The sequence below is a fragment of the Tasmannia lanceolata genome, unplaced genomic scaffold, assembly GCF_043159265.1.
Source record: "Tasmannia lanceolata isolate RefF3 unplaced genomic scaffold, GAP_Taslan_0.1 ptg000025l, whole genome shotgun sequence".
In the NCBI taxonomy this organism is placed as follows: Eukaryota; Viridiplantae; Streptophyta; class Magnoliopsida; order Canellales; family Winteraceae; genus Tasmannia; species Tasmannia lanceolata.
In genome coordinates this window covers 6461894-6533982 of record NW_027518702.1, presented here as the reverse complement: position 1 = coordinate 6533982, position 72089 = coordinate 6461894, and the positions used below count along the sequence as shown (strand labels likewise).

General features: G+C 38.6%; 3 protein-coding genes and 2 long non-coding RNA genes across 6 annotated transcripts in view; 4 read left to right on the top strand and 1 right to left on the bottom strand.

The window, feature by feature from the left end:
* The first annotated feature begins 7365 nt into the window (after window positions 1-7365).
* LOC143858025 (UPF0481 protein At3g47200-like) lies at window positions 7366-11730 on the top strand. Of its 2 annotated transcripts, none has more exons than XM_077368612.1 (3): window positions 7366-7564; window positions 7975-8612; window positions 10781-11730. In XM_077368612.1, the coding sequence occupies exons 1-3, from the start codon at window positions 7537-7539 to the stop codon at window positions 11546-11548; spliced, it is 1434 nt and encodes a 477-aa protein (XP_077224727.1). In that variant the 5' UTR covers window positions 7366-7536; the 3' UTR covers window positions 11549-11730. The 2 variants fall into 2 exon arrangements, with proteins under 2 accessions (XP_077224727.1, XP_077224726.1); XM_077368611.1 differs by having other exon boundaries at window positions 7969-8612; window positions 10781-11729.
* Window positions 11731-16998: 5268 nt separating this feature from the next.
* LOC143857593 (uncharacterized) lies at window positions 16999-29240 on the bottom strand. The gene is made up of 8 exons (XM_077368057.1): window positions 28398-29240; window positions 27631-27683; window positions 27036-27161; window positions 20713-21509; window positions 18378-18495; window positions 18103-18264; window positions 17958-17988; window positions 16999-17591 (listed from the first exon to the last, which is right to left on the bottom strand). Exons 1-8 carry the CDS (start codon window positions 29238-29240, stop codon window positions 17316-17318), a joined length of 2406 nt encoding a protein of 801 aa, XP_077224172.1. The 3' UTR covers window positions 16999-17315.
* Window positions 29241-32947: 3707 nt separating this feature from the next.
* LOC143858170 (uncharacterized) lies at window positions 32948-45300 on the top strand. Its single transcript, XR_013238883.1, has 4 exons — window positions 32948-33057; window positions 33143-33214; window positions 33463-33562; window positions 41412-45300. It is a non-coding gene; the product is annotated as an uncharacterized LOC143858170 (long non-coding RNA).
* A 1545-nt stretch (window positions 45301-46845) lies between these two features.
* Window positions 46846-47463, top strand: LOC143857592 (UPF0481 protein At3g47200-like). Its single transcript, XM_077368056.1, has one exon. It carries the CDS (start codon window positions 46846-46848, stop codon window positions 47461-47463), a length of 618 nt encoding a protein of 205 aa, XP_077224171.1.
* A 12736-nt stretch (window positions 47464-60199) lies between these two features.
* Window positions 60200-72089, top strand: part of LOC143858029 (uncharacterized) — a 12413-nt gene continuing 523 nt past the window's right edge. Inside the window, exons 1-4 of the long non-coding RNA XR_013238844.1 lie at window positions 60200-60333; window positions 60419-60490; window positions 60739-60838; window positions 68731-72089. The exon at window positions 68731-72089 is cut by the window's right edge and continues 523 nt beyond it. This is a non-coding gene — a long non-coding RNA (uncharacterized LOC143858029). The remainder of the gene's footprint in view (window positions 60334-60418; window positions 60491-60738; window positions 60839-68730) is intronic.

The following is a 72089-nucleotide window of genomic DNA, read 5'->3' as shown; positions in this document are numbered from 1 at the left end:
GTCTTGTATTTAATGCCTTTTGTCACGTCAAATCAAAATTTTGAAACAGCAGCTCTCCTTTTGGTCCTCACAGTGTTACAAACTGTTTACGCAATTCTCTCTTACTACAAACCTGCAGATGACACTCTCCAAACCCACCATCTGTGATGCTTTCCTTCTCTGTTTTTTCTTGTTATTATTTTAAACAAGATTCAAGTGTGTTGTATAATTGTGTATAGTGATTGAATCCATTTATAACTTCAATGACTAATGAGCAAAAGTGTTTACTTTCACAATAAATGAATGGTTTACAGCTTGTTAGTTGAGGAAAAGTGTTTACTTTCACCATCAATTACTCTCTTTTTTAGTTCTTCTTTTAGTCTTATATCTATCTATCTACATATGTATCTGTATATACACACACATGACCACACAGAGCAGGTGTAACGTTCGTAGCAACCGAACCATACTACTTGAGCGCTATGTCATTAGTTGAGGAAAGTCAGTCACTCACCAAGTCAATCGAAAATTTCTATGCTTGGTTCAAAGATCAAAACCTTGACGACGAGAAAGAGCCTTAACATGTAACTAAGAAAGAGACCCACAGTCCCGTAGCGACCGTTAAGCTCGTAGCAAGAAATAAGGAGCCATTGCGGATGACTTAGATAGAGGGTGCACGAAGGTGTAGGCAGAAGCTTTGAGCTTTCTGAGTCGGGGAGTGTATCTGTATATACACATGTGTATGCATATATATAATAGATTATTAGCTGGTACTTGACAACTGAAAAAATGCCACATCTAGAAGGAAAATTTATTTATTTAGTAGAAAACATGTTCAAATTAGTTTTTCTACTAAATATAGGTGAACACATCTTGTCCAATGCTGCACAGGTCCATCATCTTAATAGGTGGGGTTTGCGGCCAAACAACGGTATCAATTTATCTTGCAGTTGAAATTTGGGAATTGGAACCTCTTCTTGAGGATGAATAGGGTGCTCACTGTTCCCCCACATCCTCACCTTGAACACCACATTAGAAGCTTGAGCAGCCCCTCTAGCTTTGTCATGATTGCCGACACCAACCACGTCATAATCAACATGATCTTGCCTTCTCAGGCAAAGGCCATGTTCTTTTATTTTGTTTTGTTTGTTGAAGGTCATCTCACACTGGTAAAGGGCTAGAAGTAAGGATTAAAATTTCGGTTTCGGTACCGGTTTCGGAACCTGAAATTTCGACCTAAATTTTGAAAGTTCGGTCGAAATCTGGTACAAAAATGGAAAATAATATTTTAATCAATATTAAATTTCGGCCGAAATTACCGAAATTTCGGTTTAATATTATATTAATTTAAAAAAATACAGATTTTTAGTGTCAAATTTCAGAAATTTCCGAAATTTCAGCCGAAATTCCGAAATAAATGACCGTTTTGGTTTTGTGTGGTTTCGGTGTTGGTCTCCACCGAAATTTCGGATTTCGGTTGAAATTTAAAACCATGGGTAGAAGTGGGTGATGAAGACGAAGGCCGATAGAGTACTATTTTTGTTATGTGTGTGGGTGGGAAAGAGGGTGTGAGAACAAGTAATTTCATGATATATATTTCACTATATATTTCATTATCATAACGAGGAAGTGCAAATATTATTTCCCTAAAAATACACTAGAGGGGGCTGTCCCAAGTAAAATAGGGGTAATTATATCACTTATCTTTGAAAAGGTGACACATAGTAGTTTTAAAAAAAATACTTGCAACTACATGCCAAGATCATACACTTGGGCTTACTTTATTCGGAATCCAAACCATTCATTAGTTGGGCCCAATGTAACTAGCCTTGCCCAAATAATGTTCTCCATAGGACGATCCTAACCCTCCAATTAATCTATAGAAGGATGGCAACATATATAAACCTCTACTAGGATCATCTGTAGAGTGCGGCCCATTCCATCAGATGATCTAAACCGTCCATCTGTTGGGCCACATCGTAAGTAGGTTGTGCCCCAAAAATCCTTTGCATAGTATGATCCAAACCTTCCGATCTATTGAAGTTTTCATAACGTGAAGTCCATCTATAGATTGGATGGTTAAGAGCATCCTACGGAAATGATTTTTGGGGCACAGCCTATTCACGTTGTGGCCTAACAAATGGACGATTTGGATCATCCTATGTAGGGGGCCCTTCCCTACTTTTAAAAAAATATGGGTTTGTATGACTAGACCCGGCAAAATGAGACCCGTACCCCCAAGTACACCCAGCCCATAGCAAAATTTGCAGGTATGGGTTGATTCTTTTTTGTCTTTTTTTTATGGGATAAAAAAAGACTAAACAAAGACTAAACACTAATATTGATTCATTGTTTTTTCTTTTGTTTTCTCTCCTTCCACTCGAGTCAAGCAGCCACGAAAGATGTAGTGGGCCACTTCACGCGGGAGGCCCAGTATATTTTAGAAGGTGTAGTGGGCCACTTCACGCGGGAGGGTATAGACCGTTCATTTGTAGGGCCACAACAAAAATAGGTTGTACCCCGAAGATTATCTTAGTAGGATGATTCTAAAACTCTGATCTGTAGAGGGAGTGCACATTATAGAAAGCCACATAGATCAGAGTGTTAGTATCATTTTATGGAGATGATTATGGTACAATACATTATGGCCCAAGAAATGAACGGTTTAGATCATCATTGAAGTGAGCCCCACTCAACCTTTTTTATTAGCCTCTTTTTTTCCTGGCCTTGCCCATATTCGGCACTACCATGTTCTGATAAACGCACTAACTCACCTTGTATTTTCGCTTTAAATGGCTTGAAAGAGCCCTTTAGGAACTGTTGTAATACTTTGACAGCTTATTAAATATCAAGGGTCGATGATATTGTCACCCCCCCTAAATTATGCATTCGCTCCCCTTTTGGCTTGATTTGACGTCAAAAAGCATTAATAAGGGGGGCGAATGCGTACGCAGGGGGGGTGACAATATCATCGCCCATATCAAGACATAGCAGTGTTGGTATCATTTCCCTACTTGATAAATGCACTAACTCACCTTGTCTTTTCCTTTTAATTGGCTTAAAAGAAGCCTTTGGGAACTGTAATAACACCTTGACAGCTCTTTAAATACTAAAAGACAAGATGAGTTTGGTGCAACTATGGCAACATAGTGACGCTCTAATCTACCCTTCCTCAAGCCTCTAGGACCCAATCGGCCTATCGGATCCACCCAACCTGAGTGAGTCCAACCCGAGTTGACACAAACAAACCTGGTCCAACCCTTACGTAACCGAATCCGACTCAACTCGGTCCAACCCGAACCGACTGAACTAAACCCGAATCCCAGACCCAAACCCGAACCGAACCCCAAACCGACTCGGCCCCAAACCAAATCATACCGAGTCAACCCTACTCAACCCGAACCATCTCGTCCCCAACCTGAACTATACCGAGTTAGCCCAACTCAACCCGAACCAACCCCAACGAAAGCCGCACCCTACCTTAGCTGATCGTTGCCCAACCCGAACCATACTGAGCCAGCCCAACTCAACCCGAACCAACTCGACCCCAACCCGAACCACACCGAGTCAGCCCAACTCAACCCGAACCAACCCCAACCCAAGCCGCACCCTACCTTAGCTGATCCAACCCCAACCCGAACCAACTTGACCCCAACCCGAGCCATACCGAGTCAACCCGACTCAACCCAAACCAACTCCACCCCAACCCGAATCAAATTGAGTCAACTTAACCCGATCCAAATTGAGTTGAACCATAACCTACCCCAACCGAGTTACCCTTTTACTATAATGAGTCATGCCCCTCCTAAATACTCAAAGTTTAAATCCTTGGCAATTCCTTGAAGACCCAAAATCCAAAGCCCATTCCCAAATTCCATTCTCAATTCAAGCTTTTTGATCCAAATTCCCAATCCCCAACTCAATTGTCCAATTCCTAATTCAATGCTCGTCCAAAACCTCATTTTTCAATCCCAAATCTTCACTTCCCAATCTCAAACCCAACTCCCATCAGACTACGTCCGGCTTGATCCCTACTGGGTAGCGTATGCAGGCAACTTGGCAAGTCACACCCTTCTTCATCCTTCTCATTCTCCCTCACCATTTTGATCCTCTTCCAAAATCCTTCTTCATCCTTCTTATTCTCCCTCACCATTTTGATCCTCTTCCAAAATCCTTCTCTTATATTGCTTATTAGTGCATGTGTAGTTATTTATTTTTTGCGTGATCTCACATGTTTAGTGTAATCGCTTGTCTTTGCATGCTAGATTTCATATGTTTAGGATGTTTGTTATTTTCCTCTTACTCATCTTACTAAAATTTGCATGTTTGCTCTGATTCCTTGCATGTTTAGAATAATTATCTGCCTTATTTGTATGCTTGGTAAATTATGTTCAAATTTGAAATTCTAAGATTCGAAAAATCTAAAAGAACTTAAGAACTTAAAGATAATTGGAAAATCCTAATTCGAAACCCAAAATTTCAAAATATCAAGTCCTAGGTTCCAACACTTAGAGATTTCACTTTAGGTTCCCTTATTAGGTTCTTTAGAATTTAAATTTTACAAAAACACAAAAAAATGCAACTTAGGTTCATTGCATTAGTTCTAGTTTCATATAGCATAGGTCACATCACTTCAAATCACTTAATCAAATTCAACTCAAACAAAATCTCATCAATCTCATAAGCTACCAAATCATCACATACGCACATAGGCATGTAGTTGCATGTAGAATGGACTCCTGGCCCGCATGAGTATAAACTGTGAACGGCTAAATAATTAGAAGCATTTAGGTTAGTTCAAATAAAACACACATTCATCCCCCTTTAGCCAGGACTTAAACAATTAAAGCTTTTAAGGGTGTGTTTGGCGTACCATTTGAAATAGCGTTTAAAACACGGTTTTGCAAAACGGCATTTTGGTTCAAAACGGCGTTTTCATGTTTGGTTGGCCAGATCAAAACGGCGTTTTAAACGGCAAACGGAGGTATTGTGTGTTTGGTTGCAAATGCCCCAAAACGGAGTTTTAGTGGTAAAATGACCAAAAAAGGCATTGTTTGGTTGGCCTCAATGTAACTCAACTACTTTCTCATTAGGCCCAATATTAAAAGGTCATTAGGATCTCATTCAAACACTATTAAAATTAAACATCATTGCCAAAAAAATAAATGGCTATACCTTTGGGGTTCTTCTCCTTTTTCTTCTCAACAGCCGGATTTGACGGATTTGATGGACGAGTGGAGGCGCTGAGGCAGTGAGGTGTGAGAGGGTTTGCAATTTTGCAAAGTACATGAAGAAAGTAAGAAACTAGGGTTTCTTTTAATTCTTTTGTCTTTAGAAAATCAAAATTAAGAGATCATATAATGATATTAGCAGCCCTTTGTTTTGAATTAAATATTAACAATTTAACAAATTTGTGTCCTCAAGAATGATATTAACACCCCCACTTTTTTGGTATTTGACGTAACGCATAAAATCGCGCGCATATACGTAAAAATGGGTTTTGGTGAGAGCAAACATGTAAAAACCCACAGCCCAAAAACTCTGTTCAAAACGGCATTTTGCAAACGGACCTCCCCCCCTCCGTTTGCAAAACACCGTTTTGAGGGTTCAAAACGGTGTTTCAAACGGCATTTCAAACGGTGTTTCAAACGGTGGCTGCGCACCCAAACACTCCCAAACGGCCGTTTGTCCCAAAACGGTGTTTCAAATGCCAAGCGGTGTTTTAAACGGAACGCCAAACACGCACTAAAAGGTAAAGACCGGCTTTGCCAGACAAGATTGGTGCCTAACACCTTCCAATCTTGTAACCAGGTAACTTACCCAACTTTGCTTCGTAGACCAAACCTACAGAGTTAACTATGGGTCCAAGGCCTTAACCTAGGCGGCGACTCTAGTCAAGTTGCTTCCTTTATGAAATTCGGATTTTTATTCCAAGTGACCAGCAGGTGGGACTGGGACGGGCCCTGGTACCCGCGGGTTACCCGTCAAAACTAGGGTTAGCTTTTTTTCTTTGTTTTTCATTCACTAAAGACTAAACAAAGAATCAATCAATAAAAAAGACTAAACATTTCATTCACTAAAGACTAAACAAAGAATCAATCAATAAAAAAGACTAACCATTTCATTCACTAAAGACTAAACAATGAATCAATATTACTATTTAGTCTTTTTTTAATGATTGATTCTTTTTGTCTTTTTTTTATGGGATAAAAAAAGACTAAACAAAGACTAAACACTAATATTGATTCATTGTTTTTTCTTTTGTTTTCTCTCCTTCCACTCGAGTCAAGCAGCCACGAAAGATGTAGTGGGCCACTTCACGCGGGAGGCCCAGTATATTTTAGAAGGTGTAGTGGGCTACTTCACGCGGGAGGATATAGACCGTTCATTTGTAGGGCCACAACAAAAATAGGTTGTACCCCGAAGATTATCTTAGTAGGATGATTCTAAAACTCTGATCTGTAGAGGGAGTGCACATTATAGAAAGCCACATAGATCAGAGTGTTAGTATCATTTTATGGAGATGATTATGGTACAATACATTATGGCCCAAGAAATGAACGGTTTAGATCATCATTGAAGTGATATACAAGAGCCCTCTTTAGCAGGTACTTTTCTCCTAGAAATCTTTAAAAAGCTGTAAATATGTTGATTTTTTGTGGGTTACATAGGCTTCTTTAGGATTACCATATGCAAAGATTGTGTTATTTGGGGATATTTCATACTTGGATACTTGGATTTGCTCTAATTTGGTCCTTATGGTAAAAATTGATACTCTGTGAAGATTATTTATTTAAAAAAAAAAAATTAAATATATATTTCCTGGGTTTACCCAACCCAGGAAATATCGATGTGATTTTTACCGTGTAATCAGAGGATTTTTAGGGCCATAATTTAGGTCGCTGCATGTTTATACTTTGTACCACTCTTTTATAGATCCTGATTATCCAAACCCTTCCTTTATTCCGCCCCAACTTATATATGTCATGCCCGGAATATCATCCCCATAGAGTGGTTCTAATCCTCCGATGTATTGAGGGATGGATTTTAGTTGATAAATTTTGACACTGGGTGATTTGTGTGTAATTCTTTGCTATTATTTTCATTTATTGTGTTTCACCCATATTTCTAACTTGAACGTGCAGAGTACCGAGTATATAAATGATCTCGTGATAAACAACTAGCACAGCTGGCTACTTGCCTAGGGTTTGCACGTTTTTTTAATGCAAAATGTGGTCTTGTATTTAATGCCTTTTGTCACGTCAAATCACATTCAAAGGTGGTTGAGAAGATCAAAACACAACTACCACAGCTGTCTACATGAGGGTTTATACGTTATGCTTTTTAACACACTCTCTCTCTCTCTCTCCCCTGTAGTCTTTATAAATTAGGGTTTGGGTAGCAAACAAGAGGATAAAAATTCGAGGAGGAGTAGAGGGAGAGGAGTCTTCATCCAACTGATATACGACCGCATCTTCATAACAATCTCGCCAGAGAATAAGCTTCCATTTTATATTTTTTTGGCGCCTCAAAACCCTAAATCTCATATTCTCGCCCATGCAACTACAAGAGCCCTCTTTAGCAGGTACTTTTCTCCTAGAAATCTTTAAAAAGCTGTAAACATGTTGATTTTTGTGGGTTACGTAGGCTTCTTTAGGATTACCATATGCAAAGATTGTGTTATTTGGGGATTTTTCATAGTTGGATACTTGGTTTTGCTCTAATTTGGTTCCCCGTAGAACTGTGGGTATTTTTTAGCCGTACCCGCGCGGGTTACCCGTTTGCCAGGTCTATCTATAACTATGACCACCCATCATATAATTTGAGAATATCTACACACGTGCTCAACTTTTTGGGGAGAGAGATGTCAACGTCAACAGCATGTATGAGGAGAAATACTGTCTATGCCCGTTTATATATAACATCTTACATGACTATATATATATATATATATATATATATAGCACTGATTTAGCTTCTCATGTTAAGTATTAGGTAGTGAAGACCAGCTACAGATTGGAGCTTGCAGAGATAGAACAATGGCAGAAAGAAGAGATTGGGTTGTACAATTTCAGGAGCGACATCAGTCTGTCCATCTTTCGAATGAGAATCTCTGGAATAAACAATGTATTTACAGAGTGCCGTCGTTTATGAGAAGTCGCAATAATGTAGCGTATGACCCGCATTTCGTCTCCTTGGGTCCATATCATCATGGAGAAGCACGACTTATGCCCATGGAGGAACATAAGGTCAGAGCTGTTCTTCATTTCCTCGAGAATTCAGACAAACCCATGACTGATTATGTGAACGCTCTGGTGGAAGTTGTGGAAGAGTTGATGGGTTCTTATGACCAGCTTGAGTGCAAATGGAGGGACAGAGACAAATTCTTGGAGCTAATGTTCCATGATGGATGTTTCTTACTCGAAATCATGCGCAAATTCGTCGAAGAATCACTGGATTCGTCGAACAAAGACTATCGAGATTATGCTGACAATGACCCCATTTTTGGCCCACACGGATTCGATAAATTTAGTGATGTTATTTTTGAGGACACGTTGAAGATTGAAAATCAGGTGCCCCTGCTTGTTCTCAACAAGTTGGTAGCTGTTGAAAGAGGAATGACACAGGGTCAGGTGAGACCTACTCTAAACAAACGCCCAATTACTCTCTCTTTTTTAGTTCTTCGTTTAGTCTCATATCTATCCATCTATATATGTATCTGTATATATACACACAAGACCACGCAGAGCAGGTGTAGTGTTCGTAGCAACCGAACCATACTACTTGAGGGCTATGTCATTAGTTGAGGAAAGTCAGTCACTCACCAAGTCAATCGAAAATTTCTATGCTTGGTTTAAAGATCAAAACCTTGACGACGAGAAAGAGCCTTAACATATAACTAGGAAAGAGACCCACAGTCTCGTGGCGACAGTTACGCTCGTAGCAAGAAATAAGGAGCCATTGCGGATGATTTAGATAGAGGGTGCACGAAGGTGTAGGCAGAAGCTTTCTGAGTCGGGGAGTGTGTATCTGTATACACATATGTGTATGCATATATATATAATAGATTATTAGCTGGTACTTAACAATGAAGGTTATTAGCTGGTACTTGACAACTGAAAAAATGCCACATCTAGAAGGAAAATTTATTTATTTAGTAGAAAACATGTTCAAATTAGTTTTTCTACTAAATATAGGTGAACACATCTTGTCCAATGCTGCACAGGTGCATCATCTTAATAGGTGGGGTTTGCGGCCAAACAACCGTATCAATTTATCTTGCAGTTGAAATTTGGGAATTGGAACCTCTTCTTGAGGATGAATAGGGTGCTCACTGTTCCCCCACATCCTCACCTTGAACGCCACATTAGAAGCTTGACCAGCCCCTCTAGCTTTGTCATGATTGCCGACACCAACCACGTCATAATCAACATGATCTTGCCTTCTCAGGCAAAGGCCATGTTCTTTTATTTTGTTTTGTTTGTTGAAGGTCTTCTCATACTGGTAAAGGTACCGGTTTCGGAACCTGAAATTTCGACCTAAATTTTGAAATTTCGGTCGAAATCTGGTACAAAAATGGAAAACAATATTTTAATCAATATTAAATTTCGGCCGAAATTACCGAAATTTTGGTTTAATATTATATTAATTAAAAAAATACAGATTTTTTGGGTCAAATTTCAGAAATTTCAAAATTTCGGCCGAAATTCCGAAATAAATGACTGTTTCGGTTTTGTGTGATTTCGGTGTTGGTCTCCACCGAAATTTCGGATTTCGGTTGAAATTTAAAACCATGGCTAGAAGTGGGCGAGATGGAGTACTATTTTTGTTATGTGTGTGGGTGGGAAAGAGGGTGTTTCATGATATATATTTCATTATCATAACGAGGAAGTGCAAATATTATTTCCCTAAAAAAGGCAATGGGTCCACCCTATTGTGAAAAGACACCTCCAATGCCAATGTACGATCCATCGATGTGATTTTTACCGTGTATTCAGAGGATTTTTAGGGCCATAATTTAGGTCACTGCATGTTTATACTTTGTACCACTCTTTTATAGATCCTGATTATATATATAGTTAGGATAACCTGATTATCCAAACCCTTCCTTTATTCTGCCCCAACTTATATATGTCATGTTCAGAATATCATCCCCATAGAATGGTTCTAATCCTCCGATTTATTGAGGGATGGAACATTACAAAGACCTCTTCAGATCGGAGGGGGTTAAGATCATCATACATTAGAATATATCAAATCCTCTGAGATCTGACCCATATCTTTTGAGATCACACCGTTGGATCGTTCATTGTTAGATTAAGCAACTAGGATTGATTAGGATACTAGTCTAGATTAGGGTAATATTTATTTATTTATTTCAATTCTTGTCTTAAGACCTTTCTAGATGTTTCTATGTTTATCCCTTGAGTGTTCTATTTAAACACTCATTAGGGCTTTTCGTAATAAAATCTCCATTACTTGTCATCCTATGGAGATTATTTATGGAGCACAAGCTGTTTAACCATCGACTTAAAGAAATGAATGATTTCTATTTAGGGGGGCAGAGAGATTTTAGGAATTATTCATTAATAATGTTAATAATCAATATTGTTAGGAAAACAAATAAGTAGACAAAGCATAATTAAATTATTTATGGCAAAAGGCTTTTAATTTTAGTAATCCGACAAAAACATGAGTGGATTTTAGTTGATAAATTTTGAAACTGGGTGATTTGTGTGTAATTTTTCGCTATTATTTTCATTTATTGTGTTTCACCCATATTTCTAACTTGAACGTGCAGAGTATCGTGTATATAAATGATCTCGTGGTAAAGTTTTTTAGACAAGTAAATAGTTTTGTCATCGAAATCGATGATAGTACGGACTTGGGTTCCAACACCTTCATACACATGTTGGCCCTTGCTAGGAAGTGCATGGTTGGAGACTTGGATTCTGATGAACAAGGAGAAAAACTACGTGTTTTGTCCGCAACGGTGTTAAATAGAGATGCCAAAGTGGAGTTTAACGCAAGGGAAAAAAACAGCCTCATTGGATTTGCATTTGACGAAGAGAAAGGAATCCTTAACCTCCCATCGATCAACATCTATGATTGTACTGAGTCCGTACTCCTCAATCTCATAGCCTTTGAACATCTTCATACAGGCATAAGCCAACATGTCAGTTCCTATGTTTACTACATTGACGGACTCATCCAATCAATCGAGGATTTGAATTTGCTGTGGCGTACCATTAGTACCGATAAAAGTGATGACGAGATCGTCAGGCTCATTCCAAAGCTCAGACATGATATGGGGTTCATCCCAAGGTTTACATTGTTCCATGTGAGTAACCCCTTGAACGAATATTACGAAAAGAGAACGAGCAAGTGGGAGAAACGATTTCGCAAGTGGCGTTCCAACTTCATGGAAAAGTACTTTGATAGCCCTTGGAGTTTGATCGCCCTTCTCGCAGCAGCTCTCCTTTTGGTCCTCACAGTGTTACAAACTGTTTACGCAATTCTCTCTTACTACAAACCTGCAGATGACACTCTCCAAACCTACTATCTGTGATGCTTTCCTTCTCTGTTTTTTCTTCTTATTATTTTAAACAAGATTCAAGTGTGTTGTATAAGTGTGTATGGTGATTGAATCCATTTATAACTTCAATGACTAATGAGGAAAAGTGTTTACTTTCACCATAAATGAATGGTTTACAGCTTGTTTAAGTCGATTGGAGCAGACCCTATGCAAAGTTTGAACTTTTTTTCCCTTGGAATATTAGTTTTTTCTTTTGAAACGTTAATGATAAGTTTCTTGATTTATTAGGATTATATTTCCCAAGGTAAGTAGGGTTAGCATCTTTCTTTTTTTTCTCTCCAGTAGGATTAGTGTCTTGTTTTATCTTTAGTCGGTAGGAAGCAAGAAGTTTTAGGAGTTCTTTTTTTTATTGGTTGCTTTCTATTTTTGACAGGATGTTTTTAGTATTATTGGATTTGGTCTAGTAATGGTAGTTTTATTGGTTGCTTTCTACTTTTGACCGGACGATTAAGTATTACTGAGTTTGGTCTGTTAACGTTTAATTATATAGTAATGGTAGTTGTAGTTGCTAGGATTCTAAGTTTTGCTTTAAATACATGATGTAAAAACATGAAAGCCATCCATTATTGGAATACTATCAAAGACGTTTTTGTCTCTCTTTTTCTCTCTATCTCTTTCTTCTTGTCTCTCTTTCTCCTAGTGGATTCTAGGATTATCGCTCTTTCCTAGTGGATTTTAGTGCATATTTTAGACTATACGCACGCTTCAGAAACAATTTTTCGTTTGATCCGCGGCGTCACAACCTTAAAAAGAACGATTCTTAAATATGCCAAAATATTTTAATCGATTCTCAAATTTTAATCTTTTACATAACAAAATGGTTATATCTATTAAGATATTGAAAATTTAATACGTTAAGTAAATATAATATTTTACTTCCATTTAAGAAACAATTAAGATGGGTAAAACTCAAAACATGCGCTATTTGAAAAGTTATGGTAGTAGCACTAAGAAAACTGATAAAAGAAATCTGTAAGGTCATGTTTCGGTCACACTTTTTTTCGATAAAATATTAGTTTTTGAAGTGGTGATAGAGAGCAAGGGAGGTTGAGTGAAGAGTAGGCAGGGTAGGAGGGGGGAGAGGGTGAGAAAAGGCTGATCCTCACCTTTTCTCACTCTCCTCACTACTCTTTCCTTCCCTCACCCTCCCTAGACCTCTCACACCGCCTGATAAACCTCTGTTGAAAAAAAAAAATCATGGCAAGCCAAACAAGGTCAAAGTGTCTTAGTGACAAGGGTACTTTGCCCATTTAGAAGAATCCATGTAACATGGTCAATGTGATTAGTCAGTTCATGCATTCTCTTGGGCTTTTGCACATCTAAGAGGCTTTTATGTTATGCATGCAGATACATAATCTATGGATAAATGTGTGTGGCGTGGTTTTCCCCCCTTCGTTTCGCCAACAAATAAGTCATCCTTGACGATTTCCCTTTCCTTCCCTGCCCAGCTGCCTCTCTTCGCCATTCGAAGTACTACCCCAATCAAAGGCTTCCCTTTCTATAACATACCCAGGCGCCCACCTTTCCAATCACTAAGCAAAAATAAATACCAATCAAATCAAAGGCTGACTTTATCTGTGATTTTTCCAGCCCCAGGGGAGTTTACTCAACCCATTCCCTTTACGTAATAGGGCTCCCGCACTGCTCAAGTGTACGACTCCATATGAGGACCTCCTTCCCTTCTGCCCACTCTCCGTTCACATGGTTCTCAAAGCGGAGTAAGGGTGGGCAGCAGGTACCACGAGCCCTCTGTGCGAAGGAGATACTAAGGTGTTGTCTGGATCTCAATGAGACACCCATGTATTGAGCCCTTGGCTTCAAGGCCAACCTGTTTGGCTGCTGATAAGAATCAGGGAAGGGCAATCATTCTGCATGTTTCTTTTTACCACAGTAAGTTGATTGCATAAGAAAAATCCCAGCCCCTTTCATACAATTCATAATTTTGGCAAAGTTCTCAGTAAAGAAGACATCAAACAAGCTTTAAGGTAGCTCAAATATTCACAAAGACAATGGATATTACTTTCTCTATATTGGGTCATAACTCATAACCTAATCAAATGCAAATCGAGCATGGTTTGTCCAATAAGATGTCCACAATAGCTTATAAAACATTTGCTACAAGAAATACACTGACATGGAAAAGAAAGAAAGACCCATCAATTGTGAGGTTGAGTGCACACAAACTGAATACAAGGCCATGGTACATGTTACATGTGAGCCAACCTGTGTCAAGTCACTTATGATTGTGCTTGATTTGTGATGTTACCTACCAAGGGAACCAAGTTGCAATAATCCTCTAGCTGCCCACACTTCTAACCCAAATCTCCCATGAGAGACCAAAAATTAAGTGTCATTGTTACTTTTTTTTAGCAAACAAATGTTTGGGGAGATTTCTTCTCTGCAATGCGACGAGGAGATTTCTAGCTACCCACATCTCGTGTTTTTTTTTATTAGCATTGATTTCTAATTTTTTTGGATGTCATAACATTCTATGACTTGTACTCAATTACTACTTCATTTCATTATTGAGAACAAGTCAGAATAAGAATTTTATTGCTTTTAGAAATCTAGATTAGGTTCTTAGGGATTATTGAATTATTTTAAATACCAAAGAGATGTAAAGCTTTGATGAATTTTTATATTGAATAAAACTTTTGTTCTAGCGATAATGTCTCCCTTGATTGTGGGTTGGATAGTAAGTTCACTCTCTTTGAATTTCCTTAGCAGCATGCTAAGGAGATTTCAAGTTCTTTCCAGATCAAGCTTGATAGGCTTGATTGCAACTGATTGGTAGTTTTTTTTCTTTTAGTTTGTTTTTCCAGAGAACCTTTAGATTTCTGGAGTTAATCTACATAATTTGTTGAATTTTGTGTGCTTTTGTTCAAAATGTATTGCTCAAGTTTACATACTCATCCGAGAAGCTGTATCTTTGGATTCATCATCTAGAAGTTCATTTCTAATCTAAGATTTATAGCCTTGAAGTGTGATTTATAGCCTTAAGAGTGTTTGAGGATTTGCAAGAAAAATCCAGTGATTTTTCCAGTAGTTGGATTATGCAATTGTTTCCAAAGATTGTTGGATTTATAACCGGATTCTGATGTAGGCTTTAGCATTGAAATCAGACTCAAAGAACCAAATTAGAGAAACCATTTTGGTTCCATACCTTGTTTGAACATGGGAAGAGTTACAATAGCAGAAACATGAAGATCGGTCCACATTTTAACAAACTCTATGAATACGAACCTGTCCCAAATCAACGTTGATTACATCAAGAACTTTGGAATGGGCCTAGGAAGTGAAAGCTAATGTACCATTGAGATGGGTTAATGTTTCCTCTTCCCAAACTCAGTTAATCATAGTAATAATCCAACAACTAAGCTCAACTGTATATAATCAACCAATCGATGTTGCATAAAGATTCAAGATTCATTTATGAGCAAGAATAACCACGTCAATTCAATGTTCTTCACCAATATGTATACAAATACAATAACCACGTCAATTCAATGTTCTTCACCAATATGTATACAAATACCCCAAGAACAATGGTAACATTTTCAAAAAATTTGTAGTGAAGATCAAGTAGATTTTACGTACAAATCTTAGAATAATAAAATAATTCCAGGCTTTTCGTGCTTCAAATTAAACAGTGCTTCTCCCAAACAATAGAAGTAATCAATCTACCATTACCCCAATTCAACAATCAAAAACTCAAGTTCAGTATTCACAATTGGATCTGAAGCATATGCATAGCTATTTGCAAAAGCATGATAAATTCCCTGAAAATCCTCTACAATCTCATGCAACTCCATTATAATAACCACTTCAGGCAATAATGTGAATTCTGAATCGAAGTTCAAACCATATAAATGGATTCAACATTGATAGACTTGAACAATATAATTGGTTTCTAACGATCCAAACTAGTGATAATAAATCCAAAAATTGAATTAATCAAATCATAAATAAGATAGTTGCCCACTTTTAAAATCACGTGTAATACCCATATGGATCTACATTTAATTCTCCTTCCAAACTCCTCATTTAAACAAGGCAGCAACTATAAAACGATTTGGCTGAACTTTATTTTCTTGATAGAAAGAATCTAATGCCAAATCACGATAGATTCAATGCAAGAATTTAATGAGAAACTACTTTCTACACCACAATCTGAATATGATAGCAAACATGGGAGTCTTGGTGAACTTCTACCTTTGAGTTTGTGTTCTTCGTGTGAGGGATATGTTCGAAGAATTTTAGAGAAACCAGTGATCTTAGAGATATACACATTCCAAACAAACAATAAGCCATAATGAATTCAGTAATGAAACAGAAATGTAATTAGTAATGAATTTCCATTATGTTAAATTATGAACTTCAATCCAGAAACATGCTTTTATCAATCCACAACTCCATGATCAATTGTTCTAAATCATCTGCACTTGAAATCAAGTCTGGTTGCACACAAAAGGAAAAACAACCCCATCACTGCTGGAAATATGGCTGAGTTCTGAACTTGAGATTAGTAGTGTCGAGCCCAATAATACTCTTCAAAGACTGCTCCGATTCCACTTGTTGTTTTCCTCCAACATCCAAGCTAATCTACGTTGATTTGGGAGATGGGCTTAATGATAGAATCTGAAAAACATGGATGAATTTCCACCAATAGGGTATGGACAAGGGTTGCTCTAATTTGATTCCTTGAGTTAGATTCCAGCACCAATAACGACAACAAAAGTCACTTATAAATATTATAGAATTTCCTATTTAAAAATAAAATAATATATATATATATATATATATATATATATATATATATTTCACAGCATTTGCAAAAGATTCCACAATCCAACAACACTAAAACAATCACTTGACCTATCTTGAAAATCCTCAAAAAATCGAAGGCTATAAACCGTAAAAAATCTAACAACCTAGTCTACCTAATCTTTAGATTTTTTAAAGCAATAATTTTCCTATTCTAACTTCTACCTAATAATAAATTGAAGTGCTAAGGGACAACATGTCATATAATGTTGCATATAATGTTATGACTTTCTAAATAATTAGACATCAATGCTAATGAAAAAAAAAAACCTTAATGCAATGAAATAATTGAAGAAATTGAGATAACCCATAATACGGCTAGGGTGTGGCCCACTAGTCCTTGATCTGATCTGGGGGACGTTACACTCGGATTTTGAGGTGACCCAGGCACCTCCAATACCTAAAACTGGATAAAATCCCTTTATTTCTCGCTAACTGATATGAAAGCACAACTACCATACCATCTTCACATCTGACTAGTAGAGAACATGCTGGGTGCAATAACTACAATTTCTCTTTTAAATAGCTGGTATAAACAAAAGTGCAACCAATTCATCCGACATGTTTCAACAACAGCATAAGGCATGCAAGAAAATGGCTAACAAGATAACAAGATTATACATAATTTCGAGGCTTTTACACAAGTTATTTCAAAAGCTTTAAAAATCATTTCAACTACTTTCTACTGAACTCTGAATGGTAGTCATTACAATAAATTATAGAAAGGGTAAGGCGTAGACATATGGACCGAATGAAATGAAAAATAGCACAAATACAAAATCCCTTGTTCATCTCCATCCTAAAACCATTCTACTGAGAGGAGTTTAACGGGGGGTGCAACCAACTAAAAACATGGCAAATAGCAACAACAACACTCACATTCTAGCCCCATATGTCACCAAAGATACAATTCCATCTACAACACTAACATGAATACTAGACATAAAAATAGTGCATCTAGGAAACCAAATAATGGATTCACCAGGAAAGGAGCATCAGAAGTACTTCCAGAAGGGCCAGTTGCAGGAGGCAAGCCTAGATATGTTGGGGTTCCTGACACAGAAGACTTTGGTGTTCTCGTTCCAATGCTACCAGGCCCGCCTGATTGAGCTAGTGAAGGTGCAGGAGCAGGAGAGGTATCTAAACTCAATGCGGAAGGTGGGACTATGAGACAAGGGAACTGATGTTCTCCAGCACCATTTTGTCGAGATTAGAATACAAAAGTTACAAAAAATCTACTGAAAAGAATAATATGTATGTGGGAAACAACCAATTACTCCAAAAGCTGGGTCGGTGTTATTTAATCATTTATACTTGAATACTCCCCCTCACATGTGACCCCTCTTTTTTTTGGGTTGGTCGTACACGTGGGACATATGGACCCTCTTTTGGGTTGACCTATCAAGGAGTTATTGGGTTTAGAACCCAGGACAGCAATGAGGCAATAGCTCTAATACCATGTGAAACAACCAATTACTCCAAAAGCTTAAGCTGTTAGAGTCGGTGTTATTTAATCATTTATACTTCAATAGTATGAATTGGTGATCAAACTTTTACCTGGGCATCGGGGTTGAAGAGATGTGGACAACCTGCAGAATGACAAAACAAAAACACATGGCTCAGGACCAGAACAGAACTACACTGCTAAAAAAGGAGTTCGAATGTAGGAGGCCAAGAAAACGTTAGAATGGTTGGACACTCACCTAGTGAGAATTGTGGCATTAACAAAACCACTGTATGCACACTCAGAGACATTACACCCAGCACTGGCTTGTTGCAAAGTAACATTCCCAAGCATGAGGTTGCTGTTCCTACATTGCATGCTTGAACAAGATACTGCCAAAGGAGAAGGTGTGCAATATAGACTGCAAAAAAAAGAAAAAAAGAGTAGTATCAATAAAGGAATTGAAGGAAGAAACATAAATGAATAAGAATTGAAAGATTAATAGGGAAATGAAAAGGCATGCTGCTTAATTACTTGAGATTTCCTGGCCCGCAACTGCATTGGACACAGTGACTAGTTGTAATGGCATAACTCCCATTTGGCACAATCAACCTAAAATCTGAGGAATACCGACGGAATGAAGAGGCACAAGCTGCAATATGAAAACAATAACAGAGCACCAAACCCATCTGTAAAAACCAATAAATATTGATGAAATAGTAACCATGGCCCTGTTCATTTGAGATTATGCCAACCAATTGTGGGTCCAAAAGCAATTATCGGGCTCAAAATTAAACGTAAATTTGAGTCCAATAATTGGTTTTGGGGTCACAATCGGTTGGAATAATCTTAAAATGAACAGGGCCCACACGAATCAAGCATGACTGAAATGAGACTGATGTACTGAACTCCATCAGCAATTCAGCACTTGGACATATACCATTCTCATTACGAGATTATATCAAACAAAACAACAACAATTTGTGGACAGATATTGCACATATAACCCAGACCCATTAGAGCTCAAAATAACCAACTCGATTCAATGGGTAAAAAAGTAACCATTTATGAATATGGCAAAACATGCATGCAATTAATTTAACAGACGCTGATTATAACATTACTAAAATTTAAATGCCATTTTGGGTACCACTAAAATTGATTCTTATTTGCAAATAAGATTATATTCAAATGGGACATTAAGTCCTCTTTGGAAGCAACTATATCATTCCTAAGACTACTAAAGCCATTATTTGCAAATAGTCATATTTAACTTCAAAACCATTTTCATATCTATAATATACTAAGAGTATATGCAGATCATTTTTACAGGTATCAAAAAGAGGCCTTAAATTACTGGCACCCCAGGCAGAATAAAAGAAAGAATGGCATTGCTAAAATGCAATTCCACGGAAATCAAACATGGAGGGACAAAAACCAATCAACATCACCACCATTAAAGGAGTTGAAAAACTACATTAACTTGAATCAAACTGCAGAACAGAGCAGCAACCCATTTCTAACTACAAGAATCGAACATGACTGAAATGAGACTGAAATAAATCAGTACATTGTCATTACGAGATTATAGTAAACAACATGTAAAACAATTTGTGGGGAGAAGTTGCCCATGTAACCCAGAAGCATCAGAGAATAACCTCAACTCGAATCACATACAAAAACACATACGAGTATTAAACACATTGTCATTACAATATGCCGAAACACATACAATTACTTAAACACATGCTGATTATGACATTACAAAAATTTAAAAGCCTCTTTGAGTGCCACCAAAAATTGAATCTTGTTTGCGAATAAGATTATATTAAATTAACCATATTTGCAAATGGGACATTAAGTCCTTCTTGGAAGCAACTATATCATTTCTAAGACTATTACAGCCATTATTTGCAAATAATCATATTTAACTTCAAAACCCTTTTCATATCTACAATACTATATATAATTAGAGTATGAAGATCATTTTTAGAGATATCCAAAGAGGCCTTAAATTACTGAATGCAATTCCACAGAAATAAAAAATGAAGGGACGAAAACCAATCAACATTCAACACAACCAACATTAAGTAACTCAAAAACTACATTAACTTAAATCAAACCGAAAACAGACTACCAACCCATTTCTAACGGAAATAAACAAAGCAGCAGCTATTAACCCCATTCAGAGAATATCACCGGCATTTACCGAAGGATTCCCCATTTTAATGTCTATAATATACTAAGGCTGTGTTTGGTTGCAAAAAACCGGCATGGCTTAGGGGTTTTGCTTGGCACTTGGGTACCACATCAGCATAACTCCTTGCTTGGTTGCCAATATAGCATTGAAATTCCTAGAGTCCTAGGGATGTCACCAGGTTAATTATTGCATGTCTGCGATATGTCACCCTTGTCCCCTCCCTATAATATCCAAGCCCAAAACCATAAAAAAGGTGGAATTTTGCTTGGAGCCCTTGGGAATGATGTTTTTCTCTCTTTCTCTCTTTCTCTTTCTCTCCCTCTATATATATTGTTAATGACATCGCTTACCACTACTCTAAGAGGTTGACAACCAAACAGTACTTACCACTACTCTCCAAGGTAAGTTCCAGACAAATCCAAATCTTGTCTACTCCCTGTTGACTGAAAAACCCCAAGCAGAATAAAAGAAAAAACCGCATTGCTAAAATGCAATTCAACGAAAATCAAACACAAAATTACTAAAACAAATCAACACCACCACCATTAAAGTAGCTCAAAAACTAAATTACCTTACAATCAAACCACAAAACAGACTACCAACCCAATTCTAACCAAAATAAACAAATAAACAACCATTAACCCCATGCCATTTCAGCTCTAAAATTACCAGGAAACGGAACAGCGAGAATATCACCGGCATTTACCGACGGATTCCCCATCGCATTAACACTCATAATATCCGAAACCGTCGTCGAATACTTAGCAGCAATATCAGAAACAGTATCCCCTACCCTAACAACATAAGATAAATAAACCGAAGGGAGCGAATTATCAGTAGAATTGAAACAAGTACAATGTAAGGGAATCTCAAGCATTTGCCCAACATCAAGAACAAATGGATCAGATATAGAATTCGAATTAGCATCCCTAATCTGATCAGCAGAAACTAGGCCAGAGTACACATTGTCAGCTATCGAAAAAAGGGTATCGGAGGGACGGGTTTTGTAATGTGTAGAGACTGATTTTCGAATACCATCTAAGCAAGAACATGTGATTGGGATTTTGAGGAAGAGTTGAGAGGGGAGAATGTGGTTTTCGATATCTGGGTAAGAGATGTCTATGGAGTTTGTGGTGAGGAGGGAGATTGGGTCGATTTGAAAGAGGGTTGAGAGTTCAGAGACTTTGAGATTTGTGTAGAGAGTGTAGCCTAAAAGGGCTGGGCAAGTATCTGAGACTAAACAGGGTTCTATGGTGGATTTGGAGAGGGAGAGAGAGGGGAATGTGGAGAAGAAGATGAGGAATAAGATGGGGGTTTTTGGGTTCAGTATTGGGTTAGGGTTTGGTAGGATCTTTAAGGTTTTTTTAGGGTTTTTTGTGGTTGTGTTGGGAAGAGAGAGGGGGAGAAGAGGAGGAGATAGATAAATGGCAGAGAAAAAGAGAGGGGTGAGAGCTTTTTGAGAGAACCTAACGGTCGGAAGCAAAGAATTAAATACATATTAGAAAAGAAATGGGAGCTGATAAATCCGCACCCCCTCTAGTATAACTCGCCCCCTTTAACGTCATTTGACGTCTTAAACTGCGTTAAGTGCCACATTACCGTCCTTTTTTACGCTTTTTTACGTCAATTCAAAGAAAGAGTGGGTGAATTATACTACGGGGTGCGCGAAGTTATCATCTTCTAAAAAAATAGGCAGAAAATATTTCTTTGTTCCTTTTACACAGACAAAAGGACCGCCTGTGATTTTTCTTTTGACCAAATTGACACTAGCAAAGTATGAGGTGTAAAATGGTGGGCGCCACACCACCGAAATATGAGCAGACGTAATATATTCGCCACCTTTTCTTCCCGGGGACAGCATCATCTATTGTGTTTTGTGAAGGGAAATGATATCTGCGCGCCAAGGTGTTTCTCAATTCTCTTTTGGCTGAGAACTGCTACGTTATTTAATATTTTATCACGTACGCCGCCGGATTCTAGAGTACGCTGCCGGAATATCGAGTACGCAGTCATATTTTCTTGTTTCAAAATGTGTTCCAAACGTATCAAGTACACACCGCTGGATTCTAGAATTTGCCACCGAAATATCGAGTATGCCGCTGAAGTATCAAATACACTGTCGGATTTTCTTGGTTCAAACAGGATGGATTGGGGAGTTTAGAAAAAGGCTCCGAAGGTGCCAAGAGCTGTTGAAGAATAAGGTATTATATAATGACCATAAACGGAATCTTAAGAAGCTGAAAATCTTTCTGGAAACAAGTAATAAGCTGGTTGTAATGTTGTAATGGCCAAAAGGTCAATTTCGATAAGAGCTAGTGCTTCCTCTCGAACAGAGCTCCTCGCAGAAATTCCAGATCAATGAAGTAGGGCGGGCGGCGTGTCAGAAGCGACTGATGAGTGAGAGCGCTACGAAGAGCAAGTGGTTTCTCAACACTTCTAATAATATGCCCCCAGAAAAAACGACGGCCGAGCGCGTAGAGCAACAAGTTCTTGTATTAGTTCCAAACATATCGAGTACGCCGCAGGAATATCGAGAGCAACGCTAGAGTATCAAGTACTCTATCGGATTTTCTGGATTCAAACATGTGTTCCAGACGTATCAAGTACTACGTCGGATTATAGAGTACGCCCCTCGAATATCGAGAGCGCCGCCAGAATATCAAGTACGCAACCAGATTTTTTTGGGTTCAAACATGTGTTCCAAACATATCGAGTACGCCGCCGGAATCTGAAATACATGCAAATATTTCCACTTGATAAGGATCCAACGATCTCTGTTTATTGTAGTCGGCAAAGATTAAAACGAACCCAAGACTTTTTTGGGTTCAAACATATGTTCAAGCGAATCAAATGATGACAGCTAAGGTCAAATGCATTAAATGCTATCCTAGTTTCTCTAAAAGATAATACTAAAATATAAAAAATGTGGTTACAAAGAAGCGTGAGAAATAATAAAATATTCAAATCTAACTTCAATGATAATGACTGACGTTGGACTGTGATCAACGGAAGAAAAGGGGATGAATTTATCATTTCCCATATGAGGTGTAAAAAGTGGGGCTCACCTTATGCATGGGTTTGGGTGAAGATAGTAGGATCGACCCGTAAAAGTACAAGGAGTAAAATGGCAAGACCTACTCTATTCATGGGTTCGACTGAAGATAGTGGTCACCATGGGTGTAAAATGGTGGGGCCCACCATAATCAAAACATTAGGTGTAAAATGTGTAGGGGCCACCCCTATGCATAGGATTGGGAGGAGACGGTGGTCTACCCATGGGTGTAAAATGGTGGGCTCACGATAATCAAAACATCTACTAACCCAACTCGACTAAGCCTCTCTTCCAAACTAGTTGGGGTCGGCTAATGAATCCTTTAGAAAATTTGCATGAAGAAGGTGAAAGGATCTATCCGGCTCAAATTGACTAAGCCTAATCCTGACAATAGTTGGGTTCGTATAAATCGATCATTTTCTTCCATTCTCTCCTATCCAAGGTCATGTTCTCTATTATGTTCCTAGCTATCAAGTCTTTCCTCACTGTATTTACCGAAGTTGTTTTCGGTATGCCCCTATTTCTTTTTACTCCATCAACTTGGCACGAGTCACTTCTTCTCATTGAAGCATCCAAAGTCCTATGTTGGATACGCCCAAATCATCTTAAGCGGTGCTCTCTCATCTTTTCCTCAATTTGTGCCACCCCCACCTTTTTATGGATGTCTTTATTTTTAATTCTATTTAACCTTGTATGGCCGCACATCCATCTAAGCACTCGCATCTCCGCTGCACTCATCTTATGCACATGCTGCATCTTGCGGCCTAACATTATGAGCGGTACAGTATGGCTGCCCTCATAGGTATCTTATAAGACTGAATCAAGCTTCCACTTCAACCAACCTGCTCTTATTATGTGGTTAACATCCTCTTCAATCTCTCCTTCCTTATGTAGGATTGAACCAAGATAGCGAAAGGTATCCCTCTTAGGTACCTCCTGTCCAGACATATTTACTACCTTCTCGCCCCACCTCCTTGCATTACTAAAGTTGCACTCCATATGCTCTGTCTTAGTCATTCTCAGTCTAAAACCTTTAGATTCCAAAGTAGTTCTCCATAGCTCTAACTAAGCATTAACTCCTGCTTTGGTTTTGTCAATTAATACTATGTCTTTTGCAAATAACATATAACATGACACCTTGTACTGGATACCCTCCGTAAGCTCATCCATAACTAGCGTAAAAAGATAAAGGCTTAGAGCCGATTCTTGGTGCAATCCTATAATCAAAACACGAGGTGTAAAAATGTGTAGAGCCCATCCTATGCATAGGAATTGGGGGGGGGGATGGTGGATCCCAACCCATCAAAACGTGAGGTGTAAAAATGATGGGCCTCACCCTTGCTATGCATGGGTATAAATTTGTGGATCACACATTCACACCTGTCGGGGCCATAAATCCGACATCTAATGGTAAGCAGAAGCCTATGCGAAAGGGTATTTTCACAATCCATCCAAAAATCCTAAAAATCAATTTCGGCAGCAAGATAAACTCATAAGCCTATATTCTAAGAAACCAGCATAATCAGGAAAGAGCCCCAACCAAAAAGACAAGATTCTTAGAGGCCTGAGTACTCCAGTCTATGAAAGGGGCCAAACTTCGAGTCATGCATCTAATATTACTTTAGCTGATGTGTTTTTTTTTTCCAAAAAAAAAAAGAGTTCATGTAAGAAACTGTTAATAATGGAATAAAACTAGAAAATAAATCACATAATAGCTAAAGTGAAGTGCAAATGCAGCAGGGAATCGAACTAGAAGATTAAATTAACCTACTAAAAGCAACTAAAATTTAAATTCTTCAGTAGTATAACTCGTGACCAGTAACTTGGACTCTATACAGTCATATGCAGTGGCTCAATCCAGCGAAACAAATCTTGAAGCAGCAGTAAAATCCCCCCTTGCAGCATTTATTCCATCTACTAAATGTAGCAGGCCATGTATGCTAATGAATTTCTGTAATTTTTTCAAGAACCATGTAAACATCCTTGACAATTCTATGAAAATTCACCATAATTATAAGAAACTAAGCACGTTTGGTTGCTAGGAATTTGTTTTAATGATAAATTGGGCATCTTCAAGTGTGAAGACCCTGAAAATCAGGAAACAAGATCTTGGAAACGGCTGTCTCCGTGATGAGAAGTTGATAAAAATTGGAAACAAAAAACTCTGTTCAAAACCGGATCTACGTTTTCCAGATTTTTAGCAACTTCTCATCACGGAGACAGCCGTTTCCGGGATCTTGTTTCCTGATTTTCAGGGACTTCACACTTGAAGATGCCCGATTTATCATGAAAACAAATTCTTCTCAGCCAAACGTGCCCTAAAAATAACAGAGATTCTTAAATTCATTTTGCATTCTGCCAATGGGCTTCTGCTGACATCATCATATGTCATGCTGATCTCAGCAGTTCGCACCCCCTCTTCCGGATATATTTTTTTCTTCTATTCCTTATTTTCTTCTTCTTCTCTCACACTCTGATAGCTCTCCGCTGGCTAAATTTTACGCCCTCCCTCCCCACCACCACCCACACACGCACGCACGCACACCACCACCACCACCAGCCACACACCCACACACACACCACCACCACACCACCACCACACACACCACCACCACCAGCCACACACCCACGCACGCACACCACCACCATCACCACTCCCCCATAGCACATATGAAATCTAAAACATATACATACTCAATATTCCAGCATCGCGGCTGCCACACGTCTGATGAGCGCTACACCCAGGGAGGGAGAAGTAATGAATGGGCTGCTTGCTGGAACAGCCTCAGTGATTTTGAGAAGGCGGGGGCTCACCCCACCCCACCCCACCTGCTTGAAGAGAACTAATTCTCGAGTTTTTATCTTCAAAATCATCAAACAATTGAACATTGTTGCATCTCAGTTCTTCTTCCGTCACCTTGGTACTATCCACTGGTGGTCTTACCACGAGATTGCATTATCTTCTTGTCAAGCATATGCATGATCTTCCCGTTAGATTTCTTTGTAAAAGGGATGTGTACTTCTATGTTGCCTGTCTTATGACCACCTTGAAACTTGAACAAATTGGCCACATTAAATATAGGAGAGTCATATCCTTCCTATCTCAACCTTATAGGAATTGTCATCTTTTATTTATGTACCCATCAAAACCTTTATCGTCAAAGATACACCATAACAAGATCGCCTTCGTTGGAAACTCGTGACCTTCATTTTTGGTTAGCAGCCTCTTGATACTTATTGTTACTCGTCTCTCTCTTAATGCACTCAAGTTTGGATGTCATGGGATGTTTGGAAAAATCATCGGCATCTCCCCTATGCGTGGCTTGAAACTAGAGACGGACCAAGTCCAGAACTTGGTTCAGGTTTCTTCCACCAACAATGTCAAATGGTTACGCGTGGTTTGATTTACTGAAGCATTAGAGGCAAACTCAGATTGGGGAGGGGCTAAGTCCCATTGAATGAATCCTTGCGTCGAAGCCTCAAATTGTCAATTCCTGTTGTTTTCAACTTGTCATATTGATGTTGAAGGAGCCGCATTTTTTGCATCTTTTTGTGCATCATGATCGGTCTCTTAACCTTGTATGTTGATTCTTGCCACTTCCTTGTTCAACCATAGTAGAAGTCGAAAAATTGCAGCAATCACAAAATTTGGCAAGCCCTTTGGTGAGAAACTGTTTTTTTTTTTTTGAATGGCTAGAAGATTTCACTACCGAGAAAGGGGCCGAGGAGGACCCAAAAATACAACAAAAGAGAGCAAAAGAAGAAAGGAAAAAGAACATAGGAAATCAACAATTAGGGAGGGAGAAAATAAAAAAGCCCCATTGGCCGCCGACCGCTTAACATGATGGAAAGAGATCGAAGCCGAGCCCAATCTATCAAGAATCTCATCGAATAAGGCGGCAAATCTCTGTGGAGAGGCACATGTGCACCTCTTACCTACCTGATGACGTTGAGAGAATCCCCTTCAGTCACAACCTTGTTCAAGTCCACATTGAGAAGCAGTTTAATTCCTTGGTGAATGGCATGGACTTCCGCATCGTTAGCATCCGCTACTCCAATTGGGCCACTAAATGGCCATAAAACTCCTCTTTCATCTCTTAACAAACCATCAATTCTCTAAGGCCCTGAGTTACTAAGGCTAGAGCCATCAAAATTAAGCTTTAATAGTCCATCTGTCGGGGTTGACCAAGCTTGAGAAAATTTTGGCTCATTACTAGAAGTGCTACATATTTCCTTCCAGCCGTGCCATAAGTCGTAAGCCGATACAAATCTGAAGCTTTTTAGGCCTTTTACCCATGATATATTGTTAAGGAAATGACCTTATTGAAAAGGAATTGGGCTCCTTTAGCAAATCCCTTGAATACTCTTGCATTTCGTTCTTTCCAAAGAACCCATATCGTGGCCATGAAAGAGACATGCCACAATCTTTAATCTTTACTTTTCCAAGGAACCATTGCCCAACTTTCCATCAACTCTTGGAACTTCGCTGGGAACACCCAATCTATCCCGAATCTGCAAAGTAATCTACCCCATACCTCTCTAGCCATCTTACAAAGACCCAGGATATGGTGCACAGATTCACCCGAATCTAAACACAATGCGCAATGATTAGTGATTAACATTTTCATTTTTAGGAGGAAATCAATAGTTTGGATCCTCTCTAGCCATGCGACCCATATAAAGATGCATACCCTCGGCGGTGCTTTGATGGCCCATACTTTGGCCACTTTGGAGGGATCGAGGCAAGGTAGAAGCTTATGGTAAAGAGATTTGACTGAAAATTCCCCATCTTAGTCCCAAACTCATATTCTTCTATCCTCTCCATCTAGCTTGATATAACATTGCTCTAGCGACTGTAGAAGCCTTCCCACCACTTCTAGTTCCCTGCAGAGAAGTTTCTTCTAAAAGGAGGAGACAATATCAACCTGCCATTTGTTCGACTGAAACACTCATTAACCATAACTTCCTTATTAGAGGCCAGCGCAACCAACCGAGGAAAAACATCTTTTAGAGGCATATCTGTACACCATTTGTCCTACCAAAACCGAACTCTTTCCCCATTATAAACTCTGAATCTGATTCCTTCCAAGGACTTGGCTTTGAAATACAATACATCCCTCCATATGGTTTTCCCTGACCTCCTAAACTTATCCTCAGACTGCCAGTGTCCTTTTTGTGAACCATACTTCATTTCAATGACTTTAACCCACAATTGAGATTCCTCCTCCCCAAACCTCTAAAGCCATTTGCCTAACAAAGCTTGATTTGTCTCTTTGATTCTTTTGATACCAAGTCCACTGACCTTGATGGGCTTGCTCACCTCTTCCCAGCTTACGATGGGGATGCCTTTCTTATCATTTGACCCACCCCATAAAAATCTCCTTTGTATTTTTTCCAATCTTTGAATGATACTCATAGGACATTTGAACACATAGAGCTGATAGATGGGTATATTAGCCAATACTGCTTTTATCAGTGTAAGTCTACCTCCTTTGGACACCGAATTTCTTTTCCAAGTATCAAGCCTCTTCTCTACTCTATCTACAATGGGCTCCCAACTTTCTTTTCTTGGAGTACCAATACTAGTTAATCCCAAGTAAGTAGATGGAAAAGAGTCCATATGACCCATTACTCTTGCCAAGCCACTCATCTTCTCGGATTGAGTGTTTATGCCAAAAACTTTCGACTTGTGGAAATTTGTTCTTTGACCAATTATCATCTCATAGCACCTCATAATTGCTTTAAGGTTTACCACTCTGACAAGGTTCGGAGAACTGAAGATCAAAGTATCATCCGCAAACTGTAAATGGGCAACCTCTAGTTGACCTTCCCCAATCTTAAAGCCTTCGATTAGACCTACTTCTTTCCCTTTGTCTACTAATCTGCTTAATGTCTCTGCAACTAAAACAAAGAGGAAAGGGGATAATGGGTCTCCTTGTCTCAATCCTCTTGAAGACTTGAAGAAACCTTTTGGTGAAGCATTTATTTTGATTGAGAACGAAGCCGATGAAATGCAAATTCTTATCCATGACCTCCATTTCGAATCAAATCCCACACGGCTAAGCAAGTATTCAAGATACTCCCACTCCACCCTATCATACGCTTTTTCCATGTCTAATTTATAGACAATGCCTTTCTCGCCCATCTTGGAGTAGAAGTCAATTGTCTCATTAGCGATAAGAGAACAATCTACAATTTGCCGCTTAGTAATGAATGTACACTGACTTGAGAGACCCGCATAGGTGACACCTTCTTAATTCTCTCTGCTAATACCTTTGCCAGAATTTTATATAGCCCCCCTACCAAACTGATCGGCCTAAGTGAGAAACTGTTTTTTTAATGCCAAATAATGCAATAAAACTAGAATCTAAATGGCACAATAGCTAAAGAGAAATATATTTAAAAAAAAAAAAAAAGCTAAAGAGAAATTCAAATGCATTAAGGAATTGAATTGGGAGATTAAATTGACTTAGTGAAAGCAACTAAATTTTTAATTCTTTAATAATAGAACTTGTGAACAGTAACATGAACAATAACAAGTAAAGATTACTGTAACACAGTCTCTGAAATGACTCTTAAAAAGGGAATTTCTTTAGTCTCCTATTGTTCCTAATTTGAAATCCCAGCTTTGACCCATCTAATAGTTATTCTTGACGTATTTTCTTTCATAGAAAGTGTCCAAAATATAAACAAAAGTAGCAGTCCAGTTTCTATTTTGCAATTCAAGTTTGGAAATCATTGAAGACTGCTCCAGAAAATTCCAAAAGCACCACGGGCCCTATTCGCCAACATGATGTCATAGTGTTGCAACTTGGGTCGGGGGTTCGGCTTTTCCAGAACCCTACCTTTTTATGAAACTATCTTGGGTTGGGTTTTTATAGGAAAACCCCAGAGTCATAAACCCGACCCTACCCGAGATAATTTCTCAAGTAGGGTTGGGTCGGGATTTTGCACGTGCCATTAAGCAATAGTGCAAGCGAGGATTCAACTAATGATTTTTGGTTTGAAAATGCATCTCCTATGAAGAGTTGTTTGATGCAACTAATGGTTTTCACCATGGGGCATGGAGTTTGTACGAATGAAGGGGATTGGAGAAGAGAGAAGTGGAGGGGTGTCGACCGTCAAGTGCGTTGGATAAGAGAGGAGTGCTAGGGTTTATCTTATAAGTTTTAATGAAGAAGTGAGGAAAACATTTTATGTTTTTGTTAACTTACCAACTTCTCCAAAAGCTTAAGCTGTTGGAGAAAGGCGTTATTTATCTTTTATACTTTAACACTCCCCCGCACGTGTGGCCCACTTGGCAAACATGTGGCACATGTGTTCCCACTTTGGGCCGACCATCGCATGTGGATTTTTGCTATCCGAGAGGTTTGAACTCGAGACCTTTGGCTTTGATACCATGTTAACTTACCAACTTCTCCAAAAGCTTAAGCTGTTGGAGAAAAGGCGTTATTTATCTTTTATACTTTAATAGTTTTGAAGATCTAGTGGTGTTAGGATGGTTTTTTTTTTGCTTTAAAACCAACCCGACCCAAGATTGGTTCAGTTTTTTCAACCTGAAAATTATTCCATCTCAAGACCCAGGATTTCTGAACCCATTTTGGGGTATTTTTTGGTTGGGCTGATGCGAATCAGGTTTTACTCTACCCAAGTTGCAACCTAAGTATCGATGACATCATCATTGCTGTCCACTCTTTCCTCGTCTTCTTTTATTTTTCTTTCTAATTTAGGCACTCCTCGATAATGGATTGGGGCTGGGCTTAGTGCTCTTTTTGCTCAAAGCATGGGCTGCAATAGGCTATTATCTTAGATTTTGAGATTAACCTAGGCAATATCGATTTTCCTTTTGCAATACATTGATGATCCGATAATTTTGTTTGCTGCTATTTTGAGCAAGTTTGGCCAATCAACTCTTTTTTTTTTGAGATGTTGAAGAAAACTTTATTAACTCAATGAAAGCAAAATTATAAAAGTACTGAAAGGAAGCAAAATTGTATAACGGTTAGAGGCTTCCCTGCATACAAAGAAACTCCTCGAACAACCCCCCTTTACTCGGGAAGTCTGCAATCTAGGAATATAAGAAATAGAAAAATTGTTCCAAATTCAATGTTCTGTATTCTCATCCTAGTGGTGACTAAGCTCCATGGGCCGGACAATATGCCATTGGAAAAGTTCCCCTTTTCACTAAGGTTACTTACATAATCAATGACAAGAAGCTTAATCCCTGTCAAAACTCAAAAGTCCACATGCCTCCGCCTTGTTAGAATCCTTCCACCAAGTTGGACCTGAGAGAATGACACCATGTTTCCTAACTGATTCTACAATTCACCCCCTAATGCCCACTGGACACGGGTTATCCAAAGATGTACCATCAAAGTTGAGCTTAAGGGTACTGGGAGGCAACAGGAGTGGCAGAGTTGGGAAGAGAGGGGGAGAGGGTCATTTATGTTTCATGTCCTTCTTCCCATGCTTACCCATAGTAGTCAACTCCCATTTTCTATGAAAATGTTGGTTAGAATATCCACTAAGCTCCTCCTTCTCAATGGTACATGAATAAATGAGGCTTTAGGACCTCCCAAATGACCTGAGCAAGTGATTTTGCCTTCAAATGTCTTATTTCTTTCGTTCCATTAAACCCAAGCAACCCACATTAGGGATCATAAGCCTTAATCTTCAGCCTTTCTTCCCTAGGTGGCTATAATTCCACCCCTCTAGTAATTGTCTAAACAACCAACAGTCCAAACATTCTAAGCCAACTTGCAATGAGCGGGAATATGATTGTGATACTCTTCATCCATCTTGCACAAAACACATTTATTCAACAAATGACAGATATTTCTATTTAAGACATTGATGTATTGATATTTTGATGAGCCGTCTTCTAACAAAGGTTTTGCACCTTAGGCGGTGCAAAAGATCTCCAAACCTCTATCCAATTGAAAGAGGGGGTCATCCTCTAATGAGCCATCGAAATAACAAACAAACCAAGAACGTACAACAAGGATCCAATGACCAAATCCTCCTATCATTAAGGAAGGAGGAAAACACATCCAACGACTAACAAATTCAAGTAAAAACTCTCTCCTCATTGTTCAATTTACTGCTAAGGATCAAAACCACACCACACCACCCCTGACTAAGAAAATCAAGTAAAAACTATCACCTCATCGTTCAATTTACTGCTAAGGACCAAGACCACACCACACCACCCCTCACCCATAGCAATTAATGGCATGAACCCTCTGCTCATTCACTACCATATAGAAACTTGGATAAGCATGGCATAGTGGGAATTGACTCAGCCACAAATCCTTCCAAAGCCTTAACCCGTTTCTGTCCCACCCTGGTGAATGATGAGAAAACACCTTTAACACAGCACACCTACTACCATGCCCCCAAACTCCCCTTCCCAGCTGTCGTCCTGCCGACTCACACCAGTCTCCATATTTTCCCATAATAATTAATCCCTAAAGGGGCAGATGTAGATGCTAAAGATAAGTTCAAGCAGATGTACATGTGTAATGTGTTTGCCTTTTCAAAGTACTTAAGTCTTTCATGTAAGGCACCTTTGACATACCATGAAGATGCATCTATCTCATTTTTTCTTTCCATCTAGCTCCATGCTTGTTCTAGATTTTTTTTCTGAAAATTGCTTGTTCTAGATTATTCTTAAAATATTTTGTACTATCACATTGTGCCATCGTGTGAGCTATATCCAAATGCTGTTTCTTGGGAGATTGATTTTTGGCTTTTTCGAGCAGGCTTGAAGGGACTGTACAGTGTCTAATAGTCTTAATGTAACATAGATGTTGGAGAGTATTTTAATGTGCATTTACAATAATATTTTGTCATTTTCTTAGTCAGAATTTTTAAAAGGGGAAGTTCTTTCATTTTTCCCCCTTTTTTCACAGGCTTCTGTGGAAAATGGATGTAGCAAGGCTGTTGGAAATCTTTTATACACGGTAATCATTTTAGTTGTTACCAAAAGTTTTTATTAGAGATGTTTTATAATGGTTTGTGATATCGGTGCTTATTTAAATGGAGCAGGTGGCAACGAACTTTCCAGCTAATGCACTTGTTCATAGGCCAACTTTACTCGAATACATTGTCTCAACAAAGGTTGAATCTTGGTGATCCCTATTTTTTTCATCCAACTTCAACAATTTGCACAATATTTTGAAGAATGATAAGAAAAATTCAATATAATTTGCACACTGTTTGATTGGGACCATTGGAGAAGTTGATTTTGCACTAATTTTTACTTAAATTGGAAATATTTTGTTCGCAAAACATATTTGTGATTGTTTTCTTTTTCAAGAAACTTACTGCAGTTCCAGTATTCTCATTATGAAGTGTACTTATTGCAGATTAAAAATCCAACACGGTTAGAATCAGCTTTGTCATTTCTTAAAAGTGTTGGTCCAGATAATTTTCAATTGAATGACTTTGAAGTAGCCTGTGGTGTAGGTATGTCTATGTGCTATAATGTTTTTCTCTTAGTGTCTTAATGTTTACTTAGCGTATAGTCCCTGTTTTTTCATAAAACCATGAATCCATGATGTTATGAGCAGAATTTATCGTATATTTGTAGACACAAGTGATCAATGTGTATAATCATTGTTCTATCTGGTCACTAGTTTACTCATTCTTGAGTTGAACAGTCCTCCATGTTTGTGATACTTAGTTGAAACAGTGGGCTAACTCGCGCCAAGGCTTGGAAAAATTACGCCAGAGAGTAATATGACTTAACCCAAAAATCACCTTTTTGAGCTGTGGGTCAAATTATCTCGTCAGACTAACTGGATGATGGGATGAAAACACTCTTAAATTTTCTAGAGAAGGTAAAAAGTTCATTTGAAGCTCTTAGTGATAGGTCCTCCCTTAAAATTGGGTTTATCACCTTTTGGGGGCATATTGGTCCATGTAATGGGAGACAAGGGCACACAGATTCATTCCCTTACTAAATAGATTTGGAAATTCCAACAAAAATGTAGACTCCCTCCCCGCTTTTATCCAACAAAACGAGTTTTTTATAGCCATTCCCCACAATAACCTTAATATTGTCATTGTAGGTGCTAAACTCTTGTTTCCAATGTTTCCAAATTGAAAACCCTCCACGTTCCTATTCTCCTAGCCTAAGGCATCTATCAGGCTTCCTGTTTTTTAAAATAAAATTAATTTAGCATCCAAATTATCTATTTTGGAAAGACATGTTTTTTTTAAAGATAACTGATTTATATATGGGGGCGCGGTTCGTGAGCTAGAGCTCACAAATACACCATCTCCATGTTCTTTGACTCATCCAACCCATTCATTCTATAGGACCTCACATAGATAGGGTGTTCCTAACAAACCATCTCAGGCTGAGCTCTAGCTCACAAACCATATATCCTTTATATATATGTGTGTGTGTGTGTGTGTGTGTGTGTGTGTGTGTGTGTGTGTGTGTGTGTGTGTTTTGAAGAAAAAGAACAAAAGATTATGTAGGGGTAGAGGTTGCCCCTCATACAAATGGTCCCTACCGGATTTAGCCAATGAATCAGCAAGGTCGTTGCTTGATGTAGGTATGCGAGAGAATTAAACATTTGTGAAATTACAAAGGTCGACAATGTCATCAATAACATTGACTAATCTCCATGGTCTCGCGATCCTTCCACCCACAAAATCCCAATCGATGAATCACCTTCAGATGAGAGGAGCACTAAACTCCCTTTTGAATATTCTCCATCCTATTAACAAGGCTCTGATCTCAGCCTCATTGGAATCATTTCCACTAATTGAATTGGAGAACGAATAACTAGCAGTCCCATTCATGTCGCTAAATACACTTCCCACACTCACTGACCTTGGATTATCCATGGAACACGCGTTGAAATTTAGCTCACTGATGGATGGCGGCGAACACTTCCACACAGTAGGAATCTTCTTCAGAATTTGGCAATTGATAGTCTCACTCCACTTCTGGGCTATAACCTGAAAAGAGAAACAACAAACTCCTTCGATAGAGTGCGAATAATGGTTGCCGCCTTAATACACTAGGAAGTTCTATACAAAGACTTCTGCCATAGACATCGTCCTAGAGAGCCAAGATGAATGCACCTCCGCGCTTCAAAGAGGCCATGAAATGATTTCAGCATTACCCATTGGATGTCAAACCATACTGAAAGACAATCCTCACCTTGCTTGATACCTCACAATGCATGACTAGATGGTCAATTGATTCCTCTGCTTCCAAACATGTAGTATATTTGTTGGCAATATGGAAACACCTCCCCTTTGAAGCCTATCCATGGTACTAATATTCTTTAACAACAATAACCACGAGAAAGCTTGAATGCAGAACAAGGGCATGCCAAACTGCCAAAGTCTCTGTCACCTCAAAGTAAATCCTCCCTTCTCGCAAAGAAGCTTGAAGAAAGATTTAAAGGAAAAAGCTCCTTTTGGGTCCAGAGTACATAATTGATGACAGATGGGTACGGAAAGATCATTATGCATGCAGCTCAATAACAAGTTGGTGTAGGACGAATCTATGAAAGGGACGTTAAGGGTGAAAATTAGGGTTTTGGGTCCTAAAATATGTGATTAGATTGGAAAAATATTTCTACTAGGTTTAGCGTAGATTTAGAAGGGTGCATATGCATGCTAGGAATGTGTCGGGAAGGTGCAAACAATGGTTTTGATGAGACCTATGTTGCATGGATTCTTTGCCCCCCTATGCCGAATCCATGTCGACACGTCTCTGCATCCGAATCGGACATGGATTCACGTGGGACGCACCCGGATTCTTGTCGTAGCTGTGTCCCGCATGAATCTTGTTTTTTTCGGGCGAATCCGATTCATCGTTGTCTCTTTTGAAATGTGAATCCTATATATTTTCCCTTTAAACGTATTTTCTTCCTAACTTTTTTAATATGAAAGCACAACCGGTACTCTTTTAATAAAAACCCTAGCTCCTCGACCCTTGAACATCCGTCCCCTTCCTCCTTCCCAACTTTCTTAATGCAAAACTCGCCTCAACCAGAGTCTACCCTCTCTACCTTCAATTTTTTCATGAATATATATGCATAGGGATTTGCTAGCGTCCATCGCAGTAGGCATTTCGCGGAGTGTCTGTTGCAAGAGAGAGCAACCACCTCAGATGAATTAAATGAATAAGACAAAATCTGAGCCTATTTGGCTGCCCTCTCATGCAACAGACGCTTTGTGAAATGCCTTCTGTGGTGGATGGTAGCAAATCCTCCCCCCCCCCCCCCCCCCCCCACCCCCCACACACACACACTCAACTCAACTCAACTCAACTCAACTCAACTAAGCCTTTGTCCCAAACTAGTTGGGGTCGACTAATGAATCCTTTAGAAAATTTTCATTAAGAAGGTGAAAGAGTCTACCCGGCTCAAATTGACTAAGTCTAATCCCGACATTAGTTGGGTTCATCTACATGGATCATTTTCTTCATTTCTCTCCTATCCAAAGGTCATATTCTCTGTTATGTTCCTAGCCCTCAATTCTTTCCTCATTGTTTCTACCCAAGTTGTTTTCGATCTGCCCCTTCCTCTTTTTACAGTTTTACTCCATCAACTTGGCATTAGTCACTTCTTCTCACTAGAGCATCCAAAGGCCTATGTTGGTTATGCTCAAACCATCTTAAGCGGTGCTTTCTCATCTTCTCCTCATATAATTGAATTTTAAATAGTGAACATTTTATTTTATTTTAAAATTACCGAATCCGAATCCTACTTTTGGGGGTTTGCCAAATCCGACACCTCAAATCCGTGTTGGATCTTGACACGCGAATTCGAATCCATGCAACACTGGATTAGGCTAATGGACGACGGGGTTAATAATAATATGTAAAGATCAAGAACTGAAAATAAAGAGGATTGGAGCAAAAAAAATAAAAATAAAAATTAAGTTAAATATCAGAGAAAAAAAATAAAGGGGAGAGGGATTACCCCTTAGGGTCTTCTTCGCATGCATTCATCCAAGATAGAGAGCAAATTGCAATTTTACATTTACAGACAAATAAAACTTGGACCCTGTTAAAAGTATAAAAGATAAATAACGCCTTTCTCCAATAGTTTAAGCTTTTGGAGAAGTTGGTAAGTTAACATGGTATCAGAGCTAAAGTTCTCAAGTTCAAACCTCTCGGATAGCAAAATCCACATGCGATGGTCGGCCCAAAGTGGGACCACATGTGCCACGTGTTTGGCAAGTGGGCCACACGTGCAAGGGGGAGTTTTAAAAGTATAAAAGATAAGTAACGCCTTTCTCCAATAGCTTAAGCTTTTTGGAGAAGTTGGTAGTTAATAGACCCCAAGTCCAAGACTTAATCCACCTCTTCAAATAGACCAATAGACTTCTTTAAGTTGGAAGGGTGTGCCCTTGGGGTCACTTAAACTTAAGCGACTAATTGCAAATGACTTAATTACCCCTTTTTTGAATGGTAATGACTTAATTACCCTTATCAAGATTTTCGTAATGTATTTGTAGACCCCATTTTAAAGGATACAGCCGACCCCAACTAGTTTGGGACAAAGGCTTAGTTGAGTTGAGTTGAGTTGTAGACCCCATTTTAAACACCGATAACTTAAATAAACTAAGTGATGTTGATGGAAAAAGACCGTGGTACCCCTACTATAACTTAAAGGACCTAAATGAGACTTAAATTTTAATGTGGGTCCTAGAACGGTTCCCATAAATACTCGTCTATCTCTTTTCCCCTGTGAACATACACTTTCCAACAAACAAGGTTATAAGAACAGTGTTAAACTCATCATCTTTTATGTTATGACTAAAGAACAACCCCAACAAGCCTCCTTTTTTTAGACAAGGTCAAAAGTTCATTTGAAGGTCTTAGTGATGCTCCTCCATTAAAATTAGGTTTATTACCTTTTGGGGCCATATTGCTCCATGTGATGGGAGACAAGGGCACACAGATTCATTCCCTTACTAGATAGATTTAGAATTACAAACCAAAGTAGAGTCACTTCCCCCGTTTATCTAACAAAACGAATGTTTTACAGATATTCCCTACAATACATATAATATCATCATTGAAAGTGCTAAACTCCTGCTTCGAAGGTTTCCAAGCTGAAAACCCTTCTTGTACCTATTGTCCTAGGCTAAAGCATCTATAGAACTTCTCATATTTAGAGTAAAATTAATTTAGCATCCAATTCTTTCAGTTCTGGGGAGATTTTCTGTAAAGATAATTGATATCCTAAAGAAAAAGAACCGAAGATTACATAGGACTAGAGGTTGTCCTTCATACAAATGATCCCTACAGACACCAGATTTAGCCAATGAATCAACAATGTCATTGGCTGATCTTGGTGTGCAAGTGAATGAAACATTTGCAACAGTACAAACATCGACAATCTCATCAATAACAGAGGCTAATGTCCACGGTCCCATGCTTCTTCTATTCCCAAAATCTCATTTGATGAATCACCTTCAGATGAGAGGAGCACTAAACTCCCACTTTAATATTCTCAGTCCTGTTATCAAGGCTCCAATCTGTCCCTCATTGGAATCAATTCTATCAATTAGATCACAGAACGGATAATGAGTAATCCCATTCTTGTCTCTAAACACGTTTCCCGCACTTGCCGACCGTGGATTACCCATGGAGTACCCGTGGAAATTTAGCTTAGTGTTGGATGGTGACGGGCACTATCTCACAGTAGAAATCATCATCAGAATATGGCAATTGATAATCTCACTTCCCTTTTGGACTGCAACCTGGAAAAAGAAATAGAAGACTCCTAATGATTGAGTCCTTAATATTCCAACGTATCTTTTGAACAATATTAGTCTTGTTCCTAAATGATCTGTTGTTTTCTTTCAATCAAAAGGTGGCCAGAAGTACTCCTGGTGCGAAGCCTCCAGATTGCTTGTGTGATTCTATCTATATCTTCACCATCTTTGGTAAGATGCCAAAGAAAAGTCTTGGTGGGATGACTTGAGGTAAGTATCTTATTTTTTTCATTACTTGAAATCTAGGGGCGTGTTCGGCAATGATTCTCATTCCCTAGTACAAAGTTGGGCCCAAAACAGATTGATGAGAATCTGGGGAAGCAACTCCTAGTCACTCTACAGAATCCCATCTTTTAAGGGTGAAAAAGGCAAATTTGGTGGAAACGGACCTAGCAGGTTGTGATTGCTGAACACCCACTTTTGCAATTTTTTTCGTTTCTCACATTTGCGTCATCTATCAAAACGGAAAACCTCATTTAATAAGGGTTTCCGAACACGCCCTAGATTTCTCCTATTTTATCTATTCTTTTCTTGGCTTCCTATGTAAAAACAATCCACTCAGGAATCAGAAATATTCTTTCCTTTGATAAAATTCAAAACCCTAATTTTTTATTGTTTTACCTTTCCCATCTCAACCTAAATCCTGTATCTCTTAATCTTGCTCATCATTTAAAATTTTGGCCTAAACATTTCGTTTGGGCTGAAATATTTTGATTTCGGCTGCTACCGAAACGGAATCTACTTGGATTCAGAAATATACTAGATTTTGCCCAAAATTTTGGAATTTCGTCCGAAATTTCGAAATTTCATTAATGTTTTGGTCGAAAAATACGAAACATGCAACTTTTTAGATAAAAAACAAAACATTTCAACGGAAGCCCTGACAAAAATCAACTCTACTTGTAGAAAAGAGAAGAACCATGAGATTCCTTTGAGATATTTCTAAAAAAAGGTCAAAAAATTAAAAGAAAATCTATTGCCGTTGTGATTTTGTACTGAAATGTTTCCGTGATTTTACACGATTTAAGCATAAATTCTATACCGAAGCTGAAATATTTCAGTTTTGATGATGGCCAAAACTGAAACTGAAATTTAAAACCTTGATCTCACCCAAAACCCTTACTGCACCTTCTCGGCATACATATGCACCCCTCCAAACCTAGCCTAAACCTAATAGAAATATTTTTTTAATATAAGCACATATTTTAGGATTCAAAACCCTAATTTTCACCCATCCTTTTTTTTTTTGAGTAACAGTTTTCGCCAATCTTTTTCACTACTAATGTCCCTTCCATAGATCCGTCCTCACTCCTACATTAGGTTGGTATCAGTGAAGTATTAGTCCTTTGATGCAAGGTTTTAAATTTCGACCGAAATCCGAAATTTCGGATTTTTCGGATTTCGTTCAACACTGAAACCGAAACGTTCCGAAATCGAAATCCCTGAAACGTAATAAATTTTGGTCGAAATTTCGTCAATTACGGTTGAAATTTCAATAAAATAATATTATTTTTATTTCTTTCCAGAATTTCAGCCCAAATTACCTAAATTTCGGGAGAAAAATCAGGCATTTCGTTAGCTTCTGCCGAATTTCGACCGAAATTTCGGTTTCGGTGAATGCCGAAATTATAGCCGAAACCGAAATTTAAAACCTTGCTTTGAGTTCTGCACCAACAACAATCGTCACCTTGCTTGATACCTCATACTGCATGAACAGATTCGTCAATTGATTCTTCCGCTTACAAACATGGAGTACATGTGTTGGCAACGTGGAAACAGCTCACCTTTGAAGCCTATCCAAGGCCCTCATCTTATTTAACAGCAATGACCACAAGTAAGCTTGAATATGTGATGGAACAGGGGAATGCCAAAAAGCTTGAATATGTCACAGAACAGGGGCATGCTAGTCTCTGCCACCTCAAAGTAAATCTTCCCTCATTGCAAAGAAGCTTGAAGAACAATTTGACAGAAAAATATCCTTTCGGATCCAGAGCTCATACTTCTCTCTCTCTTTCCCCGAGAAACATACACACTTTCCTAGTTCCAACAAACAAGGACTGTTAAACTCATCATCCTTTAGGTTATGACGGAAGAATACCCACCCCTCGGGAAAACAAATAAATCTCACAACAAGACAAGAGCTTTTTATTCCTAACGAGACTCTAGAGGTTCAGGTAAGTTTAGCTAGGGACATACTTCTATCTACTTGTTTCCAAGCCCTCACTGCATTTCCCATCTCATTCCTAAACCAACATTCCTCAAGTTGAAAAATTGATCTGATATGAGAGAATCTGATTAGATGATTGGGAAACGTATGAGTTTCTTTTATCTAAGGCCCATATTACTGCCAACTTTCATGATTGCACCAAAGTTTGCATTGCAGTATTTTGGAAGTTTCATAGCATGTGTTATATCTGTTAATTCAGCTCATCAATAAATGGTACTTTATACTTCAAATTCCTGTAATGGCTCTCTCCTTTGGTATTGTTTTATATGCTTTTTTTTTAATTTTGTATTTTAGGTTTCTTTTAGTGACTCATACAGTCTCCCTTGCAAGCAGGAGTCGATGTTTCCATTGAAGAAATTGAATGCGCCGTTGCAGAGGTTTTGGAGGAGAACAAGGATGCCATCTGGGAGTTACGCTATCAAATAAAAGGTCATACTTTCTCACTGTCACTGTTTAATCTTTATTGCATTATTGAAGTATACTATGATTTGTTTTCTCTTGGACCATTGTATTCAATTGTCCCTTTAGTTAGTTGGTTCTTCTAAAATCGATCCAATCTTGTTGTTTATAGGTTCATTTACAGGTTTTGTAAGAAATTGTAATGCATTATCTATTCATTCTTTCTTTGTTCTTTCCTACTAGTGGTGTTGTGGTGGTGCAAAATCCTCAAATTAGTCTTTGGATTATCTTGTGGATAATGGATATTACATGAGAAAGCCCTGGAAAAGTTTAGAAGAATTTCTGAATTGAGTTTCTCTTAGCATGGAAAATTCACATCGCCACAAGAAATTAAAAATTTCATAGATGTATTGTCAACCACTCCAGCCTGTCATTTAGTGCATATGAAGTCCTAGGGCTAAAAAGTTGTGGCATTTTGTCAGGCAGGCAGACTTTGTTTAGGTTTGAGAAGTCTCATATTGGTGCCGTGGGGATATTTTAGTTGATACAGAATGAGTCAGAACCAGAAAATTACAGTCAAGTTACTTGGTTATGAAAAGTGATGACAGTCACTTACACACAAAATTGATACAAAATGTATACTCCCAGTGTTTGCTTCTCATGGCACATGGTTAAAACAAACTTGTAATATCGTTCAGTTTTCGAGGCATGTAACCATTGACTTGGCTCAGGGTTAGCTGCATAAGATGGTGTGCAAGTTTGGAAAAATCCTAAATGGGCTTAATAAGATTTGAGATTTTGAGGAAAAGTGATGAAGACCAAGTCTTTGCGAAAGGCAAGAGAAGGAAGCAACATGCTCGAAAGAGGGACCCACAGGGAGCACCCATGAAATATTGAACCAAGAACAAGAGCTGCATGACGGGGAGGGATATTTCTTTCGATTTGCGACTTTCATTTCCATCAACAATCGTGGGTATTTACTTGCCATATTTTGGGTTATCACACATCCTTGGGTCTACAGTGAGCTTTGTCATGTGAAGATTCCTTTACTTAGTCAGTTTTAGTTTTAGTTTTTGGTGTTCAGCTAGGAAGTTGTTTCTTTCTTACAAGTAGTTTCTATTTTTTTTAGGACTGTTATCTTTTAGGTGTTTGATTTGAATACATAGTTTATAATTTTGGGACTGTTGTTTTAGATAGTTTGTCAATTATCACTTTTATGTGTTAGAAGGTCTAAGACTTCTAGTAATTAGGAGTTGTAATAGGATACTATTTCTAAATTTGCTTGAAGTCTTTCTAGGCGACTCATTTGAGAAATTGATTCTTTATCTACAAAAGCTTTTATGTATCCATTATTCCTTTCGGTTAAGGATGAAACACTTGTTTTCTTATTAGAACTGAAAGGATTAACTGAACCCATCGGCTTTGTGAACATCTTCTATGCAAATGAGGACTTACTATATTAATGGGCAAGGGAGGAGGATGTTGGAGAGCTAATGTTGGATGAGCTAGGCGGTAGGTTGAGTACTTTTATTGCCTCAAGGACGGGAGTAGATGAGGATGATACCTTGTCGTCGACACAAGGCCAACTCCTGCCATCAAAGTTTCGTTACAAGATAGTGTTGATGACTAATCCATGGATTCGCCCACATATGGTGATTGCCGTGGGAATATTGGTGCTGGAAATTCTGGTGGGGGGTAATGATGGAGGTATTGGCAGTTTTTTTTTTTTTTTTTTGGTGGGGGGGGGATGCTGAATATGGTGTTCAAGGCAATGTGGGTGGTCATACCTCTTACTCTTAGTCCATTCACAGTGGAGCATGGTTTTGACCATGTGAAGCAGGACTAGGATCATGATGCACAAGAACAGCCACAAGCGTGACACGTATTTGCATGACAACGACGAAGGCTATGCATCACCAACAAAGAAGATGAGTCCATGGATGCTCATCGTTATGGAGTTTTGCTAGTTTGACAGACACCTTTGACAACATCAGCATTGGAGGTGGGAGCTTGACTGGCGTTGGTGTTGGGAGTCCACTATTTATGGTCCTCATGGTTACGAAATTGTATCTTCTGAGAGTAGCTGAGATTCAACTGCTTCTTATGAGTTTGGTTATGACTATGGGTCGGTACGGACTCACACTCACAGAGGGAGTCATATTGGGTGTGGGATGCCATATGGCTCACATGCACATGTGCACTCATGCCATGTAGCCACATTCGGGATTGTTCATGGAGGTTGATCAGCATCTCTTTGATTATTGTGCCCAAGAGTACCAGCAGTTGTATGTTATTCGCATGTCGTGGCAGAGGTGCTACTTGTTTATCAAGAACCAGATTCGTCAGATGATACGCTGTGAACATCATTATAGAGATAGAGATAATTTTCTAATTTTCTTTGTAGTTGGAAGAACCGATGATCTATGAAGCGGAGACGGGTGGGGGATTGGTTCTGCTTATCGTGTGCTTAATGTAACTTTAAATGGCGGAGCTGTTATCGATGGTGTAAGCAGAAGAATCAGGATCACCTACTTGGAACTACCTCATCTACAAAAGGGGGTTTGTGGAAAGCAAGAAACAAGAAGAAATCAATCCGAAGGCCTGGAGACTGGAGTTGCTTATCTTGCGACTATCTTAACTTCAGATGACGGGACACATGTCGGAGGTGCCATTTGGACAGACAAAAAAGAAAAAAAATGCTTCAACCCTTAATGTAAACCACACCATTTCAGAAGCCCTCTTGATAAATAAGGAAGATGACCGATGGCCGGACTCTGGGACGATTTCCTCATTGGTTGAGGGTGGCTCTCTGCTCTTATCTATTTTGGGTAAGGAGGTGGAAATGAGGTTGGATACTCTAAAAGCCTGCTTGGTAGGAAGGAGGAAGGAAACTTCTGGGATGCTTAATGATCTTTGGCTGGGCTAAAGGAGCTCGGGATACCCCCTCTCTTCCTTGCCCATGTATCCTATCTACGAACGAAGTATTGTTCATGTTTAGTTCAGAGGAGGAGGCTGTAAAGTCCCTGGCTAAAGGCAGCAAGGTATGGGGTAGTCAGTTATACTCTTTATCCACTTGCAGCTGTGAATTGCAGGTGCTACATCAGTCTGTCGATTTTTGGAATGAGAATTTCTGGAAGAATCAATGTATTTACAGAGTGCCATCGTTTATGAGAATTTGTAATAATGAAGCATATGACCCTCGTTGCGTCTCCTTGGGTCCATATCATCATGGAGAAACCCAACTTATGCACATGGAGGGACATAAGGTCAGAGCTGTTCTTCATTTAGTCAAGATATCGGACAAACCCATGACTGATTATGTGAACGCTCTGGAGGAAGTTGTGGAAGAGTTGATGGATTCTTATGACCAGCTTGAGTGCAAATGGAGGGACAGAGACAAATTCTTGGAGCTAATGTTCCATGATGGGTGTTTCTTAATCGAGATCCTGCGCAAATTCGCCGACACTAACTATGGAGATTATGCTCACAATGATCCCATTTTTGGCATACACGGATTGTATAAAATCGGTGTTGTTCTTTTTGAGGACACGTTGAAGATTGAAAATCAATTGCCCCTGCTTGTTCTCAACAAGTTGGTAGTTGTTGAAAAAGGAATGACACAGGACAGGTGAGACCTACTATAAACAAACACCCGATTACTCTCTTTTTTAGTTTTTCTTTTAGTCTTATATCTATCCATCTACATATGTATCTGTATATACACACACATGACCACACAGAGCAGGTGTAACGTTCGTAGCAACCGAACCATACTACTTGAATATCTCATTAGTTGAGGAAAATCAGTCACTCACCAAGTCTATCGAAAATTTCTATGCTTGGTTCAAAGATCAAAACCTTGACGACAGGAAAGAGCCTTAACCATATAACTAAGAAAGAGACCCACAGCCTTGTAGCGACAGTTAAGCTCGAGCAAGAAATAAGGAGCCATTGCGGATGATTTAGATAGAAGGTGCACGAATGTGTAGGCAGAAGCTTTTTGAGTCGGGGAGTGTGTATCTGTAGACACACACATGTGAATGCATATACACACACATGTAGAGAGAGTTTTATACGGTGTTCGAGCATTCATGCACGTTCCACTCTTGATATTTGATCCTGCGATAGTTGACTATCTCGGAGGTTTTCGTTTGATCAAATATCAAGGGAGGCACCTATGTTGTACCCTCATAACGTACATGAACGCACGAGCACCATAGGACAGTAATAAATTCGCCTCGTTAACAATGAAGATTATTAGCTGGTACTTGACAACTGAAAAAATGCCATATTAATAATGTTAATAATCTTGTTAAGAAAACAAATAAGTAGAGAAAGCATTATTAAATTATTTATGGCAAAAGGCTTTTAATTTTAGTAATCCACAAAAACATTAGTGGATTTTAGTTGATAAATTTTGAAACTGGGTGATTTGTGTGTAATTTCTTGCTATTATTTTCATTTATTGTGTTTCACCCATATTTCTAACTTGAACGTGCAGAGTACCGAGCATATAAATGATCTCGTGGTAAACTTCTTTCGTAGAGTAAATGCTTTTGTCTTCGAAGTCGATGATAGAACGGACTTGGGTGCCAACACCTTCATGCACATGTTGGCCCTTGCTAGGAATGCAACGATGGATTTGCCTTCGACAAAGAGAGAGGAATGCTTAACCTCCCATTGATCAACATCTATGATACTGAGTCCTTACTCCTCAATGTACCCATAAACGTCTCTCTCTCTCTCTCTCTCTCCCCCCCCCCCTGGCGCCCCCCTCCCACCCTCCATGTACGATTAGTAAACCACCTTTATTTCTCCAACAACCCACTTCCCTCTTTATCCCTCTCACCCACCTATTTATGACAAGATGAGGACACCCATTTTCACACCCATCTTATCTGACCTCCGTTCCATCTTCTTTTCTTTTTTGAAATAGCGATTTGTATTGATTTGTAGTAAATGACAAGGGAGCACCCGAGAAGGGACAACCCCAGAGAACAAAAACAAGAAAGAAGACGAAAGATACAACAAAAATAACAAAATTATATTACGGGGGAAGATGATCGAACCAGAGAATACTCTCCCTCCCAACTCCCTGCTTGGCTAACACATCCGCCTTTTTGTTTGCCGACCTCCAAACGTGATTAAAGACAATATAGTAAATATTTTGTGTGTAATTTCTCGCTATTATTTTCATTTATCGTGTTTCACCCATATTTCTAACTTGAATGTGCAGAGTAGCAAGTATATAAATGATCTCGTGGTAAACTTCTTTCATATAGTAAATATTTTTGTCTTCCAAGTCGATGATAGAACGGACTTGGGTTCCAACACTTTCATGCACATGTTGGCCCTTGCTTGGAAGTGCATGGTTGGAGACTTGTTGGATTCTAACGAACAACCAGGAACAGTATATCTTATGCCCGCAACGCTGTTAAATAGAGATGCCAAAGTGGAGTTTGAAGTAAGCGAAAAAAACAGCCTCAGTGGATTTGCATTCGACAAAGAGAAAGGAATCCTTAACCTCCCATTGATCAACATCTATGATTGTTCTCCGTCCTTACTCCTCAATCTCGTAGCCTTTGAACATCTTCATACAGGGATAAGCCACCATGTCAGTTTTTATGTTTTCTACATTGACGGACTCATCCTATCAATCCAGGATGTGGACTTGCTGAAGCGTGAAGGTATCATTACTAATGATAAAACTTATGACGAGATCGTGAGGCTCATTCAAAAGGTCAATCATGACATGGGGTTCATCCCAAAGTTTACATTGTTCCATGTGATTAACCCCTTGAACGAATATTACCACAAGCGAACGAGAAAGTGGGAGAAACGATTTCGCAAGTGGCGTTCCAACTTCAGGGAAATGTACTTTGATAGCCCTTGGAGTTTGATCGCCCTTCTCGCAGCAGTTCTCCTTTTGGTTCTCACAGTGTTACAAACTGTTTACGCAATTCTCTCTAACTACAAATCTAAATGACACTCTCCAAACCCACCTTTCTGTGATGCTTTCGTTCTGTTTTTTCTTCTTATTTTAAACAAGATTCAAGTGTTTTGTATAAGTGTGTATGGTGATTGAATCCATTTATAACTTCAATGACTAATGAGGAAAAGTGTTTACTTTCACTGTAAATGAATGGTTTAAAGCTCGTTTAAGTCGATTGGAGCAGACCCTATGCAAAGCTTGAACTTTTTTTCCCTTGGAATATTAGTTTTTTCTTTTGAAATGTTGATGATAAGTTTCTTGATTTATTAGGATTATATTTCCCAAGGTAAGTAGGGTTAGCATCTTTCTGTCTTTTCTCTCCGTTAGGATTAGTGTCTTGTTTTATCTTTAGTCCGTAGGAAGCGGGAAGTTTTAGGAGTTATTTTTTTATTGGTTGCATTCTATTTTTGACCGGACGTTTTTAGTATTAGTTTGGGTTTGGTCTATTAATGGTAGTTGTAATTGCTAGGATTCTAAGTTTTGCTTTAAATACATGATGTAAAGACGTTAAAGCCATTATTGGAATATAATTAGAGATGTTTTTGTCTCTCTATTTCTCTATCTCTTTCTTCTTGTCTCTCTTTTTCCTAGTGGATTCTAGGATTATCGCTCTTCCCTAGTGGATTTTAGTGCATATTTTAGACTATACGCACGCTTCAGCATCAATTTTTCGTTTGATCCGCAGCGTCACAACCTCAAAAAGAACGATTCTTGAATTTGCCAAAATATTTTAATCGATTCTCAAATTTTAATCTTTTACATAACAAAATGATTATATCTATTAAGATATTGAAAATTTAATACATTAAGTAAATATAATATTTTACTTCCATTTAAGAAACAATTAAGATGGGTAAGACTCAAAACATGCGCTATTTGAAAAGTTATGGTAGTAGCACTAAGAAAACTGATAAAAGAAATCTGTAAGGTCATGTTTCACAGTCACACTTTTTTTTCGATAAAATATTAGTTTTTGAAGTGGTGATAGAGAGCTAGGGAGGTTGAGTGAAGAGTAGGGAGGGTAGGGAGGGGGAGAGGATGAGGGTGAGGGTGAGAAAAGGCTGATCCTCACCTTTTCTCACGCTCTCCTCACTACTCTTTCCTTCCCTCACCCTCCCTAGCCCTCTTACACCGCCTGATAAGCTAAAATTCTGCGGAAAAAAAATTCATGGCAAGCCAAACATGGTCAAAGTGTCTTAGTGTCTTAGTGACACGGGTACTTTGCCCATTTAGAAGAATCCATGTAACATGATCAATGTGATTCGTCAGTTCATGCATTCTCTTGGGGGGACACATTTATCCATAGATTATGTATCTGCATGCATAACATAAAAGCCTCTTAGATGTGCCCCCCCAAGAGAATGCATGAACTGACGAATCACATTGACCATGTTACATGGATTCTTCTAAATGGGCAAAGTACCCGTGTCACTAAGACACTAAGACACTTTGACCATGTTTGGCTTGCTATGAATTTTTTTTCCGCAGAATTTTAGCTTATCAGGCGGTGTAAGAGGGCTAGGGAGGGTGAGGGAAGGAAAGAGTAGTGAGGAGAGCGTGAGAAAAGGTGAGGATCAGCCTTTTCTCACCCTCATCCTCTCCCCCTCCCTACCCTCCCTACTCTTCACTCAACCTCCCTAGCTCTCTATCACCACTTCAAAAACTAATATTTTATCGAAAAAAAAGTGTGACTGTGAAACATGACCTTACAGATTTCTTTTATCAGTTTTCTTAGTGCTACTACCATAACTTTTCAAATAGCGCATGTTTTGAGTCTTACCCATCTTAATTGTTTCTTAAATGGAAGTAAAATATTATATTTACTTAACGTATTAAATTTTCAATATCTTAATAGATATAATCATTTTGTTATGTAAAAGATTAAAATTTGAGAATCGATTAAAATATTTTGGCAAATTCAAGAATCGTTCTTTTTGAGGTTGTGACGCTGTGGATCAAACGAAAAATTGATGCTGAAGCGTGCGTATAGTCTAAAATATGCACTAAAATCCACTAGGGAAGAGCGATAATCCTAGAATCCACTAGGAAAAAGAGAGACAAGAAGAAAGAGATAGAGAAATAGAGAGACAAAAACATCTCTAATTATATTCCAATAATGGCTTTAACGTCTTTACATCATGTATTTAAAGCAAAACTTAGAATCCTAGCAATTACAACTACCATTAATAGACCAAACCCAAACTAATACTAAAAACGTCCGGTCAAAAATAGAATGCAACCAATAAAAAAATAACTCCTAAAACTTCCCGCTTCCTACGGACTAAAGATAAAACAAGACACTAATCCTAACGGAGAGAAAAGACAGAAAGATGCTAACCCTACTTACCTTGGGAAATATAATCCTAATAAATCAAGAAACTTATCATCAACATTTCAAAAGAAAAAACTAATATTCCAAGGGAAAAAAAGTTCAAACTTTGCATAGGGTCTGCTCCAATCGACTTAAACGAGCTTTAAACCATTCATTTACAGTGAAAGTAAACACTTTTCCTCATTAGTCATTGAAGTTATAAATGGATTCAATCACCATACACACTTATACAAAACACTTGAATCTTGTTTAAAATAAGAAGAAAAAACAGAACGAAAGCATCACAGAAAGGTGGGTTTGGAGAGTGTCATTTAGATTTGTAGTTAGAGAGAATTGCGTAAACAGTTTGTAACACTGTGAGAACCAAAAGGAGAACTGCTGCGAGAAGGGCGATCAAACTCCAAGGGCTATCAAAGTACATTTCCCTGAAGTTGGAACGCCACTTGCGAAATCGTTTCTCCCACTTTCTCGTTCGCTTGTGGTAATATTCGTTCAAGGGGTTAATCACATGGAACAATGTAAACTTTGGGATGAACCCCATGTCATGATTGACCTTTTGAATGAGCCTCACGATCTCGTCATAAGTTTTATCATTAGTAATGATACCTTCACGCTTCAGCAAGTCCACATCCTGGATTGATAGGATGAGTCCGTCAATGTAGAAAACATAAAAACTGACATGGTGGCTTATCCCTGTATGAAGATGTTCAAAGGCTACGAGATTGAGGAGTAAGGACGGAGAACAATCATAGATGTTGATCAATGGGAGGTTAAGGATTCCTTTCTCTTTGTCGAATGCAAATCCACTGAGGCTGTTTTTTTCGCTTACTTCAAACTCCACTTTGGCATCTCTATTTAACAGCGTTGCGGGCATAAGATATACTGTTCCTGGTTGTTCGTTAGAATCCAACAAGTCTCCAACCATGCACTTCCAAGCAAGGGCCAACATGTGCATGAAAGTGTTGGAACCCAAGTCCGTTCTATCATCGACTTGGAAGACAAAAATATTTACTATATGAAAGAAGTTTACCACGAGATCATTTATATACTTGCTACTCTGCACATTCAAGTTAGAAATATGGGTGAAACACGATAAATGAAAATAATAGCGAGAAATTACACACAAAATATTTACTATATTGTCTTTAATCACGTTTGGAGGTCGGCAAACAAAAAGGCGGATGTGTTAGCCAAGCAGGGAGTTGGGAGGGAGAGTATTCTCTGGTTCGATCATCTTCCCCCGTAATATAATTTTGTTATTTTTGTTGTATCTTTCGTCTTCTTTCTTGTTTTTGTTCTCTGGGGTTGTCCCTTCTCGGGTGCTCCCTTGTCATTTACTACAAATCAATACAAATCGCTATTTCAAAAAAGAAAAGAAGATGGAACGGAGGTCAGATAAGATGGGTGTGAAAATGGGTGTCCTCATCTTGTCATAAATAGGTGGGTGAGAGGGATAAAGAGGGAAGTGGGTTGTTGGAGAAATAACTTCCTGCAGGCAAGACAAACTCATTCAATCAAAATGAAAATCATGACTTCGTAAAATCATTGAGTGAAACAAAAGAGTAACCTTATGCAGATCATCATCTACCACAACTACTTGTGGTGCATAAATATCTATAATATCCTTCAACTTACACTTATCATTGCATTGAGGACACTGCAAAAGACAACCAGAAAAGTAAATAAGGAAGAAATAATAGTTGATATCTTTCCCTAGAAAAAGAAGAAATAATCAACCAAGTGATGATATTAGGACAATAAAACAAATACCTTCCCACTGTTGTTTCGGCATCTTCGAATCCATCTCTCTATGCAATACCTACCATATAAGTGTCCACAAAGAAGAGAACTGCAATCCTCAAATATGAAAATCAGCCTATCAGAATGTAGCCTCTCAGCCTCTGACAATAAATATTACGAGAGAGAATCTTCAAAATGATGAAATGAAGAGGAAAAAATTATTAGTTTCATTGGAGTAAAATGAAAGAAGAAACTACTTGGAGAAGACTATTCAATTCAAGGAGATTGAGGAAGAGAAGAAGAGGGAAGAAGGAATGAAGAAAAGAGGGATAGAGGCAAGTAGGGAATTTGTGGGGAGTGAAGTCTAAACAGACTCCCATAAGGCTTCTTTATATATGCTAGAACAAACAATTACAAGTATACAGTCAATATAATGGGCCTAATCCTAAGTCAACTACACATGAACAACATTTTTTGGATAGGTAATCTGGGATTGAACCACCGTCCTCTAGGTCAAAGAACAACTCCTTTACCATTGAGTTCGAGGCTCAATCCCAATAACCTACACATGACCAACATACAAAACTAATATAAGATTATTTGAACTACCATATCTCTTAACACTCCTCCTAAAGCTGGTGCATAGCTATCATACATGCCTACCTTGAAACAAATAATACCAAATTGACTACAACCAAGCACCTTCATAACTATATCTGCCAACTGATCTATAGATCTCAGACAAAGTAAAATGACAATCTACATCGATGTGCTTAGCTCTCTTTTGTGGAATATTGGATTCCTAGAAACATAAGTAGTTGTCTGGTTATCATAGCGCGTCGTCTTTGGCTTGCCAACAAAAAATCCCATCTCTGTGGCAATTCTTTGACCACATTGACTCATAATCTAAAAGAGCAACCCAAGTATTATTTTGTAAGAAAATTCTTTTTTCAATATTTGTTTGACTAAAAGTCATCTTTAACCCATTATCCCATCACCACTTGTTTCAAATACTGTTTTTTTCTAAACAATAAAACTCATTTAAAGAACCGAAGCTTACCAGGATGAACGAGATGGTCATAATACAATTAGAACCAAAGCAAAACAACATTAGAAAAATTGAAGCGAACTCCAAAAGTAATTGAATACCCACTACCAAGCAATCTTGACGTACGCATTCCTCAACTAATACATTTTCAACCTCATTTGCCTTTCATAATACATGATGAAATGATACATACATAGAGGAAAAATAATGCTTCTTTTATTTCTTCCTCCTCAGACTTTGATTCCATGCCTTATCGACTATTTTGGTTAAGGCTATCTTTTTCTTAAAAGAGATTTGGTTAATATTACCAAACCAAATCACCTCTAGCTTCAATTTGCATCATTCCTCTCTCAAGCGTAGGTTTCCATAGATACAGGTAATGGATTTGAAAATTATCTCTATGCTCTGCTCGATGCCATTGACAATGATTATGTGAATCTGATTTAGCCACCTCACAGTTACAATGCTGTGAAAGAAGTCTACTTGTTTTTCTTTGCATAAACCATTAACTCTAGGCACCTTCTTGACCTATTTAATTTGCAGGATTTTATTTAGAGAGAGACCTTCAGGCCATGTTTAGATTGCAGGATTTTTCTGGGAAAAGTTTGGAAAGGAAAATATTTCTAAAATTTCTTACTTCTTTTACACGAGAAGAAAGATAAATTGAACCAACGCTAATCAATTTTTACTTAGAGGGAACTTCAATTTATGATAATATCCCTCTAAATTAACCATAATCATATTATTTCCCCGGAAAGAAAAAAATTGTGTTTTTCACAGCCTGTCCCTAGCCAGGATAAAGGAGGAGGGTTGGCATCAGGTTGGCGTCAGGTTGGCAGTCGGCCGTAAACTTTTCCACTCTTCTATGAAATGAATCCTATAGAAAAACATGAAATTTTTCTAAAGGATTCATTTAGCCGACCCCAACTCGTTTGGGACAAAGGCTTTGTTGAGTTGAGTTGAGAAAGAAAAAAATTTCCCAAGAAAAAAATTCCGCTAGAAATGTTTTTTCTTGCAATCCAAGCATGGCCTCAATTTATGCTGGTGTCCATCTAAATTAACCACAATTGTATGAATTTCCCACCAAAAATGTGGAAAGAAAAAAATTTCACAAGAAACAAATTTTCTGTTAGAAATGTTTTTCTAGCAATCCAAACAAAGGGTAAGGGGAAAAAAAGAAAAACATTTTATTTGGGGTTAAACGCACCAAATACGATGAGGACCTTGAGAGGACCAGGGGTCCATACAAATAGGGCGTCGAAGCCTCAAATTGTCAATTCCTGTTGTTTTCAACTTGTCATATTGATGTTGAAGGAGCCGCATTTTTTGCATCTTTTTGTGCATCATGATCGGTCTCTTAACCTTGTATGTTGATTCTTGCCACTTCCTTGTTCAACCATAGTAGAAGTCGAAAAATTGCAGCAATCACAAAATTTGGCAAGCCCTTTGGTGAGAAACTGTTTTTTTTTTTTTGAATGGCTAAAAGATTTCACTACCGAGAAAGGGGCGGAGGAGGACCCAAAAATACAACAAAAGAGAGCAAAAGAAGAAAGGAAAAAGAACATAGGAAATCAACAATTAGGGAGGGAGAAAATAAAAAAGCCCCATTGGCCGACCGCTTAACATGATGGAAAGAGATCGAAGCCGAGCCCAATCTATCAAGAATCTCATCGAATAAGGCGGCAAATCTCTGTGGAGAGGCACATGTGCACCTCTTACCTACCTGATGACGTTGAGAGAATCCCCTTCAGTCACAACCTTGTTCAAGTCCACATTGAGAAGCAGTTTAATTCCTTGGTGAATGGCATGGACTTCCGCATCGTTAGCATCCGCTACTCCAATTGGGCCACTAAATGGCCATAAAACTCCTCTTTCATCTCTTAACAAACCATCAATTCTCTAAGGCCCTGAGTTACTAAGGCTAGAGCCATCAAAATTAAGCTTTAATAGTCCATCTGTCGGGGTTGACCAAGCTTGAGAAAATTTTGGCTCATTACTAGAAGTGCTACATATTTCCTTCCAGCCGTGCCATAAGTCGTAAGCCGATACAAATCTGAAGCTTTCTAGGCCTTTTACCCATGATATATTGTTAAGGAAATGACCTTATTGAAAAGGAATTGGGCTCCTTTAGCAAATCCCTTGAATACTCTTGCATTTCGTTCTTTCCAAAGAACCCATATCGTGGCCATGAAAGAGACATGCCACAATCTTTAATCTTTACTTTTCCAAGGAACCATTGCCCAACTTTCCATCAACTCTTGGAACTTCGCTGGGAACACCCAATCTATCCCGAATCTGCAAAGTAATCTACCCCATACCTCTCTAGCCATCTTACAAAGACCCAGGATATGGTGCACAGATTCACCCGAATCTAAACACAATGCGCAATGATTAGTGATTAACATTTTCATTTTTCGGAGGAAATCAATAGTTTGGATCCTCTCTAGCCATGCGACCCATATAAAGATGCATACCCTCGGCGGTGCTTTGATGGCCCATACTTTGGCCACTTTGGAGGGATCGAGGCAAGGTAGAAGCTTATGGTAAAGAGATTTGACTGAAAATTCCCCATCTTAGTCCCAAACTCATATTCTTCTATCCTCTCCATCTAGCTTGATATAACATTGCTCTAGCGACTGTAGAAGCCTTCCCACCACTTCTAGTTCCCTGCAGAGAAGTTTCTTCTAAAAGGAGGAGACAATATCAACCTGCCATTTGTTCGACTGAAACACTCATTAACCATAACTTCCTTATTAGAGGCCAGCGCAACCAACCGAGGAAAAACATCTTTTAGAGGCATATCTGTACACCATTTGTCCTACCAAAACCGAACTCTTTCCCCATTATAAACTCTGAATCTGATTCCTTCCAAGGACTTGGCTTTGAAATACAATACATCCCTCCATATGGTTTTCCCTGACCTCCTAAACTTATCCTCAGACTGCCAGTGTCCTTTTTGTGAACCATACTTCATTTCAATGACTTTAACCCACAATTGAGATTCCTCCTCCCCAAACCTCTAAAGCCATTTGCCTAACAAAGCTTGATTTGTCTCTTTGATTCTTTTGATACCAAGTCCACTGACCTTGATGGGCTTGCTCACCTCTTCCCAGCTTACGATGGGGATGCCTTTCTTATCATTTGACCCACCCCATAAAAATCTCCTTTGTATTTTTTCCAATCTTTGAATGATACTCATAGGACATTTGAACACATAGAGCTGATAGATGGGTATATTAGCCAATACTGCTTTTATCAGTGTAAGTCTACCTCCTTTGGACACCGAATTTCTTTTCCAAGTATCAAGCCTCTTCTCTACTCTATCTACAATGGGCTCCCAACTTTCTTTTCTTGGAGTACCAATACTAGTTAATCCCAAGTAAGTAGATGGAAAAGAGTCCATATGACCCATTACTCTTGCCAAGCCACTCATCTTCTCGGATTGAGTGTTTATGCCAAAAACTTTCGACTTGTGGAAATTTGTTCTTTGACCAATTATCATCTCATAGCACCTCATAATTGCTTTAAGGTTTACCACTCTGACAAGGTTCGGAGAACTGAAGATCAAAGTATCATCCGCAAACTGTAAATGGGCAACCTCTAGCTGACCTTCCCCAATCTTAAAGCCTTCGATTAGACCTACTTCTTTCCCTTTGTCTACTAATCTGCTTAATGTCTCTGCAACTAAAACAAAGAGGAAAGGGGATAATGGGTCTCCTTGTCTCAATCCTCTTGAAGACTTGAAGAAACCTTTTGGTGAAGCATTTATTTTGATTGAGAACGAAGCTGATGAAATGCAAATTCTTATCCACGACCTCCATTTCGAATCAAATCCCACACGGCTAAGCAAGTATTCAAGATACTCCCACTCCACCCTATCATACGCTTTTTCCATGTCTAATTTATAGACAATGCCTTTCTCACCCATCTTGGAGTAGAAGTCAATTGTCTCATTAGCGATAAGAGAACAATCTACAATTTGCCGCTTAGTAATGAATGTACACTGACTTGAGAGACCAGCATAGGTGACACCTTCTTAATTCTCTCTGCTAATACCTTTGCCAGAATTTTATATAGCCCCCCTACCAAACTGATCGGCCTAAGTGAGAAACTGTTTTTTTAATGCCAAATAATGCAATAAAACTAGAATCTAAATGGCACAATAGCTAAAGAGAAATATATTTAAAAAAAAAAAAAAGCTAAAGAGAAATTCAAATGCATTAAGGAATTGAATTGGGAGATTAAATTGACTTAGTGAAAGCAACTAAATTTTTAATTCTTTAATAATAGAACTTGTGAACAGTAACATGAACAATAACAAGTAAAGATTACTGTAACACAGTCTCTGAAATGACTCTTAAAAAGGGAATTTCTTTAGTCTCCTATTGTTCCTAATTTGAAATCCCAGCTTTGACCCATCTAATAGTTATTCTTGACGTATTTTCTTTCATAGAAAGTGTCCAAAATATAAACAAAAGTAGCAGTCCAGTTTCTATTTTGCAATTCAAGTTTGGAAATCATTGAAGACTGCTCCAGAAAATTCCAAAAGCACCACGGGCCCTATTCGCCAACATGATGTCATAGTGTTGCAACTTGGGTCGGGGGTTCGGCTTTTCCAGAACCCTACCTTTTTATGAAACTATCTTGGGTTGGGTTTTTATAGGAAAACCCCAGAGTCATAAACCCGACCCTACCCGAGATAATTTCTCAAGTAGGGTTGGGTCGGGATTTTGCACGTGCCATTAAGCAATAGTGCAAGCGAGGATTCAACTAATGATTTTTGGTTTGAAAATGCATCTCCTATGAAGAGTTGTTTGATGCAACTAATGGTTTTCACCATGTGGCATGGAGTTTGTACGAATGAAGGGGATTGGAGAAGAGAGAAGTGGAGGGGTGTCGACCGTCAAGTGCGTTGGATAAGAGAGGAGTGCTAGGGTTTATCTTATAAGTTTTAATGAAGAAGTGAGGAAAACATTTTATGTTTTTGTTAACTTACCAACTTCTCCAAAAGCTTAAGCTGTTGGAGAAAGGCCTTATTTATCTTTTATACTTTAACACTCCCCCGCACGTGTGGCCCACTTGGCAAACATGTGGCACATGTGTTCCCACTTTGGGCCGACCATCGCATGTGGATTTTTGCTATCCGAGAGGTTTGAACTCGAGACCTTTGGCTTTGATACCATGTTAACTTACGAACTTCTCCAAAAGCTTAAGCTGTTGGAGAAAAGGCGTTATTTATCTTTTATACTTTAATAGTTTTGAAGATCTAGTGGTGTTAGGATGGTTTTTTTTTTGCTTTAAAACCAACCCGACCCAAGATTGGTTCAGTTTTTTCAACCTGAAAATTATTCCATCTCAAGACCCAGGATTTCTGAACCCATTTTGGGGTATTTTTTGGTTGGGCTGATGCGAATCAGGTTTAACTCTACCCAAGTTGCAACCTAAGTATCGATGACATCATCATTGCTGTCCACTCTTTCCTCGTCTTCTTTTATTTTTCTTTCTAATTTAGGCACTCCTCGATAATGGATTGGGGCTGGGCTTAGTGCTCTTTTTGCTCAAAGCATGGGCTGCAATAGGCTATTATCTTAGATTTTGAGATTAACCTAGGCAATATCGATTTTCCTTTTGCAATACATTGATGATCCGATAATTTTGTTTGCTGCTATTTTGAGCAAGTTTGGCCAATCAACTCTTTTTTTTTTGAGATGTTGAAGAAAACTTTATTAACTCAATGAAAGCAAAATTATAAAAGTACTGAAAGGAAGCAAAATTGTATAACGGTTAGAGGCTTCCCTGCATACAAAGAAACTCCTCGAACAACCCCCCTTTACTCGGGAAGTCTGCAATCTAGGAATATAAGAAATAGAAAAATTGTTCCAAATTCAATGTTCTGTATTCTCATCCTAGTGGTGACTAAGCTCCATGGGCCGGACAATATGCCATTGGAAAAGTTCCCCTTTTCACTAAGGTTACTTACATAATCAATGACAAGAAGCTTAATCCCTGTCAAAACTCAAAAGTCCACATGCCTCCGCCTTGTTAGAATCCTTCCACCAAGTTGGACCTGAGAGATTGACACCATGTTTCCCAACTGATTCTACAATTCACCCCCTAATGCCCACTGGACACGGGTTATCCAAAGATGTACCATCAAAGTTGAGCTTAAGGGTACTGGGAGGCAACAGGAGTGGCAGAGTTGGGAAGAGAGGGGGAGAGGGTCATTTATGTTTCATGTCCTTCTTCCCATGCTTACCCATAGTAGTCAACTCCCATTTTCTATGAAAATGTTGGTTAGAATATCCACTAAGCTCCTCCTTCTCAATGGTACATGAATAAATGAGGCTTTAGGACCTCCCAAATGACCTGAGCAAGTGATTTTGCCTTCAAATGTCTTATTTCTTTCGTTCCATTAAACCCAAGCAACCCACATTAGGGATCATAAGCCTTAATCTTCAGCCTTTCTTCCCTAGGTGGCGATAATTCCACCCCTCTAGTAATTGTCTAAACAACCAACAGTCCAAACATTCTAAGCCAACTTGCAATGAGCGGGAATATGATTGTGATACTCTTCATCCATCTTGCACAAAACACATTTATTCAACAAATGACAGATATTTCTATTTAAGACATTGATGTATTGATATTTTGATGAGCCGTCTTCTAACAAAGGTTTTGCACCTTAGGCGGTGCAAAAGATCTCCAAACCTCTATCCAATTGAAAGAGGGGGTCATCCTCTAATGAGCCATCGAAATAACAAACAAACCAAGAACGTACAACAAGGATCCAATGACCAAATCCTCCTATCATTAAGGAAGGAGGAAAACACATCCAACGACTAACAAATTCAAGTAAAAACTCTCTCCTCATTGTTCAATTTACTGCTAAGGATCAAAACCACACCACACCACCCCTGACTAAGAAAATCAAGTAAAAACTATCACCTCATCGTTCAATTTACTGCTAAGGACCAAGACCACACCACAGCACCCCTCACCCATAGCAATTAATGGCATGAACCCTCTGCTCATTCACTACCATATAGAAACTTGGATAAGCATGGCATAGTGGGAATTGACTCAGCCACAAATCCTTCCAAAGCCTTAATCCGTTTCTGTCCCACCCTGGTGAATGATGAGAAAACACCTTTAACACAGCACACCTACTACCATGCCCCCAAACTCCCCTTCCCAGCTGTCGTCCTGCCGACTCACACCAGTCTCCATATTTTCCCATAATAATTAATCCCTAAAGGGGCAGATGTAGATGCTAAAGATAAGTTCAAGCAGATGTACATGTGTAATGTGTTTGCCTTTTCAAAGTACTTAAGTCTTTCATGTAAGGCACCTTTGACATACCATGAAGATGCATCTATCTCATTTTTTCTTTCCATCTAGCTCCATGCTTGTTCTAGATTTTTTTTCTGAAAATTGCTTGTTCTAGATTATTCTTAAAATATTTTGTACTATCACATTGTGCCATCGTGTGAGCTATATCCAAATGCTGTTTCTTGGGAGATTGATTTTTGGCTTTTTCGAGCAGGCTTGAAGGGACTGTACAGTGTCTAATAGTCTTAATGTAACATAGATGTTGGAGAGTATTTTAATGTGCATTTACAATAATATTTTGTCATTTTCTTAGTCAGAATTTTTAAAAGGGGAAGTTCTTTCATTTTTCCCCCTTTTTTCACAGGCTTCTGTGGAAAATGGATGTAGCAAGGCTGTTGGAAATCTTTTATACACGGTAATCATTTTAGTTGTTACCAAAAGTTTTTATTAGAGATGTTTTATAATGGTTTGTGATATCGGTGCTTATTTAAATGGAGCAGGTGGCAACGAACTTTCCAGCTAATGCACTTGTTCATAGGCCAACTTTACTCGAATACATTGTCTCAACAAAGGTTGAATCTTGGTGATCCCTATTTTTTTCATCCAACTTCAACAATTTGCACAATATTTTGAAGAATGATAAGAAAAATTCAATATAAATTGCACACTGTTTGATTGGGACCATTGGAGAAGTTGATTTTGCACTAATTTTTACTTAAATTGGAAATATTTTGTTCGCAAAACATATTTGTGATTGTTTTCTTTTTCAAGAAACTTACTGCAGTTCCAGTATTCTCATTATGAAGTGTACTTATTGCAGATTAAAAATCCAACACGGTTAGAATCAGCTTTGTCATTTCTTAAAAGTGTTGGTCCAGATAATTTTCAATTGAATGACTTTGAAGTAGCCTGTGGTGTAGGTATGTCTATGTGCTATAATGTTTTTCTCTTAGTGTCTTAATGTTTACTTAGCGTATAGTCCCTGTTTTTTCATAAAACCATGAATCCATGATGTTATGAGCAGAATTTATCGTATATTTGTAGACACAAGTGATCAATGTGTATATTTTGTAAACGCAGAAGTGATCAATGTGTTATGCTCTAGGTTGACCATAATCATTGTTCTATCTGGTCACTAGTTTACTCATTCTTGAGTTGAACAGTCCTCCATGTTTGTGATACTTAGTTGAAACAGTGAGCTAACTCGCGCCAAGGCTTGGAAAAATTACGTCAGAGAGTAATATGACTTAACCCAAAAATCACCTTTTTGAGCTGTGGGTCAAATTATCTCATCAGACTAACTGGATGATGGGATGAAAACACTCTTAAATTTTCTAGAGAAGGTAAAAAGTTCATTTGAAGCTCTTAGTGATAGGTCCTCCCTTAAAATTGGGTTTATCACCTTTTGGGGGCATATTGGTCCATGTAATGGGAGACAAGGGCACACAGATTCATTCCCTTACTAAATAGATTTGGAAATTCCAACAAAAATGTAGACTCCCTCCCCGCTTTTATCCAACAAAACGAGTTTTTTATAGCCATTCCCCACAATAACCTTAATATTGTCATTGTAGGTGCTAAACTCTTGTTTCCAATGTTTCCAAATTGAAAACCCTCCACGTTCCTATTCTCCTAGCCTAAGGCATCTATCAGGCTTCCTGTTTTTTAAAATAAAATTAATTTAGCATCCAAATTATCTATTTTGGAAAGACATGTTTTTTTTAAAGATAACTGATTTATATATGGGGGCGCGGTTCGTGAGCTAGAGCTCACAAATACACCATCTCCATGTTCTTTGACTCATCCAACCCATTCATTCTATAGGACCTCACATAGATAGGGTGTTCCTAACAAACCATCTCAGGCTGAGCTCTAGCTCACAAACCATATATCCTTTATATATGTGTGTGTGTGTGTGTGTGTGTGTGTGTGTGTGTGTGTGTGTGTGTTTTGAAGAAAAAGAACAAAAGATTATGTAGGGGTAGAGGTTGCCCCTCATACAAATGGTCCCTACCGGATTTAGCCAATGAATCAGCAAGGTCGTTGCTTGATGTAGGTATGCGAGAGAATTAAACATTTGTGAAATTACAAAGGTCGACAATGTCATCAATAACATTGACTAATCTCCACGGTCTCGCGATCCTTCCACCCACAAAATCCCAATCGATGAATCACCTTCAGATGAGAGGAGCACTAAACTCCCTTTTGAATATTCTCCATCCTATTAACAAGGCTCTGATCTCAGCCTCATTGGAATCATTTCCACTAATTGAATTGGAGAACGAATAACTAGCAGTCCCATTCATGTCGCTAAATACACTTCCCACACTCACTGACCTTGGATTATCCATGGAACACGCGTTGAAATTTAGCTCACTGATGGATGGCGGCGAACACTTCCACACAGTAGGAATCTTCTTCAGAATTTGGCAATTGATAGTCTCACTCCACTTCTGGGCTATAACCTGAAAAGAGAAACAACAAACTCCTTCGATAGAGTGCGAATAATGGTTGCCGCCTTAATACACTAGGAAGTTCTATACAAAGACTTCTGCCATAGACATCGTCCTAGAGAGCCAAGATGAATGCACCTCCGCGCTTCAAAGAGGCCATGAAATGATTTCAGCATTACCCATTGGATGTCAAACCATACTGAAAGACAATCCTCACCTTGCTTGATACCTCACAATGCATGACTAGATGGTCAATTGATTCCTCTGCTTCCAAACATGTAGTATATTTGTTGGCAATATGGAAACACCTCCCCTTTGAAGCCTATCCATGGTACTAATATTCTTTAACAACAATAACCACGAGAAAGCTTGAATGCAGAACAAGGGCATGCCAAACTGCCAAAGTCTCTGTCACCTCAAAGTAAATCCTCCCTTCTCGCAAAGAAGCTTGAAGAAAGATTTAAAGGAAAAAGCTCCTTTTGGGTCCAGAGTACATAATTGATGACAGATGGGTACGGAAAGATCATTATGCATGCAGCTCAATAACAAGTTGGTGTAGGACGAATCTATGAAAGGGACGTTAAGGGTGAAAATTAGGGTTTTGGGTCCTAAAATATGTGATTAGATTGGAAAAATATTTCTACTAGGTTTAGCGTAGATTTAGAAGGGTGCATATGCATGCTAGGAATGTGTCGGGAAGGTGCAAACAATGGTTTTGATGAGACCTATGTTGCATGGATTCTTTGCCCCCCTATGCCGAATCCATGTCGACACGTCTCTGCATCCGAATCGGACATGGATTCACGTGGGACGCACCCGGATTCTTGTCGTAGCTGTGTCCCGCATGAATCTTGTTTTTTTCGGGCGAATCCGATTCATCGTTGTCTCTTTTGAAATGTGAATCCTATATATTTTCCCTTTAAACGTATTTTCTTCCTAACTTTTTTAATATGAAAGCACAACCCGTACTCTTTTAATAAAAACCCTAGCTCCTCGACCCTTGAACATCCGTCCCCTTCCTCCTTCCCAACTTTCTTAATGCAAAACTCGCCTCAACTAGAGTCTACCCTCTCTACCTTCAATTTTTTCATGAATATATATGCATAGGGATTTGCTAGCGTCCATCGCAGTAGGCATTTCGCGGAGTGTCTGTTGCAAGAGAGAGCAACCACCTCAGATGAATTAAATGAATAAGACAAAATCTGAGCCTATTTGGCTGCCCTCTCATGCAACAGACGCTTTGTGAAATGCCTTCTGTGATGGATGGTAGCAAATCCTCCCCCCCCTCCCCCTCCCCACCCCACACACACACACACTCAACTCAACTCAACTCAACTCAACTCAACTCAACTAAGCCTTTGTCCCAAACTAGTTGGGGTCGACTAATGAATCCTTTAGAAAATTTTCATTAAGAAGGTGAAAGAGTCTACCCGGCTCAAATTGACTAAGTCTAATCCCGACATTAGTTGGGTTCATCTACATGGATCATTTTCTTCATTTCTCTCCTATCCAAAGGTCATATTCTCTGTTATGTTCCTAGCCCTCAATTCTTTCCTCATTGTTTCTACCCAAGTTGTTTTCGATCTGCCCCTTCCTCTTTTTACAGTTTTACTCCATCAACTTGGCATTAGTCACTTCTTCTCACTAGAGCATCCAAAGGCCTATGTTGGTTATGCTCAAACCATCTTAAGCGGTGCTTTCTCATCTTCTCCTCATATAATTGAATTTTAAATAGTGAACATTTTATTTTATTTTAAAATTACCGAATCCGAATCCTACTTTTGGGGGTTTGCCAAATCCGACACCTCAAATCCGTGTTGGATCTTGACACGCGAATTCGAATCCATGCAACACTGGATTAGGCTAATGGACGACGGGGTTAATAATAATATGTAAAGATCAAGAACTGAAAATAAAGAGGATTGGAGCAAAAAAAATAAAAATAAAAATTAAGTGAAATATCAGAGAAAAAAAATAAAGGGGAGAGGGATTACCCCTTAGGGTCTTCTTCTCATGCATTCATCCAAGATAGAGAGCAAATTGCAATTTTACATTTACAGACAAATAAAACTTGGACCCTGTTAAAAGTATAAAAGATAAATAACGCCTTTCTCCAATAGTTTAAGCTTTTGGAGAAGTTGGTAAGTTAACATGGTATCAGAGCTAAAGTTCTCAAGTTCAAACCTCTCGGATAGCAAAATCCACATGCGATGGTCGGCCCAAAGTGGGACCACATGTGCCACGTGTTTGGCAAGTGGGCCACACGTGCAAGGGGGAGTTTTAAAAGTATAAAAGATAAGTAACGCCTTTCTCCAATAGCTTAAGCTTTTTGGAGAAGTTGGTAGTTAATAGACCCCAAGTCCAAGACTTAATCCACCTCTTCAAATAGACCAATAGACTTCTTTAAGTTGGAAGGGTGTGCCCTTGGGGTCACTTAAACTTAAGCGACTAATTGCAAATGACTTAATTACCCCTTTTTTGAATGATAATGACTTAATTACCCTTATCAAGATTTTCGTAATGTATTTGTAGACCCCATTTTAAAGGATACAGCCGACCCCAACTAGTTTGGGACAAAGGCTTAGTTGAGTTGAGTTGAGTTGTAGACCCCATTTTAAACACCGATAACTTAAATAAACTAAGTGATGTTGATGGAAAAAGACCGTGGTACCCCTACTATAACTTAAAGGACCTAAATGAGACTTAAAATTTTAATGTGGGTCCTAGAACGGTTCCCATAAATACTCGTCTATCTCTTTTCCCCTGTGAACATACACTTTCCAACAAACAAGGTTATAAGAACAGTGTTAAACTCATCATCTTTTATGTTATGACTAAAGAACAACCCCAACAAGCCTCCTTTTTTTAGACAAGGTCAAAAGTTCATTTGAAGGTCTTAGTGATGCTCCTCCATTAAAATTAGGTTTATTACCTTTTGGGGCCATATTGCTCCATGTGATGGGAGACAAGGGCACACAGATTCATTCCCTTACTAGATAGATTTAGAATTACAAACCAAAGTAGAGTCACTTCCCCCGTTTATCTAACAAAACGAATGTTTTACAGATATTCCCTACAATACATATAATATCATCATTGAAAGTGCTAAACTCCTGCTTCGAAGGTTTCCAAGCTGAAAACCCTTCTTGTACCTATTGTCCTAGGCTAAAGCATCTATAGAACTTCTCATATTTAGAGTAAAATTAATTTAGCATCCAATTCTTTCAGTTCTGGGGAGATTTTCTGTAAAGATAATTGATATCCTAAAGAAAAAGAACCGAAGATTACATAGGACTAGAGGTTGTCCTTCATACAAATGATCCCTACAGACACCAGATTTAGCCAATGAATCAACAATGTCATTGGCTGATCTTGGTGTGCAAGTGAATGAAACATTTGCAACAGTACAAACATCGACAATCTCATCAATAACAGAGGCTAATGTCCACGGTCCCATGCTTCTTCTATTCCCAAAATCTCATTTGATGAATCACCTTCAGATGAGAGGAGCACTAAACTCCCACTTTAATATTCTCAGTCCTGTTATCAAGGCTCCAATCTGTCCCTCATTGGAATCAATTCTATCAATTAGATCACAGAACGGATAATGAGTAATCCCATTCTTGTCTCTAAACACGTTTCCCGCACTTGCCGACCGTGGATTACCCATGGAGTACCCGTGGAAATTTAGCTTAGTGTTGGATGGTGACGGGCACTATCTCACAGTAGAAATCATCATCAGAATATGGCAATTGATAATCTCACTTCCCTTTTGGACTGCAACCTGGAAAAAGAAATAGAAGACTCCTAATGATTGAGTCCTTAATATTCCAACATATCTTTTGAACAATATTAGTCTTGTTCCTAAATGATCTGTTGTTTTCTTTCAATCAAAAGGTGGCCAGAAGTACTCCTGGTGCGAAGCCTCCAGATTGCTTGTGTGATTCTATCTATATCTTCACCATCTTTGGTAAGATGCCAAAGAAAAGTCTTGGTGGGATGACTTGAGGTAAGTATCTTATTTTTTTCATTACTTGAAATCTAGGGGCGTGTTCGGCAATGATTCTCATTCCCTAGTACAAAGTTGGGCCCAAAACAGATTGATGAGAATCTGGGGAAGCAACTCCTAGTCACTCTACAGAATCCCATCTTTTAAGGGTGAAAATGGCAAATTTGGTGGAAACGGACCTAGCAGGTTGTGATTGCTGAACACCCACTTTTGCAATTTTTTTCGTTTCTCACATTTGCGTCATCTATCAAAACGGAAAACCTCATTTAATAAGGGTTTCCGAACACGCCCTAGATTTCTCCTATTTTATCTATTCTTTTCTTGGCTTCCTATGTAAAAACAATCCACTCAGGAATCAGAAATATTCTTTCCTTTGATAAAATTCAAAACCCTAATTTTTTATTGTTTTACCTTTCCCATCTCAACCTAAATCCTGTATCTCTTAATCTTGCTCATCATTTTAAATTTTGGCCTAAACATTTCGTTTGGGCTGAAATATTTTGATTTCGGCTGCTACCGAAACGGAATCTACTTGGATTCAGAAATATACTAGATTTTGCCCAAAATTTTGGAATTTCGTCCGAAATTTCGAAATTTCATTAATGTTTTGGTCGAAAAATGCGAAACATGCAACTTTTTAGATAAAAAACAAAACATTTCAACGGAAGCCCTGACAAAAATCAACTCTACTTGTAGAAAAGAGAAGAACCATGAGATTCCTTTGAGATATTTCTAAAAAAAGGTCAAAAAATTAAAAGAAAATCTATTGCCGTTGTGATTTTGTACTGAAATGTTTCCGTGATTTTACACGATTTAAGCATAAATTCTATACCGAAGCTGAAATATTTCAGTTTTGATGATGGCCAAAACTGAAACTGAAATTTAAAACCTTGATCTCACCCAAAACCCTTACTGCACCTTCTCGGCATACATATGCACCCCTCCAAACCTAGCCTAAACCTAATAGAAATATTTTTTTAATATAAGCACATATTTTAGGATTCAAAACCCTAATTTTCACCCATCCTTTTTTTTTTGAGTAACAGTTTTCGCCAATCTTTTTCACTACTAATGTCCCTTCCATAGATCCGTCCTCACTCCTACATTAGGTTGGTATCAGTGAAGTATTAGTCCTTTGATGCAAGGTTTTAAATTTCGACCGAAATCCGAAATTTCGGATTTTTCAGATTTCGTTCAACACTGAAACCGAAACGTTCCGAAATCGAAATCCCTGAAACGTAATAAATTTTGGTCGAAATTTCGTCAATTACGGTTGAAATTTCAATAAAATAATATTATTTTTATTTCTTTACAGAATTTCAGCCCAAATTACCTAAATTTCGGGAGAAAAATCAGGCATTTCGTTAGCTTTTGCCGAATTTCGACCGAAATTTCGGTTTCGGTGAATGCCGAAATTATAGCCGAAACCGAAATTTAAAACCTTGCTTTGAGTTCTGCACCAACAACAATCCTCACCTTGCTTGATACCTCATACTGCATGAACAGATTCGTCAATTGATTCTTCCTCTTACAAACATGGAGTACATGTGTTGGCAACGTGGAAACAGCTCACCTTTGAAGCCTATCCAAGGCCCTCATCTTATTTAACAGCAATGACCACAAGTAAGCTTGAATATGTGATGGAACAGGGGAATGCCAAAAAGCTTGAATATGTCACAGAACAGGGGCATGCTAGTCTCTGCCACCTCAAAGTAAATCTTCCCTCATTGCAAAGAAGCTTGAAGAACAATTTGACAGAAAAATATCCTTTCGGATCCAGAGCTCATACTTCTCTCTCTCTTTCCCCGAGAAACATACACACTTTCCTAGTTCCAACAAACAAGGACTGTTAAACTCATCATCCTTTAGGTTATGACGGAAGAATCCCCACCCCTCGGGAAAACAAATAAATCTCACAACAAGACAAGAGCTTTTTATTCCTAACGAGACTCTAGAGGTTCAGGTAAGTTTAGCTAGGGACATACTTCTGTCTACTTGTTTCCAAGCCCTCACTGCATTTCCCATCTCATTCCTAAACCAACATTCCTCAAGTTGAAAAATTGATCTGATATGAGAGAATCTGATTAGATGATTGGGAAACGTATGAGTTTCTTTTATCTAAGGCCCATATTACTGCCAACTTTCATGATTGCACCAAAGTTTGCATTGCAGTATTTTGGAAGTTTCATAGCATGTGTTATATCTGTTAATTCAGCTCATCAATAAATGGTACTTTATACTTCAAATTCCTGTAATGGCTCTCTCCTTTGGTATTGTTTTATATGCTTTTTTTTTTAATTTTGTATTTTAGGTTTCTTTTAGTGACTCATACAGTCTCCCTTGCAAGCAGGAGTCGATGTTTCCATTGAAGAAATTGAATGCGCCGTTGCAGAGGTTTTGGAGGAGAACAAGGATGCCATCTGGGAGTTACGCTATCAAATAAAAGGTCATACTTTCTCACTGTCACTGTTTAATCTTTATTGCATTATTGAAGTATACTATGATTTGTTTTCTCTTGGACCATTGTATTCAATTGTCCTTTTAGTTAGTTGGTTCTTCTAAAATCGATCCAATCTTGTTGTTTATAGGTTCATTTACAGGTTTTGTAAGAAATTGTAATGCATTATCTATTCATTCTTTCTTTGTTCTTTCCTACTAGTGGTGTTGTGGTGGTGCAAAATCCTCAAATTAGTCTTTGGATTATCTTGTGGATAATGGATATTACATGAGAAAGCCCTGGAAAAGTTTAGAAGAATTTCTGAATTGAGTTTCTCTTAGCATGGAAAATTCACATCGCCACAAGAAATTAAAAATTTCATAGATGTATTGTCAACCACTCCAGCCTGTCATTTAGTGCATATGAAGTCCTAGGGCTAAAAAGTTGTGGCATTTTGTCAGGCAGGCAGACTTTGTTTAGGTTTGAGAAGTCTCATATTGGTGCCGTGGGGATATTTTAGTTGATAAAGAATGAGTCAGAACCAGAAAATTACAGTCAAGTTACTTGGTTATGAAAAGTGATGACAGTCACTTACACACAAAATTGATACAAAATGTATACTCCCAGTGTTTGCTTCTCATGGCACATGGTTAAAACAAACTTGTAATATCGTTCAGTTTTCGAGGCATGTAACCATTGACTTGGCTCAGGGTTAGCTGCATAAGATGGTGTGCAAGTTTGGAAAAATCCTAAATGGGCTTAATAAGATTTGAGATTTTGAGGAAAAGTGATGAAGACCAAGTCTTCGCGAAAGGCAAGAGAAGGAAGCAACATGCTCGAAAGAGGGACCCACAGGGAGCACCCATGAAATATTGAACCAAGAACAAGAGCTGCATGACGGGGAGGGATATTTCTTTCGATTTGCGACTTTCATTTCCATCAACAATCGTGGGTATTTACTTGCCATATTTTGGGTTATCACACATCCTTGGGTCTACAGTGAGCTTTGTCATGTGAAGATTCCTTTACTTAGTCAGTTTTAGTTTTAGTTTTTGGTGTTCAGCTAGGAAGTTGTTTCTTTCTTACAAGTAGTTTCTATTTTTTTTAGGACTGTTATCTTTTAGGTGTTTGATTTGAATACATAGTTTATAATTTTGGGACTGTTGTTTTAGATAGTTTGTCAATTATCACTTTTATGTGTTAGAAGGTCTAAGACTTCTAGTAATTAGGAGTTGTAATAGGATACTATTTCTAAATTTGCTTGAAGTCTTTCTAGGCGACTCATTGAGAAATTGATTCTTTATCTACAAAAGCTTTTATGTATCCATTATTACTTTCGGTTAAGGATGAAACACTTGTTTTCTTATTAGAACTGAAAGGATTAACTGAACCCATCGGCTTTGTGAACATCTTCTATGCAAATGAGGACTTACTATATTAATGGGCAAGGGAGGAGGATGTTGGAGAGCTAATGTTGGATGAGCTAGGCGGTAGGTTGAGTACTTTTATTGCCTCAAGGACGGGAGTAGATGAGGATGATACCTTGTCGTCGACACAAGGCCAACTCCTGCCATCAAAGTTTCGTTACAAGATAGTGTTGATGACTAATCCATGGATTCGCCCACATATGGTGATTGCCGTGGGAATATTGGTGCTGGAAATTCTGGTGGGGGGTAATGATGGAGGTATTGGCAGTTTTTTTTTTTGGTGGGGGGGGGGATGCTGAATATGGTGTTCAAGGCAATGTGGGTGGTCATACCTCTTACTCTTAGCCCATTCACAGTGGAGCATGGTTTTGACCATGTGAAGCAGGACTAGGATCATGATGCACAAGAACAGCCACAAGCGTGACACGTATTTGCATGACAACGACGAAGGCTATGCATCACCAACAAAGAAGATGAGTCCATGGATGCTCATCGTTATGGAGTTTTGCTAGTTTGACAGACACCTTTGACAACATCAGCATTGGAGGTGGGAGCTTGACTGGCGTTGGTGTTGGGAGTCCACTATTTATGGTCCTCATGGTTACGAAATTGTATCTTCTGAGAGTAGCTGAGATTCAACTGCTTCTTATGAGTTTGGTTATGACTATGGGTCGGTACGGACTCACACTCACAGAGGGAGTCATATTGGGTGTGGGATGCCATATGGCTCACATGCACATGTGCACTCATGCCATGTAGCCACATTCGGGATTGTTCATGGAGGTTGATCAGCATCTCTTTGATTATTGTGCCCAAGAGTACCAGCAGTTGTATGTTATTCGCATGTGGTGGCAGAGGTGCTACTTGTTTATCAAGAACCAGATTCGTCAGATGATACGCTGTGAACATCATTATAGAGATAGAGATAATTTTCTAATTTTCTTTGTAGTTGGAAGAACCGATGATCTATGAAGCGGAGACGGGTGGGGGATTGGTTCTGCTTATCGTGTGCTTAATGTAACTTTAAATGGCGGAGCTGTTATCGATGGTGTAAGCAGAAGAATCAGGATCACCTACTTGGAACTACCTCATCTACAAAAGGGGGTTTGTGGAAAGCAAGAAACAAGAAGAAATCAATCCGAAGGCCTAGAGACTGGAGTTGCTTATCTTGCGACTATCTTAACTTCAGATGGCGGGACACATGTCGGAGGTGCCATTTGGACAGACAAAAAAGAAAAAAAATGCTTCAACCCTTAATGTAAACCACACCATTTCAGAAGCCCTCTTGATAAATAAGGAAGATGACCGATGGCCGGACTCTGGGACGATTTCCTCATCGGTTGAGGGTGGCTCTCTGCTCTTATCTATTTTGGGTAAGGAGGTGGAAATGAGGTTGGATACTCTAAAAGCCTGCTTGGTAGGAAGGAGGAAGGAAACTTCTGGGATGCTTAATGATCTTTGGCTGGGCTAAAGGAGCTCGGGATACCCCCTCTCTTCCTTGCCCGTGTATCCTATCTACGAACGAAGTATTGTTCATGTTTAGTTCAGAGGAGGAGGCTGTACAGTCCCTGGCTAAAGGCAGCAAGGTATGGGGTAGTCAGTTATACTCTTTATCCACTTCCAGCTGTGAATTGCAGGTGCTACATCAGTCTGTCGATTTTTGGAATGAGAATTTCTGGAAGAATCAATGTATTTACAGAGTGCCATCGTTTATGAGAATTTGTAATAATGAAGCATATGACCCTCGTTGCGTCTCCTTGGGTCCATATCATCATGGAGAAACCCAACTTATGCACATGGAGGGACATAAGGTCAGAGCTGTTCTTCATTTAGTCAAGATATCGG

Coding starts and splice junctions, on each gene's coding strand:
- LOC143857592 (XM_077368056.1), top strand. CDS start 46,846: ATGGTTGGAGACTTGTTGGATTCTAACGAACAACCAGGAACAGTATAT.
- LOC143857593 (XM_077368057.1), bottom strand. CDS start 29,240: ATGGGCGAGAAAGGCATTGTCTATAAATTAGACATGGAAAAAGCGTAT. Junction 21,510..27,035: donor GATTCTCTCAACGTCATCAG/GTAGGTAAGAGG, acceptor TCCGACCGTTAG/GTTCTCTCAAAAAGCTCTCA. Junction 18,496..20,712: donor TCTCGCTGTTCCGTTTCCTG/GTAATTTTAGAG, acceptor TTCATATTGCAG/CTTGTGCCTCTTCATTCCGT.
- LOC143858025 (XM_077368611.1), top strand. CDS start 7,537: ATGCAACTACAAGAGCCCTCTTTAGCAG. Junction 7,565..7,968: donor ACAAGAGCCCTCTTTAGCAG/GTACTTTTCTCC, acceptor TCTCATGTTAAG/TATTAGGTAGTGAAGACCAG. Junction 8,613..10,780: donor GAGGAATGACACAGGGTCAG/GTGAGACCTACT, acceptor TTGAACGTGCAG/AGTATCGTGTATATAAATGA.